The 72,089-nt window shown below is 43.8% G+C and overlaps 1 pseudogene; it reads right to left on the minus strand.

Annotated features, from left to right (window-relative positions):
- Positions 1 to 4,241: 4,241 nt before the first annotated feature.
- On the minus strand, positions 4,242 to 27,986 carry LOC125450129 (NACHT, LRR and PYD domains-containing protein 3-like; annotated as a pseudogene).
- Between the last annotated feature and the right edge of the window lie 44,103 nt (positions 27,987 to 72,089).

A 72,089-nucleotide genomic window follows, 5' to 3' on the forward strand; every position in this document is an offset into this window, starting at 1 on the left:
TGCTCAAATAACGCCAAACTCACTCATCCAAGTTAATGGAGCGAGGGTGAACTAATGCAGAGAGATTATCCAATCTAGGGCTTTCTCTTTACTTAAAAAATACAATGATATTTGATGCGGTCAAAATATTAAGGGAACTAGAAGAGACATCATTGGCTCTGGATTTATTGCTGAGAACTTCCAGAGTCACTCTTGACTTTGCACCACTGGTGCAGCAAGCTATCCTACCAGTGAGATTGCCCTGCCAGTAGGACTGTACCACCAGTAACATCTATCCTGCTATTGATTCTGCCCAGCCAGTGGATCAGCAGATCCTTCTATGCCGGACTGTACGACGCAAAGCCCACGGACTGCACGGCCTCCGAGTCGATCCTGTCGTCTATCACGGAGGTCTTGGACGACGGCACGAGGGAGTGGCTGGACTGGCCGATATCCCTGGACGAGCTGACCAGAGCCCTCAAGTTCTTTGACAGGAATAACACTCCCAGGAGTGACGGCTTACGGTCGAGCTGTATTCCACTCTGTGGGAAATGGTCGGCCAGGGCCTGCTGGAGGTGTACGAAAGTGAGCTTCGGGCAGGGGAAATGTGCAAGTCCATGAGGAAGGGCATCATCACCCTCATTTACAAGAGGAAGGGGGAGAAGGAAGAAATTAAGAATTGGCGTCCTATTTCATTACTGAACATGGACTACAAAATCCTGGCCAAGGTCATAGCCAACCGGGTCAGGTCTGTTGGAGAGTCGGTGATTCACCCTGACCAAACCTGTGCTGTGCCGGGCAGATTGCCAAGAGCCTCATGCTCACCTGGGATACGATCACCTATGTGCAGGGCAGGCTGGTGGACACCTGCCTCATCAGCCTGGACCAGGAGAAGGCCTTCAACAGGGTCTCTCATGCTGACATGAGGGGCGTCCTCTCCAAATTGGGGTTCGGGGAGGGCACCTGCAATTGGATCCGGCTGCTCCACACCAACACCGTTAGCGCAGTCTCGATCAACGGGTGGAAATCGGACAGTTTTTCCGTCAGATCTGGCGTCAGGCAGGGCTGCCCGCTCTCTCCTGCCTTGTTCATGTGCTGTATGGAGCCTTTTGCCGCATCCATCAGGAAGGACGTGAGCCTGAAGGGCGTGACTATCCCAGGCAGCGGAGGCCTTCAGGTCAAGACTGCCCTGTACATTGACGATGTCGCCATCTTCTGCACCGATCGTCGGTCGGTGAGTAGGCTGTTGGACATCTGCAGCCAGTCTGAACTGGCCTCGGGTGCCAAAGTCAATAAGGGTAAGAGCGAGGCCATATTCTACGGGAACTGGGACGACCGCTCCTTCATCCCCTTCACTGTCAGGACAGACTACTTGAAGGTGCTGGGTGTTTGGTTCGGTGGAGCTGGGACGTGCACTAAGACTTGGGAGGAGAGTATCACCAAACTGAAGCAGAAGCTGAGCAGTTGGATGCTTCGGTCCCTCTCCATCATGGGTAAGAACCTGGTTGTCAGGTGTGAGGGGCTTTCGGTACTGTTGTATGTGGCACAGGCCTGGCCTATTCCCTGGACTTGCGCCATTGCGGTCACCGGGGCCCTCTTCCACTTCATTTGGGGGTCGAGGATGGACTGGGTCCTCAGGGACACAATGTACAAAGACGTGGAAAATGGGGGAAAGAACACCACCCTCGCCCTGATGGTTACCTTTGTGTGTGGCTGCATCAAGTTGTGTGTTGATCCTCAGTACGCAAACACCAAGTGTCACTACTTACTGAGATTCTACCTGTCCCCGGTGTTGCGAAGGATGGGCCTGGCCTCGTTGCCGTGGAACGCTCCGAGTAGTTGGACCGTCCCATACCACCTGTCCTTCGCGGAGAAATTTTTGAAACGAAACATCTTTGACCACAAGGCCGTCAGGCAGTGGTCAGCATGTAGTATCCTCGAGGCCCTTCGGGAAAAGGAGAGGGTGGATCCCGTCGTGTGGTTCCTCACGCAGACTGCCAAAGTCATTTGGCAGAATGCCTCATCACCAGAACTTTCAAACAAGCACAAGGATATTGCTTGGCTGGCGGCGAGAGGGGCTCTGCCAGTGAGATCTTTTATGCATGCCCGGAATCTCTGCGCCACCGCACGCTGCCCTCGCGGTGGCTGCGGGGGGGGATGAGACTGTCGATCACCTCCTTCTGGAGTGTGCCTATGCGCAGGAGGTCTGGAGGGGGATGCAGTGGTATTTGTCGAGGTTTATCCCGAGCAGCTCCGTGACATGGGACTCTGTGCTCTACGGGCTGTTTCCCAGGATGCACACCGAGACCAACGTCAACCGCGCCTGGAGGACCATCAATGTGGTGAAAGACGCTCTTTGGTCTGCCTGCAACTTGCTGGTCTGCCAGCTGAAAGAGCTGACCCCGACTGAGTGTTGCAGACTGGTGCTCTCCAAGGTCTAGAACTATGTGCTGAGGGACGCGCTAAAGCTTGGGGCAGCCGCCGCCAAGGCGTGGTGGGGAAAGACCACTGCATGAAACCCCTCGTCCAGAAAAGAAAAAAAAAGGCCCTATCTGGTAACTGGGCCCAGCTGGCGCCTTCCCCAACTAGTCAGGTGGCCAACGGGGACTGTGCGGGGAGACGACTGCCGGTGTATTTTCTTTGCTTTGTTTTTTTTTTGCTTTTAGTTGGTTTTCCTCACCCCTGGCTAACCGGGAGCAGCTTGCATGATTGGGTAGGTGTATAAATGTTTTATTTTTTTGTACATTCTATGAATAAAGTATATTTTTTCAAATAAAAAAACGTGATGAAACGTCTGTAAACTAACCTTCCCGCTCAGTGAGCAAACTCACATCCAGAAACTTACATTATTTATGACCATTTAAATGCCCTTAAAGTTGGCAATTTTACTACTGTTGCAGGCAGGTCATTCCACGGCCTTACTACTCTGATTAAAGAATCTACCTCTGGCATCTGGCCTATAGCTACCACCCCCCAATTTAAACCCATGTTCCCTTGTGCTAGCCAACACCATCTGAGGAAAAAGGCTCACACTGTCCACCCTATCTAATCCTCTGATCATCTTGTATGTCTCTATTAAGTCACCTCTTAACCTTCCTCTCTCTTAACGAAAACAGTGTCAAGTCCCTCAGCCTTTCCTCATAAGATCTTCCCTCCATACCGGGCAACATCCTGGTAAATCTCCTCTGCATCCTTTCCAATGCTTGCACATCCTTCCTATAATGCGGCGACCAGAACTGTACACAATACTCTGTGGCCGCACCAGAGTTTTGTACAGCTCCAACATGACCTCACGGCTCCGAAACTCAATCCCTCTACCAATAAAACACACTGTACATCTTCTTAACAACCGTATCAACCTGGGTGGCAACTTTCAGGGATCTTTGGAGGGTTGGTGCAGACTCATGGGCTGCATAGACTCTTTTTGCACTGTTGGCAATCGATGATTCTATGACTCCACTTCCTGTACCCCAGGGAACTGTGAATTTGAAACTTCATCTCCCAACGACCGACAATAATCGTCCTCTTCTCAATCTGAAATGGCTTACTTCTTATTCTGATATAATCTTCCCCTCACTTTAGATGCCCAGGCCAATATTATCATTCTTCTTGTATCTGTCCTATTGAGCATTGTAGGAATTTTTCACATTTAAAGTCATCTCATTTACAAATATTCCAGTCCCCTCAATCCCTCCTCAGAGAAACCCACCATCATACAAACCAGTCTGGTGAACCTTTATGACATTTCCTCTACGGTATATTTCGCTTTCCCTCTAAGGACCCCAAAACTGTAGACAACAGTCCAGGTGGAATCTCACCAAGGCTCTGTCCAACAGCAGCCAGATTTCTTGTCTTCTGTTCTAAATGTTTTAATTCATCCAAAAGTGTGTGGCCATTGCAGTCAGCTATTATCACGGTCCATCCCGAACTGCCCTTGAGGACGTGGTGGTGCGTTGTCTTCGTTAACTGCTACAGTCCCTTTAGTGTAGCAACACACAAAATAATACTACTTTCTGATTATATGCTTCAACAATTCTACAGCTATTTTTCTCTAAGTCTTTTCAGATGATGTGTGATTTCTTGAATGGGCACGTTGTGATACCACGGTGTGAAGCTGGATGAACACAGCAGGCCAAGCAGCTTCAGAGGAGCAGGAAAGCTTGACGTTTCAGGTCGAGACCCTTCTTCAGAAAAGGATTCTTCTGAAGGGTCCCGACCCGAAACGTCAAGCTTTCCTGCTCCTCTGATGCTGCTTGACCTGCTGTGTTCATCCAGCTTCACACCGTGGTATCTCAGATACTCCAGCATCAGCAGTTCCTACTATCTCAGTGGGACAAATGATCTCTTTTAATAAATACCATGGATTGAAAACCTTACCTCCTATCACCCCAGGAGAGATCTAACGCTGGCACATCTTTCCTGTCTTTAGTTTGATCATTGCTGATTACAATGTATGCCTGTTTGCCTTTCCTTGATTTCTCATGTTTAACAAACACCACATATATTTTTACACCAGGGACAGCAGAATAAGTAACTGGTTGGAGTTCTGCCACAGTGTATCTTCCCTGAAAGCACTGTGTTAAAAAGTGCACACTGGCCTTGTGTCTATGCTGCTGCTTTTATTGAACTCTTGATGATCACTCCCACATTCTCCGCCTGTGCAGTTGCATGGATCCAGCTGCAGTGCAGCATCATATTACTTTAATCTCAAGAGGCAGAAAAAAGGTAAGGGCGCTTTGAATCTGCTTCATTTCATCCCATTACACGGAGCAGCTGATCCTGAAATACATTTATGGGATTTTGTGTGTCTGCCTGTAACTGTGAATGTTTCTGTGGCTCGTTGTGTCTGCGACTGTGTGACCAGCTGTGCCTGCAATGGACACACTGTGCTAAAGGGAAGTTTGAATGAATGAATTATATTGCACCTTCATGCTTTCTTTCTGTATTAAAATAACTTCATCTGTGGGGTGTGGTTTTTCAGTCTTGTCTCCAGTTTATCTGAATTCAGTATTGAATCCTTTAAGAAAGAACTCGCCTTGGAACCAGCCTAAAGAAGGAATCCTCTACCTGGTCTGTATTCCCGTAATTTTTGGTGGCAATGTCCCAGAGGCACCAGGTCACCCTAAGGTACAGACTATGCCTGGCCTGACAGGTTCTACAGAACTCTGAGCCTCAGATGGAGATCAGCTGGTGAAAACAACAAAGTCCTCTTCCCTGTTCAGCCTCTTTTGCATTTGTTGCTGTCGCAGTCCCTTTGATACCAGCAAGGAAGTGGAAAGAGGGGGAATTGGTTAGAAACGATCATGCAATGATAGTGAGGTTTATAATTTGAACCATTCAGATAGTCACACACAGTCGGGATCCCTGCAGTGTCTCCAGTTGTCCTCTTCCATTTGGACTGAACAGATTGTTCTTTAGCCTGAAACAGATTAAACAAGAAATAAGTCAATTCAACAAGCACTGTGAACAACATGGGAGACTGGAGTTAATATTTCAGCAACAAGCGCAGAGAAATATTAACTATAAACTTGACACAATGCTTTTTATATTTTCTTTATTTTGTAATCAAAATAACACAGACTCACTGGATGAGCTCCAGATTCCTGCAGGCCTGGACCAGGCACTGGAGAGTGGGGACAGACCGGTCGGTTAAAAAGTTTGAATTCAGGATCAGGACTGTTAGTTTTTGGTTCATACTGAGAGCTGAGGAGAGATCCTCTACACAAGAATCTGTGATACCATTCATTTCAAGACTAGGGATCAGAGAGGAAAATAGTCATCAGAGTATATTTTCACTGTTTATTAACCCCCCCAATTACTGACAGTCATGGTAACGTCCAGTTATTATAAACAAAATTTCAGACTGAAACTCACTTCAGTTTCTTTATTCCACAGTCCGGGTTGCTCAGAGCGACAGACAGCAGCTTCACTCCTGAATCCTGCAGGTTGTTATTTCCCAGACTCAGATCGATCAGTGATTCATTTGTAATGAGAGCTGATGAGAGTTCTCCTGTGCAAGAGTCTGTGAGACCGTTCCTGTCCAACCTGAGGATCAGAGAATGAAAAATAATGGGAATGTGGAGAAATCCCATGCTTTAATGACAATAATAACATGGTGTAAGATATTCGGAAGCACAATTTCCACCCAGAGAAGGAGATATATTTTCAGTGCTGAAAATCGGCATTATGAATCGAATATGCTGGGAATATCCAACAGATGACACAGAGATGTCGCTGAGCATTCTGAAAGAAGTCTGCAGAGTTACCACAACAGATCAGCAGAGTGAGGAAAAATAACACTGCTGATTGGCAGCAGGAAGAGCACTCAATAGAGAATGCTGAGAGATTTCACTGAGCATTCTGCGAGAAGTCCACAGAGTCATCATAACCATTCAGCAGAGCGAGAAAGAACTGTGCCATGGAATGGTAAGGTCCAAACATTACATTATTGTAGCGTTTCCATCCTTCTTTCCTCCTCTAACCAAACTAAGAGCACAGACATTGAGAGAGAGACTGATAGGAAGTGTGTTGTAGCCTACAGGCTATTTGGTCTGCTTGTAAAGATTGCACTGTAATTTAAGGAGCCAGTCAGTGCTGCTAGTTGGTATAAGTGCGGGCTTCGCTGAATACAGGGCTTCACTGAGTGAGGCAGGCAAATAGGATTCTTCTATCTGAGTGAAAAGAGATCGAGATGGTAGATAGGGCACAATGCGGGAGACTCCAGGGTGGTGTGTTTCATCCCTAGTGCTAGGGTCAAGGACATCTGAGCAATTGCACAAAATTCTTAAGGGCGACGGTGAGCAGCCAAGAGGTCATGGTGCACATTGCTGCACGCGAAATCCTGTGCAGTAAGTACAGGGAGTTAGGAAAGAGGCTGCAAAGCAGGACCTTGAGGTTAGTATTCTCTAGATTACTACCTGTGTCATGTGCTAATGAGGCAAGGAATAGCAATGTAGATCAGATGAAAGCATGGCTAAGGAGCTGGTGCAGGGGGTAGGGTTTCAGGTTCTTGGGACCTCTTCTGGACAAGAGTGACCTGTACATGAGGGACGGATTGCATCTAAACTGGAAGAGAACCAGTATCCTTGCAGAGAAGTTCGATAGTGCTACTTGGCAGGATTTAAAATGTGGCAGGGGGCTGGGAACAACAGCAGCAGGTCAGCAAGTAGAGAGGCTGAGGGAAAGCTAGGTGTTAGGACTGGTAAGTCAGAAAGAAAGGATGGCCAGAGACTTGTAAATGTACACAACGGTGTGAAGAGCTGAAGTGTGTTTATTTCAGAACAAGGTGTATTAAAGGTAAGACAGATGAGCTTAGAGCCTGGATCAGTACGTGGGACTATGATGTTGTGACTATTACAGAGATTTGATTGAGACAGGGACAGGACAGGCTGCACAACGTTCCATGGTTTCTTTGTTTTAGATGAGATAGAGATGAAGGTAAAAGAGGAGGTGCACCACCAACAAGGGAGAATGTTCCATCTGCACTCAGAGGTCATGCTGGAGGGGTTTACATGCTGAGGCAATGAGGGTAAAGCTCATAAAACAAAAGCTAGGTGCAATCATTCTGGTTGGATCATACTACAGACCTCCCAATAGCACCAAGAGATTGAGGAGCAAATATATAGGCAGATTATGGAAAGTACAATAAAAACAGAATTGTCATAGTGGGTGACGTGAACGTAATTAAAATGGGAGAGGGTAAGTTACATCAGTATCAGGCAGGAGCTAGGGAGTGTTTATCAGGCAAGGCCACAATTGACATGTGGGAACTGTTTAAAGATCTGCTGGGGAAGAGTTCAACAATGGGATGTTCCACTAAAGAGGAAGGACAAGGATGGCAAGGTAAGAGACCACTGGATACTGTGGGAGGTTGTGAATTTAGTCAAAAGGAAAAAAGAAGCACATGTAAGGTTTCGGAAGCTACAGACAGGGGCAATGAGGAACATAAGGAAAGAAGGAAGCACTCAAGCAGGGAATTAGGAGAGCAAGAAGGGACCATGAAATGACCTTGGTAAGTAGGGTTAAAAGAAAATACCAAGACATTCTACAGATATGTTAAAAATAAGAGGATAACTGGGGAGAAGGTAGGATAACTCAAAGTTAAGGAGGGAGGCTGTAGACTTGCTTGCCAAGCTGGTGTGTTTGGTTGCAGACGTTCCATCACTCTGCTGGGTAACAGCGTCAGTATTGGCTCATACTATTATGAATGTGTTGTCCCAATCAAACTTTCATCCTTCTTTATCCATGTGCATCGAGACCAGTCAGTGACATGCAAGGGAATTCTTGGAGGCCTGGCATTCCAACTGGAAGTCCATCAACGAACACATTGAACTGGACCCGATACACAACCCACTAAAAAAAAAACAGATTTGGAAGAAATGCCAACCACCCCTGCAAACCGAGGTATCTATAAAAATAACAAGCAGGTCAAAACACCAACGCTTCACCAGTAATGCACTGACGATGTTACCTAGCAAGGTGATGAACCAAACACACCTTCTCGGCAAGCAAGTCTACAACCTCATCCACAATTCCAGCTACAAATCGTCTCAAAAACTGTAAAGGAGGGAACTTGTGCTTGGAGGCAAAGAACCTGGGTAAGATCCTAAATGTGTACTTTGCATTGGTATTCACTCAGGACAAGGATTTGGAGGATAGTGAGGTATGTGTGGAGCATGCTAATATGCTAGGGCATTTTAAGATCAAGAAACAATTGGTACTGGATGTCTTGAAGAGTATTAAGATGGATGAGTCCACAGGGCCTGATGGTATCAACCTCAGGTTAATGAAAGAAGCAAGAGAGGAGATTGCTGGAGTCTTGGCCAAGATCTTTGTGTCGTCGCTAGACACTGGAGAGGTCCCGCAAGACTGGTGAGAAGCTAATACCTTTCCTCGGTTCAAGAAGTGATACAGGGATAATCTAGAAAACCACAGGTCAGTTGGTCTAATGTCAGTGGTTAGGTGGCTATTGGACAGAATTATTAGGGATAGGATTTACACACATTTGGAAAAGCATGGCCTAATTAGGGACAGTCAGCATGACTTAGTGCAGGGCAGGTCACGTTTTAGTAACTTGATTGAAATTTTTCAAGAAGGTTACGAAGGTGATCAATGAAGGTAGAGCAGTGTAATATGTAAATGACTGAGATGAAAATGTATATGGGTAGGTTAGTAAGTTTACATACGATACAAAGATTGGTAGAGTTAAGGTAAGTGTAGGATTTTGTCAAAGCATAGCAGGCAGAGTTTAATCTGGGTAAGTGTGAGGTGCTGCACTTTGCGAGATCAAATGTTAAGGAAAAGTGTACAGTTAATGGCATGACCCTGAACACTGACGTCCAGAAGGATATTGGGGGTTCAAGTCCATAGCTCCCTTAAAGTGGCCACGCAAGTAGACATGATAATAAAGAAGGCGGATGGCAAGCTTGCCTTTATTATTTGGGCACTAAGTACAAGAGTCAGGATGTTATGTTACTGCTTTATAAAGCTTTGATTAGGCCACATTTAGAGTATTGCATTCAATACTGATCTCCACAATACAGGAAGGATCGTAGAATCCCTGCAGTGTGGAAACAGGTCCTTCGGCCCAACAAGTTCACACCGACCCTCAGAGCATCCCACCCAGATCCATCCCTCTAATCTATACGTCCCTGAACACGATGGGCAATTTAGCATGGCCAATCCACCTAGCCTGCACCTAGTCTTTGGACTGTGGGAGGAAACCGGGGCACCCGGAGGAAACCCACACTGACACGGAGAGAATGTGCAAACTCGACACAGACAGTTGCCCGAGGGTAGAATCAAACCCAGGTCCCTGCCGCTGTGAGGCAGCAGTGCTAACCACTGAGCCACTGTGTTGCTTTGGGTGATATGGAGGCTTTGATGACAGTGCAGTACAGATTTATGAGGGTGCAGAACAGGTTTACTAGGATGCTGCCCAGATTACAGGGTATGAGCTATAAGGAGGTGCTAGGAAAACTCAGGTTGTTTTCTCTTGAGCGGTGCAGGCTGAAGGGAGACTTGATAGAAGTCTATAAAATTATGAGATGCATAGATAGGGTTGACCGTCAGAATCTTTTACCCAGAGTTGAAATGTCTAATATTAAGGGCATGCATTTAAAAGTTAGAGGTGGAAAATTCAAAGGAGATGTGAGTGGCAAGTTTTTTTTTACACAGTGATAGGAGTCTGGAACACGCATCCACGATGGTGGAGGAGGCAGATATAATAGGAGCATTTAAGGTGCACATGAATATGCAAGGAATGGAGAGACATGGACCAACGACAGGTAGAAGGGATTAGTTTTGTTTGGTGTCATGTTTGGCACAACACTATGGGATGAAGGGCTCGTCCCTATGCTGTACAGTTGTACGTTCTAACTACTCAGCAGGTCTGACAGCATCTGAAAAAAGAAAGAGTTCACATTTCTTTCTGATGAATTTTAATTAGCACTGGGAGAAAGCAGCCAATTAATATGTTGTAAGCAACAAGCTGGGGGAGACAAAATATTAAAAACCAGAATGGAGTTTGATGAAATACATTTTCTGTGTCGTGTTCTGCTGTGTGGATTTACAGCTGTGGAGATTGTAACGCTGAGGACACTGTATGTTTCAACAAATTGTGCAAGTGTTTAATTATCTTCCGTCTTTCCACTCTGATCCCTGTTTTTTTTGTTTGAGAATAACTTGAGATTTTTAATTAAAAGGATTCACTGCCCAATTGTGCAATTTACTGTGGTTCAGACCAGTCTGTAAGTGGTTTGTACTGAGAGGGGCATTCAGACTAAATAAGGCTGTTATTTTCTGGCCTGAAGGTCACAGAGAGAAATTACAAGAATCGGAGTAAATCCTTGGCATTTGTTTACAACACTGAGCTGATCATAATGGTAATGTGCAGTCTTGATTTGAAAACACTGCTTCAGATACTAATAATAATGTATAATTTCAGGCACCCTTATTACAAATACCAGCTAAAAGAGCCTGGGACTCGCCGCAGTGACTGTATTTTACAGTCTGGATTCTTCAGAGCCACAGATAATAGTTTCACACCTGCATCTCCCAACCCATTATGACCCAGGTCTAGAAGTGTCAACAACTGATTCGCAATGAGAGCAGTAGCGAGATCTTCAGCACAAGAAGCGGTGAGATCATTAATGCCCAGTCTGGAAATCAGAAAGAAAGTGAGAGAGAACAATGGAAATGTGGATAAAATGTAGCAGGGCTGAACCTAGACACGGACCCAGGTTGCAGAATACGAAGCGGTGCTTCAGTCAGCTGTGACATGGATCAACTTCAATAGGTGTGAATATTGGGTGTTCCTATAACAAGCAGCAGACATGGTCCTGTCTGTTTTGTATCCCTGCCCACATCCAATTTCCCTCCCAATATTTTAATACTTATGCCATTACTGAAACACAAAACAACGAATACTGTTTTTTTAAACAATATAGAACTAATAATAACCGGATAAATTATCAGATATCCAGATATTATATACAAAGCCTGGTACTTACTTCAGTTCCTGTATTTTACAGTCTGGATTCCTCAAGGCTGCACACAGTAGTTTCACTCCTAAATCTTGAAGATTATTGAGAGTCAATCTAAAAGTGGAACAAGAAACACTTTAGAACAGCCAGAATTTTCTGAAAAAAAAAACACAACAACAACAGGAGAGAGATAATGGGAACTGCAGATGCTGGAGATTCCAAGATAATAAAATGTGAGGCTGGATGAACAACAGGAGCCTGGTTTACTTGTGGGTGAGAAGTCCATCAGTGATGGGATATGGACTAAAGTCACGATTATTTTCCCCTGGTGATATTATTAATCGGCTTTGAGACCATGGGTTTGTTGCCAGCAGTTGAAGATGCAGACGGATCAGATGAAACGTGGGCTTATTGACAGTCTTGTGACAGCTATTCACTGTCTCTCTGCAGGACCATTCATCTACTTTACACAAAATGTCACTTCTGTCCTGGCACAAAATTGAAATGTCTCTGTTCTCCTGGTTTAATTCGAGGAGACACGTCTCCCACCTTATGCTCCATTAAACAGGCTCTTTATTTAGAGCAGGCACTACTGTCATATTTCAAAGGCATTACCCAGGGTTCCCTACTCTTGGCGGATCCACATTTAATGTAGGTTCTTGGGAACAATATTAAAGAATTACTGCAGTAATGGTTGGTTCGATATTTTTCTAAATTGAGGAAACGTCACTGCTCCAACCATAAGGATAGATCAGGGTACTTTCTACAGAGTATGAAGTGAAATACAGCCGATATCCAAACAGACTTGGGGATTCAGGTGCACTATAAAATCTATAAAATGTCAAACAGATGCAGAAAATAGTCAAGCAAACTAATGGAATGCTGGTCTTTGTAACTAAACGATGGAATACAAGGAGAGAGAGGTTATTCTGCATCTATTTAAAATCTTGGTTAGAACCCATTTGGAGTACTGAGAACAGATCTCGGCACCACACCTTAAGTATGTATACAGTGGCCTTGGAGTGAGTACAACATAGGTTTAGAAGAATGATACATGGGCTTTAGTTGTTATAAGAAGAGACAGTACAAACTAGGCCTTTTTTCTCTCAAACTTAGGCAAAAGGGTGATCTGCGAAGTCTTCATGGTATTAACAGGAAATGGCAGGGTAGGTAAAAATAAATTATTCCCATTCGTTCGAGATTCTAGAACTAGTGAATACAGTGTAGGAATTAGGACCAGACCGTCCAGGACAGATCTCAGGAAGAACTTCCATTCAGGAAAGGTGATTGACATTTGGAACTCTCTTCATAAAGGCAGTGGACACTGGGTCTGTTGTTAAGTTTAAATGAGATGGAGAATTTCTTTGCTAAACAAAAATTTAAGGGATATGGGCCAAAGGCAGGTATACAGAGTTAGGCCACAGATTAGCCACAATCTCTTTGAATGGCTGAACAGGCTCAACGAGCTGAATGGCCTTTTCCAATATTCTAATCCACTGGATTATATGAAATAACATATAGGACTTATTTTGTCTGCATGTTGCGTACAGTTCACAGTTGATTTGGTAACGTATTCACATTTAAAGAATAATGCCTTTTACCTGCAATAGTATTTGATATAGAACACAGAACATAGAACAGTACAGCGCAGTACAGGCCCTTCGGCCCATGATGTTGAGTCGAACTTTTACCCTAAACCTAAGGTCTATCTAAACTCCATCCCGAACCTTATACTATCACCCACATGCCTTTCTAATAGCTGCTTAAATGCCCCTAATGAGGCCGACTCCACTACTCTCTCCGGCAATGCATTCCACGTTCCTACCATTCTCTGAGTAAAGAATCTACCTCTGACATCTCCTCTATATCTACCCTCACTCACTTTAAAACTCAGCCCCCTCTTAATAGCTACCTCCACACTAGGAAAAAGTCTCTGGCTGTCTACTCTAACTGTACTTCTGATCATTTTGTACACCTCTGTCAAGTCACCTCTCACCTTTCATTGTTCTAAAGAGGAGCTCTCTCAACCTTTCCTCGTAAGACCTTCCCTCTATTCCAGACATGAATGTGAATCTTGTCTGCACCTTTTCCAATGCTTCCACGTCTTTCTTGTAATGAGGCGACCTGAACTGGACACAATGTCCCAGATATGGCCAAACCAGGTTTTTGGATAGCTGGAGCAGGACTTCACGGCCCTTCAACTCAATCCCTCTATTAATGAAAGCTAACACACAACATGCCTTCTTAATAACTCTATCCACCCGGGTGGCAGCTTTCAGGGAGCTGTGAACATGAACCTCAAGACCGCTCTGCTCGTCCACACTGCTAAGAACCTTTCCGTTAAACCTGTATTCTGCTTTCAAATTTGTCCTTCTAAAACGAATCACCTCACACTTTTCAAGGTTAAACTCCATCTGCGACTTCTCAGCTCAACTTTGCATTTTATCAATGTTGCTTTGTAACCTAGAACAGCCCTCCGCACTATCCACTTGATCCATCATCGTATCATCCGTGAATTTACTAATACACCTTTCCACTCACACATCCAAATCATTTACAACAATCACAAATAGAAGAGGACCCAAGGCACCATGTTTAAATTAGACTAGATTCCCTACATTGTGGAAACAGGCCCTTCGGCCCAACAAGTCCACACTGCCCCTTGAAGCATCCCACCTAGACCCATCCCCCTATAACCCACACACCCCTGAACACTACAGGCAATTTAGCATGGCCGATCCACCTAGCCTGCACATCTTTGGACAGTGGGAGGAAAGCGGAGCACCTGGAGGAAACCCAAGCAGACGCAGGGAGAATGTGCAAACTCCACACAGACAGTCGCCAGAGGCTGGAATCGAACCCAGGTCCCCGGCGCTGTGAGGCTGCCGTGCTAACCACTGGGCCACCGTGCCGCTCCAATGTTAAATATTTTCCTTTCACTACCACCCTTTGCCTTCCAAGGGTCAGCCAATTCTGAATCCAATCTGCCACATTTCCCCCTATCCCATGCCTCCACACTGTCTGCATGAGTCTACCATGGGGAACCTTATCAAACGCTTTACTTGAGTTCATGTATACCACATCCACTGCTCCACCTTCATCGATGTATTTGGTCACCTCTTCAAAGAATTCAATAAGGTTTGTGAGGCATGATCTGCCCCTCACAAATCCATGCTGACTATCACGAATCAAACTGTGCCTTTCCAAGAGATCATAAAACCTGTCTCTCAGAGCCCTTTCCAATAATTTGCCCACTATTGATGTAAGACTAACTGGCTTGTAATTTCCAGGGTTATCCCTATTCCCTTTTTTTAACAAGGGAGTGACATTTGTCTCTCTCCAATCTCCAGCACTGCACCCGTGGACAGTGAGGATGAAAAGATCATTGCCAAAGACCCTGAGATCTCTTCCCTCACTTCCCATATAATCCTTGGATAAATCCCATCAGGCCTGGGGGGGCTTATCTATTTTCAAGTTCCTCAAAATTCCTAGCACATCTTCCTTACTAACATCGACCTCCTCTAGCGTACTGGCTTGTTTCACACTGTCCTCCACCACAACTAGGTCCCTCTGAGTTGTGAATACTGAAGAAAAGTATTCATGAAGGACCTCTCCTATCTCTTTAGGCTCCGTGCACAAATTCCCTTGACAATCCTTGATCGGCCCTACCCTTTCTCTGGTCATTCTCTTCTTCCTCACGTACGTGTAAAAAGCCTTGGAGCTTTCTTTGATCTTATCTGCCAAGGTTTTCTTATCGCTCTCCTAAGCTTTCTTCAGCTCCTTACTGGCTAACTTGTATCCCTCTAGAGCTTTTTCCGTTCCTTGTATACCTTATATAAGCATCCTTCTTCCTCTTAACCAGTCGTTAAACCTCTCAAGAACCAAGCCTCCCTCACTCGGCCACATCTTCCCTGCCTGCTAGTGACAAACGTATCTAGCACGCACAGCATGCATTCCTTAAACAATCTCCACATTTCAGTAGTGCTCTTCCCTGACAGCATCTGCTCCCATTTTGTTACCCAGTTCTTGCCTAGGTGTTTGGAATGTTAATCATATGTTTTCACTGCAAAGAAATATCACTCTTTCTTTTCTTCAGAACTCTATGTTCAAACTCTGAGTTTCTACAAAGTAAATCAATTTGTTTGGAAAAAAAAGAGACAGCCTCTTATTTTATACTGCCTCTCCTTTTGTAAAGTTTCCCTGACACTGTCCCCCTTCAGTCGAACTGGAAGACACTTTCTAACAGAGGAAACAGCTTCTCAGCAATGACAGGACCAGCTGTAGCACCGACGAAGTTACCTCAAATCCTGACATTTATGCAGAACAGATACCAGCCGCTGGAGTCCTTCACACTGAATGAAGCAAGCAAATAGATCGAACTGTTTTAATGTATCACAGAATCCAATCACATGAGACAGGATCGCACAGTCAATCTGGGTTAGTTTTAGATCAGTAAATGCAAATGTTTGCACAGATCCCACTGTGGCCTGAGCCACTGCTTTATTCTGAGACTCAAACAGATAGTGCAGACAGCTCACAATGCTCCCTTCGCCAGGTTCATACCACGCATCCCATATCTCTCTCTTAGTTACCTCCGTCACCCAGTCAATCACTCGGCAGATTGTTTGATGAGAAAATGGACCCAAAAACTCCTCCAGGGGCTGAGCTGCCTGTGGGGAGGTGAGGCCAGTGATAAAATGGAGAAATAGCTCAAAGCGTCCATCTCTTTTTCTCTGAACTTCATTAAGGAGTTTCTGGATGTCCCTGGTATCTGGAATCAAGAATTGTGCGAGGGCAGCCACAAACTCTTGGATGGTGAGATGTGGGAATGTGTAAACCACACTCTGGACTGAGTCACCTCTCTCCAGAGCTTCCATCATGAACCCGGACAGGAACTGGGAAGGTTACAGATTATACTGGATCAAATCTCTGTTTCTGAAAACAACCTTCTTCTCAGAGACTCCTGTGAAGGCCAGCTCACCAAGCTTCAGTAATACATCGTGGGGGTTTTCAATCTCACGGCTACGGTGTTTCAGAATGTTGTAAATGTAGTAGGAATATAGTTGGGTGATTGTCTTGGGAACTTGCTGCTGTTTCCAATCTCCGTGCATGAAGAAGGGACCCAGTGGCAGACAAAAGATCCAGCAAAATGAAGGGTTGTAGCTCATTGTGTACAGGATTTCGTTCTCTTCCATGTGTTTGTAAACGGCTGCTGCCACCATCTGATCTTCAAAAAACTTGTAGAAATATTCTTTCCGTTCATCAGCAAGAAATCCCAGGATTTCTGCACGGACATTGATCTTAGCCTTTTCCAATAAATGTTATGTAGCGGGGGGGCGGCTGGTCACTAGCACTGAGCACCCTGGGAGCAGCTTGTGCTGGATTAAACTGCACACAATGTCAGCCACTTCACACCAGCATTTGGGATCTCAGCACATGGACTGAGGATCTCTATTTCTCAGATTGTCAGAGAAACCAATACTGTCCTTGAACTCATCCAAACCATCAAATATAAACAGCAGTCCCTCTGGGTTCTTCCACAGCTTTCCGAGAACATTCCCAAAGTGAGGGTACTGGTCCAGTATCAGGTTCCGCAGGTTTATCTTACACTGAATAGTGTTCAAATACCGGAATTTAAAACTGAAAACAAATTGAAACTGAGGATATATTTTCCCAATGGCCCAGTCATAAACGATCTTCTGTACCATTGTTGTTTTTCCGATCCCTGGGACTCCGCTCACTGCCACTGAACTCCCAGATTTGGAATGTCGAAAGAATCTCTTAATTTTCCACAATGAAGTATGTCTTTTGCAAAAGCTACTCCAGAACAACTGATCAATCTGGATTTTTTGCAGCTCTTTCTGGAAGTGTTTCTCTCTCCACTTCTCATGGTCTCGACCTCTTGCCAGCAGTCCATGTTCATATTCAAGTTTCTGATCTTGAGCAGTGGAAATAACCGTTAACTCAGTGTATCGATCAACCAGTGGGAAAATCTTCTCCTTCATTAGGACAGTGTTCACTTTCAGTGTTTCAGTTTGGACACGGAGGATCTCGTTGTGTTTCTGCTGAACATCTTCAATCAGAAAAGACAAAGTGTGTCTCAATGTTAGCTTTAGTGATATAATAACAATTTCTCAAGACCTTTTTTGTACTCAGAAAAATGTTGCAGAAATGAATTCAAACTTCAAACAAAGCCATGCATTGATTTTAAAACTTAGTTCTTGTAAACCTCATGTGGAAGCTAACACTGGTGAAGAAACCTTTAAATCTTGACAATTCAAATACTCACATAACATGGTCATTTATAGGCTAGTTCCTCTCCAATTGTTAATGCTATGTGGCAAGTGATGTCCTGCAACCAAATCATCGAAAATCCTCAAATTATCCAGCAATAAACATTTTACTAGATCAAGTTTTTAAACAAAGTGAACTAAACATCTGCAGATTTGGGAAACATGTGAATGAGTATCACTGGAAGGGCAATTATGCCATATATAATCTAAGGAGTTCCAACATTAGTCGATCAAATCTTTGGGAGGTCATCTGGTGTATGGCGTGCATTGAAAGAATTCCCATTTACGTTTAGACATTTCATCTATGATACTGGCTGAACTGGGTTAAGGAGAAAACTGTGCTGGACATACTTTTCTCATCAGTATCCTATTTGATCCTGAAATGAACCTCCAACTTTGTATCCTCTCCAAAACTGTTTGGGAACTTGCTTTCCTGGCATGTTTGGGGAATCCTTTTTGTAATCTGCAAAGGCAGAACAAGAGTGGCTGTTTAATTACTCTGCCATTTCCCTGTTCTCCATTATCAATTCTCCCATTTCAGATTGTAACATGCCTACACTTACCTTCACTAATCTTTTCTTTAAATTGTATAAAAACTCTTAAAGTCTGTTTTTATGTTCCTTGCAAATTTACTCTCATACTCTATTATTTCTCTTAATCAATGTATGGTCCTTCTTTGCTGATTTTTAAACTACTCCCATTCCTCAGGCTTACTACTAGTTCCAGAAACTTTATGAGACAGCTCTTTGGATTTAATGTTATCATTAATTTATTTTGTTAGCCATGGTAAGTATAGTTATGCTATTGAGTTATTTCACCCACAGGAATGGTTAACGGTTGAAACATAATGATGCATTTATTTGTTTAATATTAACAATTATCTATCCAATGTCACGTCTGCACCCAAGCTGTTTCCTCAACACTTTGGTCTAAAAATCTATTGTGAGCACATTCCAGGAATTTATCTGGCAACCAATATTGCTACTGAGTTACTAACAGTGGCATGTATCAGCACCCTGCCAAGCGTGTGCGGGGTTTCCCTTAGGATCAGTGGCAAAGTCTTAAATAAGTGGTTCACAGTCAAACAGTGTGATTCTCATAAGTGAAATAAATAGCTTGCAATCTCCAGTTTATGTCTTACCTTTAAGGTGAATGGTTTCTTTGGATGAACATCGCCCAAGATTGACACAATTAAATGGATCTGAACCTGTTTAAAGCAATGGCATTTTGTGAAATCACTGCTGTGTATGACTGAAAAATTTGCAGTAAACGAACCGGAAATTGATTTTACCATACCAAGATCTTCCATTTCTTTAAGTATTTCATCCAACTTTGGGACCCCATGGCGCAACTTAACAAGGGATTGCCACATTACTCTCTGAGCCTCAGAGCCTTTCTCCATCACTAGACTTAGGAGAAGTTTGGAACTGTCGGTCCTGTTTCCTTTCTCCACAAGCTCAATGACTTTCTGTCAAGAACACACAGGAGCATACTGATGAGTGCAGTGAAAGTTAAACAATGATCTGCACCAGTGACATAATAAATTTGGATTTCTGAAAGACATCCAATAAGGTATACGCACCCAAGGCTAATTAATGGGATTAGTTTCTCAAGTGAAGCCTCCTCAGCTTAAACTCGTGAGGGTTGGAAGGCCAGACAGGTTGGAGGTGGAAGGCCCAGACATCTCTGCAGTGTCCTGAGAGGAGACCTCCGAGGGGTGTGTATCTGTACATGCATGTCTATGTGTGTGTCTCCCCCCACCACATGGGTCAGCTGTAGATATAGTGATCGCTATGGTTATTAAAAACAAACCAATTTTCCCTGCATTGTGCAACTGCCAAAGTGCGAGACCATTGGTAGGCAGCAAGTTCTTTGTTATTATTCAGTCAATTCCGTGATGTCTGGATAAACTAATCCATTTGGAATTCCTTCTACTTACATCATATTCCTGTCCAGTGAAATTGGCTTCATCTGCTAATGTAAGACTGAGCCCCTCCAACATTTCTTCAATCGCCCCTGCTAATCTGATACTGTAGAATTTTGTCAACTGGAATAACCAATAATCGTCTCATGTTGTCAAGAGCTTAGTAGTTGTCAGGTTTGGGTCTGTGAACAAAAACAAACACCAAACAGTTTGGTGATTTCCTTTGCAGCAGGCTCCATTGCCTTTTACACCAACAACTGAATCCCCAATGCACCAAGCCATTAAGCACCATCTGAAAAGGCATATACAATGCACATGCTAGGTTTCATTGATCAACTGTTAAAAACACATGCAGATGTGGTTAAACATGAGCTACCCTCAGTTCACTGAGCTTTTTCTTAAATTTCTGAAAGAGCTTGAAAAAATACAATGTCTAGCTTATTCTCAATGTAGTCTCCGCTCTCCACTGATTTTGTAATGTTCTGAAGCCTTCAAATTCCATCAAGAAATGAGCTGTTTTTAAACTGTATTTCGGTTTGATTTTGATATAATTTCCTAGAACATCTTTGTATTCCTGAACTCATTTTTCTTGGGCTGCTGCAAGCCTTTTATTAATAATGACAGTGAAATGTTAACACAATTATTTCAATTCAGGTCCCAAGCAAAATGTTAGTTAGGCTGCGGCTGGAGTAACGCGTGTGGTTCTGGTCACACATTAGAACGGATGTAGTTGTACAAGACAGCGTGCAGGGGAGATTCACCAGGGTGTTGCCTGGGCTGGAGCATTGCAGCTGTGAGGAGAGACTATCTCACCTACGGCATAGTCAGCTGAGCCGGAGAGATGGCATGATTCAGGTGAACAAATTATGAGGAGTACAGGCAACGTAAATAGGATGAAACACTTTCCCCTAGCAAAAGGGTCAATGATGAAGATGTGGGAGCTGGGAAAAGGAAAGTTTGAGATAGGGGCAGGAGTTCAGAGGACATTTGATTTTTTTTTTCATCCAGAAGGTTGGGGGTGGGGATATCTGGAACCTACTGCCTGAAAGGGCTGCAGAGAAGGCAAACATCACAACATTTGTAAAGTATTTACATGGATACCTGAAATGCTACAGCATACAAGGTTGTGAGCCAAATGGTGAAATGGGATTAACTAGATTGGTGCTTGACGACCAGCACAGACAAGATGGGCCAAAGATCATCAGTGTGCTGTAATTATTTTTAAATTTAATCTATTTTTCCCAATCAACCTGTTCAACAATGTTATTACAAACAGCTGAAGCAGATGGGACTGGAACACGGGCCTCCTGGTCCATGAGTAGGGATTCTACCACTCCTCCACAAGAGGGCCCTTACTGTGCTGTACACTCCATTACTCAAACTAGAGCCTTGTTTCACGGCTAATTATTCACAACACCCAGAAGGTAAAATGGAGAAGCATAGGTACACCATCATCACTAACTTCCCCTCCAAATGACAGGGTCTGACCACACTGATGATACAGTAGCTGTGATTACAGCCAGGGACCCAGGTTGGATTCCAGCCTCACGTGACTGTCCCCATCATCAAAGACATTTCGGAAACGACTGTGAGGCTACTCAGATCTCTTGGCATCATGGTAGCCCACAAACCCATCAATACACTAAACAGCAGCTAATGAACTTAAAAGACCCTGTACAGACAACAAGCAAAACGAATGTCATCTACAAAATACCTTGCAAGAACTGTGACAAACACTACATTGGACAAACTGGCAGAAAGCTAGCCACCAGGATACATGAACATCAACTAGCCACAAAAAGACATAACCCACTATCACTAGTATCCTTACATACAGATGAGGCAGGACACCACTTTGATTGGGACAACACATCCATCCTAGGACAAGCCAAACAGAGACACGCACGAGAATTCCTAGAAGCATGGCATTCCAACCGGAACTCCATCAACAAACACATTGATTTGGAGCCAATCTACCATCCCCTGAGAAAAAGAACAGGAAATGACATCACCGACCCAAGGAAACCTAAACAGATAAATAGAAAGCGGGACATAACACTAGCACTTTACTGGAGGCTCACTGATGATGTTACATAAAATGGTGATGAAATGTCTGAAAATGAACCTTCCAGCTCAGCGAGCAAACTCACATCCACTTCCTTGCACATTCTCCCCATGTCTGTGTGCACTTCCACTGGGTGCTCTGGGTTCCAAAAGATGTGCAGGTAAGGTGGACTTGCCATGGCAAATATGGGGCAATGGGATGGGGTGGGTCTGGATGGGATGCTCTTTGGATGGTCAGTGCAGACCAGATGTGGGGATTCTATGAATCTATTTTGTGGATGTGAGTCAATGCTCCAGTGAGACTTCATGTCCAGCTGTATCTATTCCAGGGTTGCTACTCTGCTTTTCATCTTAAATCTGGATATTTCCCACTCTCCAGTCACAGCAGTGACACCTTTCATATTGCTCTATTCGCCAATTCTGTAAAACCATTGCGAATTGTGGGTGCAACTGTCCTTAGCCTTGCCCCTGGACTGAGCTTTGCTACACTAAAGGTCTTACCTTGGAGCAGCTCATTTACGAGTTTGATGAGAAGAGTTGTGAATGAAAGCTCACTCATCATCAGTTGGAATGGAGATTGAAAGCCTCTACCTGCCCACAGTTCAAATTAAAAAGTGCAAAGAACATCTTAATCATGTAAGGCATCTCAAATGTCATTATTCACTCCAGTTGCTAATCCATATTTCTATATTTCTGTTAAGTCTGGGATTGAGGGCATTTTGGTCTCTTAGGGCATCAAGTCATATGGTGGTTGGGGGGCGGGTGGGGGGAGAAGGAAGAAGAGTGGAAGGTGCAGCTAAAGACCAAGACCGTGATCTTACTGACTGGTGGAGCAGGCAAAGCAGGCTGGCAACAAACGTCTGCTCCTAGTTCTTGTGTTGTTGCAATCTGGCCTCCCTCAGAAACCCATCACAAAACAATCAGGGTGCTCATTACTTTGAGGTCTGCTTCCTGCCAGTAGTCAAAGTTAACCTTAACTCAAGAAACATTTTTGCATGCATGTTATTCCTTTCAAGCCACACTACTTTTTCTGCATGTGTCCAATGAGAAATGGGTCAAATATTACAGGATACAACGCCCTCTGCCCCAGGGGAGAAAGATTACCATTTGAGACCTCCTCAGTCAGGGATCTCGAGAGTCTATTTCCCTGACTATAGAATTTCTCAGCACAATCCCTGGAGACCTGTGACCAGCAGTGTTCCACAGGGTCCACTATTGTTTGTCTTCATGTAAACGATTTGGATAAGAAATGAAGAAGCATAGTTAGTGAGTTTGTGAATACATCAAAATTGATGAACAAGATTATCTAAGATTACAAAGGCATCTTGATCAATTGGGCCAATGGGCTGAAGACTGGCAGATGGATAATCTGGATAAATGCAAAGTCTTGTCTTTTGATGAAACAAACCAGGTCAGGAATTAAAGGTAGGGCCCGAGGTGGTGTTGTCAAACAGAAGGACGCGGGGTCAGGTACATCATTCTTTGTCTGACACGTAGACAGGGTGGTTAAGAAGGCATTTAACACACTTGCCTTCATTGCTCAGGCCACTGAGTACAGGAGTTGGGAACGTCATGTTGAGGTCATACAAGACTCTTCTGGAGTGCTGTATCCAGTTCTGGTCACTCTACTACAGGAAGGATGTTATTAAATTGGAGAATGTTCAGAAAAGATTTACCAGGATGTTGCTGGACTGGAGGATTTGAGTTATAAAAACAGGCTGGGAGTTTTTTCACTGGAGGTTGAGGGGTTATAGAGGCTCATAAAATCATATGGAACTCAGATAAGATGATCAAAGATCTCTTCCGTCAGGAGAGGGAATCCAAAGCTATGGGGCATATTTTTAAGGTGAGGGGAGAAAGATTTAAAAGGGACCTGAGGGGCACCTTTCTCCACACCGAGGATGGTTCGCATGTGGAATAATCTGCCAACAGAAGTAGATACAGGTACAGTTACAGCATTTGAAAAGGTACATGAATAGGAAATATTTAGAGAAATATTGGCCAAACGCAGACAAGTTGGACTAATTTTGTTTGGGAAACTTAGTTTGAACGAATGAGTTGGACTGAAGGATCTATTCCCATGCTATGTGGTTCTATGACACGACTAATCGTGCTCTACCTGTCTCTCCCCTGTGTCTTGTCCTGGGTGGCCTCCTGCACTCTGAGAAGGTGCTACTATCCAACTTATAGCCCCAACTGTACTGGACAGTTCCTGTACTTAGTGATAAGTGTAATGTCCCTCTAGCCAGTAACTCAAAACACTCTCTCAGTACAGACCCTGTCCTGTTTTGTCTTCCTGTGTGAGTAGCAGAGACTTGGTCACAACTCGGACAGTTAGCATGACTTGAATAATATTTTAAAATAACTGCAAACCTACCTGTGTCTGTGTGCATTCTTGATGAAGTTGCTGCATCCTCTCCCCTGTGTGAACTGTCAGCCATGGTGGTGACAGATTGTGTAATCAAAGCTAGGTCTCGTCCCAAGACTCTGCATCAAACAGGAGTGCACTTTATATCTCCACACGTGTTTTAAAATAAATCTTTCACAAGATGTGAACGTAACCGTTGCCTGCTAGGCTAGCATTCATTGCCCATTCGAATCAACTACATTGTTGTTGCTCTGGAATCACATATAGTTCAGATCAGGTAAGGATGACACATGTATTTCCCAAAATGTCATTCATGAACCAGACAGACTTTTCAAATAATCAATAATGTTTCACAGTCATCATTCAACACTTAATTCCAGATTATTTATTGGATTCAAATTCCACCATATGCCGTGGCAGGATTTGAATCCATGTCCCCAGAACATTAACAGAGTTTCTGAAATAACTTTCTAGCGATAATACCACCAGGCCATTGCCTCCCCATGACAGTGCTCTTCTGTAAGTGTCCTGGAGAAAGGTGGAGCTGAGCTGACCATCTCAAATCTCTCTCTCAACGTTCATCTGTAATTATCTTCGAAGAGTGAAGCTGAGCTGATCATCTCAAACCCCTCTCTCTCGGGGTGTTCCCCATCTTCACAGAATCCCTACAGTTCGGAAACAGGCCACTCTGCCCAACAAATACTCACTGGCCTCTCTCTGATGAGCATTCCCCTGCCCTATCCCTGTAAGCCCTGCGTTTCTCATGGCTTTTTCACCTAACCTGCACATCACTAGACACCAAGAGCAACTTAGTCTGGCCCACAGACAGCAATTAGAGATGAACGCTGACTCAAATCTTCACTTTGACTCTGAGAGAAACTCAAGCCCCGTCCCTCCACCTTGCTTTTGATAAACCACCGGTTCCCCGCCTCTCGGTAAGACCCGGATGGCTATTAGGTGGTCGGCAGTGCTCCTGCGCGCGGATCCGGCATTCTGAACTGCGCCTGTGCACGACGTCAGCAGAACCACCTGCTGAGCCGGCGGGTCAATGATGAAAACTCCGCCCTGCGCGGTATCTAGGTGGTGAACTACGCCTGCGCCTCGTCGTTTTGTTTTTGCCAGCCACCGAGCCGGCCGATCCTCGTTGAATAGCGCACGCGCACGGTGTCAGCACGCAGCGCCGATCGAGCGGTGATGAACTGCGCCTGCGCATCGTCACGTCTTTCACTAGCTGCCCTGAAGCATTGAATTGCGCACGCGCGTTGTGCATAGCGAAGTGAATGAATGGATCAGTGATAATGGGAACTGCAGATGCTGGAGAATCCAAGATAATAAAATGTGAGGCTGGATGAACACAGCAGGCCAAGCAGCATCTCAGGAGCACAAAAGCTGACGTTTCGGGCCTATACCCTTCATCAGAGAGGGGTCTCTGATGAAGGGTCTAGGCCCGAAACGTCAGCTTTTGTGCTCCTGAGATGCTGCTTGGCCTGCTGTGTTCATCCAGCCTCACATTGAACGAATGGATCAGAGGTTTTGCGTTGCGGAGAATGTGAGGTTACATGATCACGATTTTGGTAAGAGTTATAGCAGTGTGTAGGATAGCACAAGATTATTTTAAAGGATCTGCAAGTAAAAGTGAAGCAGTGGGCGGTGAGATACTTTAACCAGTAGACCGTTTCATGTAGGAGTTGGAATAGTTATAACAAAGTGTGGAGCTGCGAACCCAGCAGGCCATGCAGCTTCGGAGGAACAGGAATGTTGAAATCTGAAACAGTGCTGTTCTTACTTTTGCAGAAGTACTTCTGAAAGCGGAATTCAGTTTGTCTATAGCAAATTGGTATGTAAGGGGACTTGCCTGATAGATACATTTATCATACGATGATGAATGTGTTATGTCAGACAACAATGCCAAATGTTGTTTCTCAGTCCCTATCTCTTTTTTGCTCAGGGAGATATCTGTACATTGACTGGTGCTTCTCAGGTCTCCTCTGCTATCCCACTCTTTCTCTCTCCGGCAGATATCTGCACACTGACTGGTGTCTCTCAGTAGCCCACCCCCCTCTCAGGGCGATACCTGTGCAGTGACTGGCCTCTGTCAGCCCCCAGTCTTTCAGGGAGATATCGGTACACTTGCCCCTCGCACTTCCACATTTCTGTGCTGCTTTTGAACTGTGTGCCTGAAGTGTGAATCCTTGGTGATGTTAAAGCTCTATGCTGCCTCCATTTTGATGTTGATATCTTTGCAGACTTAGATTAGGGGCAAGAGTTGGAGAGGACTGCATCAGAATGCAGGGCTGAGGACCAGTGGACAGCATTGACTTGAGAACCTTCCAGCTCCTCCTGCAAGGGTGCACATTCCCACGTGCCGCCTACACTTGGGTGGGGAGGAGAAGGACTCAGTGCTCAACAGAAATTCAGAGACAGAAATGAGGAAGTGCTCAGGCCGAGACATCAGCCTGAGTGAATAGGAGGAAGAGTAGACTACTTGGCATTCCTTCCTTGTTCTGCCTATTCAATATGGTCATCCAATTTCAGCTTCTGCTCATTCCCCAAAACTCTTTGGTCCCTTTAGCCCTCAGAGCTATTTCTAACTTCTTGAGAATGTACAACATTTTGTTCTCTGCTTCCTGTGGCAAAGAAGTCCACACTCTGCCCAGGAGATGGAGAGCTAGTGATTTTGAGAGCGTCTGAAAACAAATTCACTGAGGGTGGGAAAAATATGGAACATGCTGCTTGAGACAGTGATGGAGGCAGATACTCTCATGACACCTAAGAAGGATCTGGCCGAGCACTTAACATGCTGGGGCACAGTAGGCTATGGACCAAGTGCAGGTAAATGGGATAAGTGTAGATTGGTGATAGAGATAATGGGAACTGCAGATGCTGGAGAATTCCAAGATAACAAAATGTGAGGCTGGATGAACACAGCAGGCCAAGCAGCATCTCAGGAGCACAAAAGCTGACGTTTCGGGCCTAGACCCTTTTGTTGGTTGGCATAGATATGGTGGGCTGAAAGCCGTGTTTTTCTTTGACAATCTCTGAACAAGGAGACTAATGATGCAAACAGTTTTAAAGAAGTGGTCTTCTGAATATCCTGTATAACAGAAGCATAACAGCTTGCATTAGACTAGTTTGGGGAATGATACAAGATTATGGGGAGAGATTGGGCAGTGGGGTTAGTTTGGGGTTGATACAGGGCTAGGGGGAGAGCACGGTATAGTGAGATTAGTTTGGGGATTGATGCAGGGATATAGGGAGATAGCAGGATGAGGGCTTAGTTTGGCAATTATACAAGGATATAGGGAAAGAGTGGGGCAGTGGGATTAGTTTGAGCATTGATACTGGGCTGTGGGGAGAGAATGGTGCAGTGGGATTTGTTTGGGATTGGTACAGGGAACAGAGAGATATCAGGATAGGGGTATTAGTTTGGCATTTGATACAAGGCTATGGGGAGACAGCAGGGCAGTGGAATTAATTAGAGGATTGATTCAGAGCTATGGGTGAGCGCAGGACAATAGGATTGGTTTGGGGATTGACACCGGGATACCAAGAGAGAGTGTAGATATGTTGAATATTTCAGTCTAAGACTGAAGGTTCTATATCTGACGCTGTTTGGAGACAGAACAAAGATGATTTTGGATTGTCATTCACAAGCAGTCCCTTTGTACTCTGATAGTAGTGAACCTATTTCTCATCCCTGTGACTTCAGGAATACTTATACATCCAATCGGGAGAGTGTTCGCTGTCAGCCATTACTTCTCGAAACACAGAAGCCCAAATTTAAAGAATAAAACAGTTACCTACCCCAGGAGAGGAAGAGAAGGACAGCAAATAGCCCCTTCATTGCCCACATTGTTGTAATCCACACAGTGTGTGGGCCAACTCCCTGAATAAGTGACTTTCTCATTTCACAATGGTGGTGTAACACCAAGAATGTTTCCACACATCCTGACTGGAAACTATGCTGTGAAAGCGATTTCCTGTCATTCAGATTCAAGTTATATATAAAATAAGATCAGCTAATGGCCTCATGACTCTGTAAACCCAGCACAGGACTTTTGGTAGGGGTAACCAGAAGGCAAAGTACTGGGCTAATGGTAAGATTCTTAGTAGTGTAGATGAGCAGAGAGATCTCGGTGTCCATGTACACAGATCCTTGAAAGTTGCCACCCGGGTTGACAGGGTTTGTTAAGAAGGCATACAGTGTTTTAGCTTTTATTAATAGAGCGATCGAGTTCCGGAACCATGAGGTTATGGTGAAGCTGTACAAAACTCTGGTGTGGCCGCACTTGGAGTATTGTGTACAGTTCTGGTCACCGCATTATAAGAAGGATGTGGAAGCTTTGGAAAGGGTGCAGTGGAGATTTACTAGGATGTTGCCTGGTATGGAGGGAAGGTCTTACGAGGAAAGGCTGAGGAACTTGAGGCTGTTTTCATTAGAGAGAAGAAGGTTGAGAGGTGACTTAATTGAAACATATAAAATAATCAGAGGGTGAGATAGGGTGGATAGGGAGAGCCTTTTTCCTAGGATGGTGACGGCGAGCACGAGGGGGCATAGCTTTAAATTGAGGGGTGAAAGATATAGGACAGATGTCAGAGGTAGTTTCTTTACTCAGAGTGTAGTAAGGGAATGGAACGCTTTGCCTGCAACAGTAGTAGATTCGCCAATTTTAGGTACATTTAAGTCATCATTGGATAAGCATATGGACGTACATGGAATAGTGTAGGTTAGAGGGGCTTCAGATCGGTATGACAGGTCAGCACAACATCGAGGGCCGAAGGGCCTGTACTGTGCTGTAATGTTCTATGCTGTATGTTCTAGAAACAGAGTAGATCTCCCACTATTCTTTTAAGCAGAAATTAAATGTCTCTCCACATTATTTCCCACCCACCGCTCCCAGAACAGAGACAACATGGGGTTAGATACAGAGTAATGCTGTCTCTGCACTGCCCCATCAAATATTCCCAGGACAGGGACAGCACAGAGTTAGATACAGTGTAGTTCTCTTTCCACAGTGTTGCCATCAAACAGTCCCAGGGAAGGAATGGCACAGGGTTAGATACAAAGTAAAACTCGCTCTACACTGTCGCCATCATACATTCCTGGGACAGGGACAGGAGAGGGTGAGATACATTGTATCTAATGCTGTACATGCACGCACGTGTGCACACACATGAAGAGTCATCCCTGAAGTCTTGACTGCAATACCACAGGGTCAAAATAACACTGGTTCAACATTCTCAACAAGAATAGAGCTACTCAAATTCAACACCAAATTCTTTGTTTCATTCTCACTATTCTGTTCTGATCCTCTGTCAGGTTCCTGGTACTTAACATCCCCATGAGCAGTTGTCTGAATCCCGTGTACCATTTCCTGCTCCCTAACACAGCATCTGATTCCAATATGACATGTGAAATAGGAGAGGGAATTGAGTCCTGAACCTGACCAACAATGTGTGAATGTCCTGTGTTAATCTGCCGTCAGGGGTTGTTTAATTGAGCTTTAATGTTTCAAAATCTCAACATTATTTCATCATTCATGTCCCTTATTAAGCGTGTGGGTGAGACAGCATGTGCGATCAGGGTCCTGTATCATTGGAGCAAGTACTCTAGTTCTGAAGAAGGGCTGCTCTATCCCAAATATTACCTCTGATTTCCCTCCACAGATGCTGCTGAAATTTTCCAGAAATTTCTGTTTTTGTGTCACTACAGCAAGTACTCCATTACTCTCAGGGATAGTAAGAACTGCTGATGCTGGAGTATGAGATAACACAATGTGGAGCTGGAGGAACACAGCAGGCCAGGCAATATCACAGGAACAGGAATGCTGATGTTTTGGGTTGGGACCCTTCTTCAGAAAATCCTTTCCTAATTTCCCGGAGGGTAGTTAAGAGTCAACCACATTGCTGTGAGTCTGGAGCCACATGTAGGCCAGGACCGGGTAAGGATGGCAGTTTCCTTCCCTAAAGGACATCAGTGAACCAGATGGTCTTTTTTTCCCGATGATCAACAATGGATTCATCGTCATCATTAGATTGATAATTCCAGATATTTACTGAATTCAAATTCTACTATCTGCGATGGCGGGATTTGAACCTGAGTCCCCAGAACATTATCTGGATCTCTAGATTAACAGTCCAGTGATGATACCGTCAGGCAATTGCCTCCCATATGGGGAAATAACAGATACCCAGACTATAGTCTAATCAAGGGTTCAGAGGTTTAAACATATACTGAAACCTAGTAGGAATTTAATAAATAGCTCAAATGTTTTTATTTTCATTTGAAATAACTGATGCCTGAGAGTGATCTCAGGCTGCAATGTGATCTAGAAGTTTCAGGGTGAATTTGAGTGTGCCAGCTTGTGTGTCTATGTGTTCCCTCTGTGTGGGCTTGTATGTATTTGCAGATTTTATTTGCTACCCCGTGTCCGCATGGATTTCCTCCAGATGCTCTGATTTTATCCCACACCCAGAGATGTGTGTTATCCTATACGAGTGTCTCTGTGTTTGGGGCGTGGGCAGGTCTGGCTGTTTCTGTGCTGTTTAAAGTGCTGCAGTGCCTCTCTCTGCTGGCCCCTCCACAGATGACAGCACCATCCAACCTTACAGCACCTCTTCAACACTGGTAGGCACACACACAGAACAAGGCTGGTGTAAGGCAGGCCAGGCCCCTCAGAGTAGAACATGCTCATCCGGAGAAATATTTCTACCCTCTCTGCAATATGGAAATGATTTATCTTTGAACAGCATTCCTGAAGCAGAATGTAAATAGTAAAGAGTAAGTCCACTGCAAGCGTATCCAGGCACTTCGGCTGAACTGTCTTTTTTTCAGGTCATAGAGATGTTCAGTGTGGAAACAGACCCTTTGACCAACTCATTGATGTTGACCAGATGTCCTAAATTAACCTAGTCCTATGTGCCAGCATTTGGCCCATATCACTCTAAACCCTTCCTATTTGTATATCCATCCACATGCCTTTTAAATGTTCCAGCCTCCATGACTTCCTTTGACAGTTCATTCCAAACATTCACCACTTTCTGCATAAAAAAAGTTGTCACTTGTGTCTCTTTTAAATCTTTCCCTTCCTACCTTAAACCTATTTTATATAAATGTAAACAACATTTTCCATAAATGATCTGGATGGGAATGCAGAAGGCATGATTAGTAAGTTTGTGGATGGTAAAAATTAGAAGGGTCTGTTGATAGCGAAGAAGGTTTTAAAAATTACACAGGGATCTCAATCAGATGGGGAAGTGGGATGAGGATTGGCAAATGCAATTCAATACAGATAAGTGTGAGGTGTTGCACTTTGGAAAGTCAAACTAAGGCAGGACTTATATAGGAAATGATAAGGTCCTGAGGAGTGTAGCCAAACAGAGGGACCGAGGAGTACAAGTACATAGTTTGTGGAAAGCGGCATCACAAGTGGGCAGGGTGGTGAAGAAGGCATTTAACATGCTGGCCTTCATTAGTCGTGGCATTGAGTAAAGGAGTTGGGACATTATGTTAGAGTTGTATAAGTCGTTGATGAGGCTGCGCCTGGAGTGTTGTGCACAAATTTGGTCACTCTGTTATAGGAAAGACACAGTTAGATTGAAAAGTGTGCAAAGCAGATTTACAAGGATGTTGCCAGGACTAGTAGGCCTGAGCTATAGGGAGAGGTTGGCCAGGACAAGACTTTATTCCTTGAATGTAAGAGATTGAGGGGTGACCCTATTGAGGTGTATAAAATCATGAAGGGCATAGATAGGATGAATGCATACAGTCTTCTTCCAAGGGATGAGGAATTGAAAATTAGAGGGCATAGGTTTAAGGTGAGAGGGGATAGATTTAAGAAGGACCTGAGGAGCAACTACTTCACGCAAAGAGTGGTGCTTATATCGAATATGCTGCCAGAGAAAGTGGTTGAGGCAGGTATAATAGCAGCATTTAAAAATTATTTGGATGGGTACATGGATGGGAAGGGTTTATGGGGATATGGACCAAATGGAACCAGCTGAGTGGGCACCATGGTTAGCATGGACCAGTTTGGGCTGAAGGGACTGTTTCCATACCTTATTATCTGTGCCCTCTAGTTTTGGACTCCCTTCCCTGGGGAAATGACCTAAACTATTCACCCTATCCATGCCCCTCATGATTTTATAAACCTCTATTAGGTCACCCCTGCAATGTTCCAGGGAAAATAGCCCCAGCCTATTCTGCCTCTCCCTTTTGCTCAATCCCAGCCACATCCTTGTAAATCTTTTCTGAGCCCTTTCAATTTTCACAATATCTTTCCTACAGCAGGGAGACCAGATTGCATATTGTTTCCAGAAGTAACCTCACCAGTGTCCTGTATAGCCACATCAGGAATTACCCGTAGTGCTCAGGGGTGTGTGGGTTATAGGGGGATGGGTCTGGGTGGGATGCTCCAAGGGGCGGTGTGGACTTGTTGGGCCAAAGGGCCTGTTTCCACACTGTAGAGAATCTAATCTAATCTAATCTAATCTAATCATGACCTCCTAACTCCTAAACTCAATGCATTGACCATTAAATGCAAGCGTTACAAATGCCTACTTCACTATCCTGTCCATCTACAACTCCAGTTTCAAGGAACTATGAACCTGCACTCCAAGGTCCCTGTGATAATGGGAATTGTAGATGCTGTAGAATCCAAGATAACAAAGTGTGAAGCTGGATGAACACAGCAGGCCAAGCAGCATCTCAGGAGCACAAAAGCTGACGTTTTGGGCCTAGACCCTTCATCAGAAGGTTTGACGAAGTGTCTAGGCCCAAAACGACAGCTTCTGTGCTCCTGAGATGCTGCTTGGCCTGCTGTGTTCATCCAGCTCCACACTTTGTTATCTCCAAGGTCCCTTTGTTTGGCAAACAAAGTGTACAAGTACCGTCCTGATTGGCCTTTCCAAGTGCCTTTTCTCACATTTACCTAGATTAAACTCTATCTGATCAATGTCCCATTGTACTCTGAGGTAACCTTCTTCCCTGTACACTACACCATCAATTTTGGTGTCACCTGCAAATTTACTAACCATACCAAGTAAGATCAATTTTTTTGCATTTTCTGTAACTCACAATGTTTTGTGGACTGTTACAGAATATAAATGGGAAAGGAAACAAAAAGTCCTGAGACAGACTAGATGGTGGGGAAGGGCAAGCACTGGGAATATTCATCTTCATTTATGAATATCCTGATGGACAACATGGCAAAGGATCAGACAGAAATGCTTTCTGTCACTAAAGTAATTTCTTGAAGAACAAAGCAACTGTGAATCCAAGGAGATTCCCAGGTTTTGATGCCTTCTGGGAAAAAAAAGCATTGTATCACTGTTAGAAGTGACAGACCGGGGAGTGGGGATTGGGAGAGAAAGAAAGATAGAGATAGAGAGCAGAAGAGTGAGCAAGAGAGGCAAGCGAGACTTTGACCTGCAGGTTCATGGATTTATTCCCAAAACAACAGAGACTCCATTGAACAGAGATGAAGTCAGGGATACACACACGGATACACCAACACACACATATAGAGGCACACAGAAACACAAATTCACACCGACACTGACATGCATGAACACAGACACATATAGACACACAGAGTGGTTTACTCTTGCAGGCACACACACAAACTTAGAGATACGCTCATATACATGCATGCAGATACCTGGATAATTGGGGCTCTTTCTGGAGTAGGTTGGATCTCTACAAATGGGATGGTCTACACCTGAACCAGAGGGGTACCAATATCCTGGTGGGGAGGGGGGGGGGGTTAAATTTGCTAATGCTCTTCGGGAAGGTTTAAAACAATTCAGTAGGATATGGGAACCTGAATTGTAGCTCCAGGGTACAGGAGGTGGAGAGTAGTGAGGTCATGATTAAGGTTTCAAGGTTGCAGAAGTGTACCAGCAGGCAGGAAGTTGGTTTGAGGTGTGTCTGCTTCAATGCCAGGAGCATCCGGAATAAGGTGGGTGAACTTGCAGCATGGGTTGGTACCTGCGACTTCGATGTTGTGGCCATCTCGGAGACATGGATAAAGAAGGGACAGGAATGGTTGTTGCAAGTTCTGGGGTTTAGATGTTTCAGTAAGAACAGGGAAGGTGGTAAAGAGGTGGAGGTGTGGCATTGTTAGTCAAGGACAGTATTACGGTGACAGAAAGGATGTTTAATTAGGACTCATCTACTGAGGTCGTAAGGGCTGAGGTTAGAAACGGGAAAGGAGAGGTCACCCTGTTGGGAATTTTCTGTAGACCTGTGAAAAGTTCCAGAGATGTAGAGGAAAGGATTGCAAAGATGATTCTGGATAGGAGTGCAAGTAACAGGGTAGTTGTAATGGGAGACTTTAACTTTCCAAATATTGACTGGAAACCCTATAGTTTGAGTACTTCAGCTGTCCAATGTGTGCAGGAGGGTTTCCTGACACAGTAGGTAGATAGGCCAACAAGACACGAGGCCACACTGGATTTGGTACTGGGTAATGAGCCAGGTCAGGTGTTAGATTTGGAGGTAGGTGTGCACTTTGGTGATAGTGACCACAGTTCGGTTGAGTTTACTTTAGCAATGGAAAGGGATACGTATATACCTGCAAGAGTTATAGCTGGGGGAAAGGCAATTTTGAGGCGATTAGGCAAGATTTAGGATGCACAGGATGTTGGGGCTGGGCACAATTGAAATGTGGAGCTTGTTCAAGGAACAGCTACTGCGTGTCCTTGATAAGTATGTACCTGTCAGGCTGGGAGGAAATGGTTGATTGAGGGAACTGTGGTTTACTAAAGAAGTTGAATCTCTTGTCAAGAGGAAGAAGGAGGCTGATGTAAAGATGAGGTGTAAAGGCTCAGTTAGGGCACTTGGGAATTACAAGTTAGCCAGGAAGGACCGAAAGAGAGAGCTAAGAAAAGTCAGGAGGGGACATGAGAAGTCTTTGGCAGGTAGGATCAAGGAAAACCCTAAAGCTTTCTCTAGGTATGTCAGGAAGAAAAGAACGACGAGAGTAAGATTAGGGCCAGTCAAGGACAGTAGTTGGAAGTTGTGCGTGGGGTCTGAAGAAATAGGAGAGGCGCTAAATGAATATTTTTTGTCAGTATTCACACAGGAAAAAGACATTGTTGTTGAGGAGAGTACTGAGATACAGACTATTAGACCAGATGGGATTGAGGTTCACAAGGAGGAGGTGACAGCAATTCTGGAAAGTGTGAAAATAGATAAGTCCCCTGGGATGGATGGGATTTATTCTAGGATTCTCTGGGAAGCTAGGGAGGAGATTGCAGAACCTTTAGCTTTGATTTTTATGCCGTCATTGTCTACAGGAATAGTGCCAGAAGACTGGACAAGAGCAAATGTTGTCCCCTTGTTCAAGAAGGGGAGTACAGACAACTGGTAATTATAGATCAGTGAGCCTTACTTCGGTTGTGGGTAAAGTGTTGGAAAGGATTATAAGAGATAGGAGTTATAATCATCTAGAAAGGAATAATTTGATTAGGGACAGTCAACACGGTTTTGTGAAGGGTAGGCCGTGCCTCACAAACCTTACTGAGTTCGTCGAGAAGGTGATCAAACAGGTGGATGAGAGTAAAATGGTTGATGTTGTGTGTATGGATTTCAGTAAAGCGTTTGATACGGTTCCCCTTGGTAGGCTATTGCAAAAAACACGGAGGCATGGGATTGACGGTGATTTAGCGGTTTGGAGCAGAAATTGGCCAGCTGTAAGAAGACAGAGGGTGGTGGTTGTTGGGAAATGTTCATCCTGGAATTCGGTTACTAATGGTTTACTTCAAGGATCTGTTTTGGGGCCACTGCTGTTTGTCATTTATAAAAATGACCTGGATGACGGCGAAGAAGGATGGGTTAGTAAATTTTCGGATGGCCCTACAGTTGGTGGAGTTGTGGATAGTGTGGAAGGATGTTGCAAGTTACATAGATAATCTGCAGAGCTGGGCTGAGAGGTGGCAAATGGAGTTGAATGTGGAAAAGTGTGAGGTGATTCACTTTGGAAGGAGTAACAGGAATACAGAGGACTGGGTAATGGTAAGATTCTTGGTAGTGTGGATGAGCAAAGAGATCTAGGTGTCCATGTGCATAGATCCCTGAAAGTTGCCACCCAGGTTGACAGGGTTGTTAAGAAGGTACACGGTGTGTTCGGTTTTATTGGTAGAGGGATTGAGTTTCGGAGCCATGATATCATGTTGCAGCTGTACAAAACTCTGATGCGGCTGCTCTTGGAGTATTGCGTACAGTTCTGGTCACCGCATTATAAGAACGATGTGGAAGCATTGGAAAGGGTGCAGAGGAGATTTACGAGGATGTTGCCTGGTATGGAGGGAAGGTCTTATGAGGAAAGGCTGAGGGACTTGAGGCTGTTTTCGTTAGAGAGAAGAAGGTTAAGAGGCGACTTAATAGCGACATACAAGATGATCAGAGCATTTGATAGGGTGGACAGTGAGAGCCTTTTTTCCTCAGATGTTGATGGCTAGTGTGAGGGGACATAGCTTTAAATTGAGGGATGATAGATATAGGACAGATGTCAGAGGTAGATTCTTTACTCAGAGAGTAGTAAGGGCATGGAATGCCCTGCCTGCAACAATAGTAGACTCACCAACTTTAAGGGCATTTAAATGGTCATTGAATAAACATATGGATGATAATGCAATAGTGTAGGTGAGATGGGCTTTAGGTTGGTTTTCACAGGTCGGTGCAACTTCAAGGGCCAAAGGGCCTGTACTGCGCTGTAATGTTCTCTGTTCTATGTCAGAACTCTTAGGAGGATCTGGGTGTGCTGGTCCACAGATCAATGAATGTGACATCGCAGGTTGATAAGTTAGTCAAAAAGGCCAATGGCAGGCTTGCATTCATTGGGACGGTCCATTGAATATAAAAGATAACAAAGTGTAGAGCTGGAATAACACAGCAGGCCAAGCAGCATTGGAGGAGCAGGAAAGCTGACCTTTCAGGTCTAGACCCTTTTTCAGAAAATGATTGAATACTCCGTTGAGTACAAAGTTAGGCAAGCTATGCTGCAGCTCTATAGAACTTTAGTTAGATCGCACTTGCAATATGGTGTACAGTTTTACTGGCAGCTGTACCAGGAAAATGTGGCATGCTTTGGGGAGGAAACAGGAAAAGGCCTAACAGTATGTTGCTTGAGATGGGGAATTTTAGTTATGAAGAAAGGGTGGATAAACTGGGTTTGTTTTCACTGGAATGCAGGCAGTTGAGGGGCGATCTGTTAGAAGTTTAAAATATTGTGAATGGCATGGATAGAGTAGAAAGTATAAAGCATTTTTTTCCCAGGGTGGAGGGGTCAGTTAGGAAGGGACACAGGTACAAGGTGCGGGGTTGGGTGAGATAGAGATATGTGAGGCAAGTCTTTCACACAAATGGTGGAAAATTCCTGGAACACATTGCCAGAGGAGATGATGGAAGCTGACATAACAGCAGTGTCCAAGAAGCACCTGGACAAATACTTGAATAGGATGGGAATAGAGCAATATGGATACTGTTTGTGAAGACAGTTTTATGTGGAAGGGCAAAATGTGTCAGCGCAGGTGTAGGGAGCCAAAGGGCCTAATTCTGTGCTGTATTATTCTGTGATCTTGGGTAGAAGAGTTGAGACAGACAAATTGCAAAAGAGAGCGAAAGGCAGGGAGAGAGCACGATGCAGAGATGGAGTGGAGGAGGTGGGAAAGGAAGAAAAATGATGGAGCGAAATGGAGGAGTGGCGAAGAAAGGCAAGAAAGCCAGAGGAATAGAAGTACAGAGAGACTGAAGAAATTTGGACAGCCAAAGAGCTATAGTTATTGAGAGTGTGCACGAGGGAGACAATATGAAGAGGGAAGAACAAAAGGTGAAAGAGAGTGAGGAAATAGGAGGGATGTCGCAGGGGGAGGAGAGAGAGAGAGAGAGAGACAGAACAAGAGAGGTTTCGAATTTGGTCGGAGAAATGTGCCCAAGGGCAATACGAGAAGATAGTTGTGTCATCGGAGGTGAATGCAAGAACAGGTCTACTTAAATCCAATTCCTGAACTCGACCCCAGTCCCCTCACCATCCTTGAGGACAAAAACTTGGGCACAGTCTGTCTTTATTTAGGTCAGCCACTTAAATGAAAAGACAAAATGATCATTTAGCTCTGCTGCTTGGTGCTTTTTAATGAACATTTTTATTGTTTACAAATTGAAGGTATAGAAAGAGTAATTAGAATGGCGCTATTTCTCCCTGGCCCTGGAGTCAAGAGAAACATTGAAATATGCCCCATTATCTGTGAACTAAGATTGGATAAGCTAGGACTACTCTCAGAATGTTACATAGAACAGTACAGCACAGTACAGGGTCTTCAGCCCACAATGTTGTGCTAAACTTTTACCCTAAACCTAAGGTCTATCCAACCTCCACCTCTACCTTATTCCATCATTCATATGCCTATCTAACAGCCACTTAAATGTCCCTAATGAAGCCAACTCCACTACCCTCTCCAGCAATGCATTCCACACCCCAACCACTCTCTGAGTAAAGAACCTACCTCTGACATCTCCCCTATATCTACCTCCACTCACTTTAAAGCTATGGCCCTTCAAAATAGCTACCTTCACCCTCGGAAAAAAGTCTCTGGCTGTCTACTCTATCCATACTTCTGATCATTTTGTACACCTCTATCAAGTCACCTCTCATCCTTCGTCATTCTAAAGAGAAAAGCCCTAGCTCTCTCAACCTTTCAAAGGTTATGACAACCTTACAACAGTGAGAGGCTGCTTCATTGCTGCAAATTTGAATTGAAATTATAAAATTCTGAATTGATTGATTCATTGGTGATCTTTGATTGTTTGATTGCTGCCTGAACCTCGTCTGGGTCACATCATACATTGCAGTGTTTGTGAAGCAGCTTAGGAACTTAGGAATTGCTGCCTGATCAGCAATGCCCTCATCCTGTAAATGAATAAAACAAAAGATAAAAAAATCATCTTACTGTTTGTGATCTCAGCAAATTTTATCCTGTTATGATCAGCATTAACAGTGAATTCTGTATGGTGCCGGATGTGTGGTATAGGATTTCAGTCAATATATTTACATTATTTTGTGCAGGAATTGGGCTTCATGCTGCTCAGTTATGACCCAGAATCGGTAGTAATTAATACCAACTGTTACATCACAAAACCAGTGGATGGTCACTATTTATATTTGGGTTTGTGAATCTGAATGAACCTACTTCTGAAATCTGGGGCGTTTACATCTTCAGTCTAACACTCTTCCAGATGCCACTTTCTCAGAGTCTTTCATTTACCCAGTCATGACAGAAGCACATTTCAACAAATCTGATTGACCAGCACATGATCCAGAATCTCCCAACAATTTACTGCGTATGCTCGGTGATGTCTCCAACACAGCAAATTATAAAACAGAACCTCAAAAGAAACAGTATGCAGATTATTGCATGAGCAGGCAAGAGAATTACTATTAAAACTACAGAGCTGTAGCAGCATGTATTCTTACATATCGGTAAATAGGAATATTTCCACATATAATGTTTGTTTGCAATTGTCGGAGTAATCTTGGTGTGCTTCCTTCTGAATGATTTGCATAAATCATCTAAATACAGATGAGGGTAATTTAGAAACTAAAAATATTGAAAAGTGTAACAAACTGAAGAACACATTAGATGTACGGCCTGTAGAAAGTTGCCTGCTTCAGTCTATCCTCATTGACATCTTTGTTAATGTAATTGATGGCAACGTATACACCTAAACGATGTGGCTAAGAAACACTTTCATGACCTGAATGGTAAAGATGTGGAACTCAATTTGCACTGGTGGAAACTAACACAAAGATGAATGATCTCATCTGTAACACAGTAGAACAGAGAATGCTGCAGAAATTGAACAGGTTTGACAGCATCTGTGAAAAGATATTACCGTTTCAAGTCCTGTGACCCTTCTTAAGCACAATTCTGATTGCGGAGTTTGAACTCAATGAGACAAATGGTGGGGGCAGGGGCTGGACAATGTGAGTGTGGAATTAAGGGCCATTGTTGAAAAAACCAAACTGTGGTTCACTAATATAACCAAGTGTGAAGCTGGATGAACACAGCAGGCCAAACAGCATCTCAGGAGCACAAAAGCTGGCATTTCGGGCCATCAGAGATGAAGGGTCTAGGCCCGAAACATCAGCTTTTGTGCTCCTGAGATGCTGCTTGGCCTGCTGTGTTCATCCAGTTTCACACTTGGTTATCTTGGATTCTCCAGCATCTGCAGTTCCCATTATCTGTGGTTCACTAATGTCCTTTAGGGAAGAAATTGCTTTCAATACATTGCCTGGCCTACATGTGACTCTACACCCACTGCAGTGTGGTTGACTCTTAAATGCCCTCCAACAATTTTGGCAACAAATGCTGGCAGAGACCGTAACACCTACATCCAATGAATTTTTTTTTGAAAGATTTATCGTAATGGGATTAGCTGAATGTTCCACACAGCATGTTTGCAGACTTCAAACGCCTGCTTATAGCTGTAAATGAATCAATGATTGGTGTCCAAACCCACATTCATTATCCTTTGCTTCAAATTATGTTCTAATTCTCAGTTAGAAATACTTTGTGGAGCAGTATTTCACAGTCTATAAGTATTTGTACATGAAAGTTTGGTAAAACTTATTGTTTCTCTATAATGTTTGAGAATTTTCTATAGATAATTAGTACAACCATTATTATTTAGTCACGAAAGTGAGAGGATAAATTATCACTTTTCACTCTTCTAAAACTTTTCACAAAGTTCAGAAAGTCTGGTAATATTCAACCCAGTTTTAACTCCCTAGTTAAATATAGAGTTAACATTTAACCTAAAAATATGTAACATATGGGTCTATCTATGAGAGATAATGGGAACTGCAGATGCTGGAGAATCCAAGATAACAAAGTGTAGAGCTGGATGCACACAGCAGGCCAAGCAGCATCTTAGGAGTACAGTGTTCATCCAGCTGTACACTTTGTTATCTGGGTCTATCTATGTCTGCACTGTGGAGCACGGAGTTAATGTGCTTTTCGTGGTGTTCTCCTGGTTCCTCATCAACTCTCAAGCTTCTATTCTATATGTCTATTGCAAAAACACTGAAATGATTTCAGGTTTTATTAAAGAATGTACTTTATGGAAATGGGATGACTGTCTTCCTGGAGCTCTCTGTTCATACTCGCCATTCAGAACATTTCTATTGAAACTCGTTCTCTCTGTCCAATGTTCTTGACAGATAAAGACAAGATGATTTAAAATTGCATCGTAAAATTTCCAGTGTTGCATGTCATTTCTAAGTTACAATTTTGTAGATTTAGAAAGCCCCTCAGATAACAAAACCTATGTATATTTTCTGGTTCTTACAGAATGGAAATGTTCAGCTGGAAAATGAGTGAAGAAAAGTAATTGGTCTGAAAACATTCTTCATTTATCTCTTCACCAATGCTACAAGAAATATTGAGTTCCTCCAGCACTTTCTTTTTAGTGACTAGATAATTAATATCAGTTTTACTTTATCAGAATATTTGGTGATGTTCCTTTTGGGTTACTGTTAACTTACATCAAACATATATCTTAGTGAAGTATGCAAAAACAATCATTTAGTGCCCAACATGCTGAGCTTTTCCATTATGCTATATTTCTAATGTAACAGAAAATGCATCTGTACAAATCATGATTAGTAAGAATCTCTAGTTTAATGAATGTGATAAACCAATTGTTAGAAACATACAGGATTGAAGAAGTGAGCTGTAACAGCAATGAACTGAGTATGGACTGTTTCCGCCACAGGTCATCAATGGTGTGAAAAGAGTCATGTCAAATTTCTCATTGATGATCTCTCTTTCATAATGTGTGCACACAGTACAATATTCTAATCCAGTGTCTGAGAGAATTATCAAGACTTGCAGACATACTGTACCAGTGCTTATGACTAAATGAACAAAAACAAAGTTGCTGGAAAAGCTCAGCAGGTCTGGCAATATTTCAGGCCTGGTGACCCTCCCTCAGAACTAAGTTGTGAGGAAGGGTCTCCAGGTCCAAAACGTTAACTCTGCTTTTTCCTTCACAGATGCTGCCAGATCTGCTGAGCTTTTCCAGCAACTTTGTTTTTGTTCCTGATTTACAGCATCTGCAGTTCTTTCGGTTTTTATCAGGACCAACTGAAACTTGATTGATGGTTTCAAATAGACGGGTTTGATTTCAATGGCTGTAATGGAATCCTTTTTATTTTCCATATAGATGAAAAAAATCCATAAATATTAGATTATCTTAGGCCTCTGACTGCAGGATGGTAAGGTTGTCTTTACTCAACAAAGAATCAAGAAAGCAGTAAACAGTATCCAGACTAAAGGTGCTCCGGGAAGTCAAAGATATGTGAATATAGAAATGAATGATGCTTCATTTTACGAGAAACAAAGATGTTTTGTGATGGAGAATGACGTGAAACTAAAATTTCATTGGACACAACCATTTGCTGAGCTAAATTCATTTTACAGACTTCAGTCAAACTTTGAATATCTTTGAATTAATATCAATGGAGATTTTGCCATATTTTTTAACTCTGCTCTGAATTTGGTCTGTGTGGCTGCATAAATACAAGGGTTTAGAAAACAATTAAAAAACTTCAAGATATCTCCCACTTCAATGGCAATAAATTCGGCATTTGTGAACTTGCCTTGGTAATAAACGGTGTTTGTCAGTTTGGTAACACCTAAACTCACAGCATTTGTCAACCAGAGCAAGAGAAAACTTACTGAGATAGAGAATAATAAAATGATGGACTTTCTGCGGTTTTCCATTTCTGAGTCACTTTGATTCCCACTTCTGGAGCTCTGGAATACAGTGCGGGTTCTATTTGCCAGTACAATGCGTTGGACAGTTAATGAATTACACAAGACAATCAGAGTAAAGGGAATCCAAATGACCCAGGCACTATAAAACCAGACATAACCTATACCTGCAGAAGAGGAAAAAAATGTTGGACTTGACCGGCAGCCCCACTGCACTTTGTTAATAATTTTCTCAGGTTCATAAGCAAACAAAACTGGTACTTCTTTCAGTACAATCACAACCGTGATGGTTATCACCAGCGTGATTGCAGTGCTTCTGGTGCAATACCTTTTTTGAAATGTCTGGCAACAGATGACTACAAATCGGTCAAACGTGAAGAAGACAACGCACCAAACAGATAAATCAGGAGTGACAGCCGTCAAGTATATTATGACTCTGCAAACAGGGGTATGGGACAGGAATGACAATGGAAAGTGATAACTGAGGACGTGATAGAATATTACGTTGTTGATCAGGACCAGTAGATCTGTTGCTGCCATGGCCAACATGTAAACAGTGACACACTTGGAAAGGCCACACTTTCTTCGTGAAAGAATCCAAATTGTGGCCATGTTTGCTACAAGACAAATGTAAACAAGCAGTAAATAATATATCAATGCCTGATTCAAATGAAAGACAGTAATGTGAGTTAATTTATATGATTAAAAACATACAAGAAGTCTTTAATCATCTAGCACTAAGTTCATTTTGTAAGGGATAATGAAGCAATCCAAAAATACACAGGATCATTAAGGAGAATTATTATCACACCACAAGATGAAACAAAATCAGAAATTAAAACACAAGGTAGATCAACCGGTTCTCAAAATTAGATTTTGTGAAATGTTACGAGAAAGAAATTTTCACTTGACTCAATGTGCGAATAAATAAAGAGTGACATGGCAAGGATCAACATAGAGAAATTAGGATGACACACAATAGTATCAGAGATAATGGGAACTGCAGATGCTGAAGAATCCGAGATAACAAAGTGTGGAGCTGGATGAACACAGCAGGCCAAGCAGCATCTCAGGAGCACAAAAGCTGACGTTTTGGGCTGAGACCCTTCATTCTAGGCACGAAACATCAGCTTTTGTGCTCCTGAGATGCTGTTTGGCCTGCTGTGTTCATTCAGCTCTGCACTCTGTTATCTATGATGACTCACGATGCCCTCTTGTGGGTCAGTGGCAGTTCAGCACCCCCTCCCGCCCCAACACGGACTGAGAAACACTGGAGGAAGCTTCACTGGACCTGCTTCAGAGGTCTCTAAAACATCCCTGAACAAGTTGATTATGAAGAAATAGTTTAACAAAAAATGAATCAACTCACCAGGAACAGCAACAGATGCAAGCATCGGGTAGTAAATCTCTCACTTGCAGAATTGCTGGTTTCCCCATTTTTTATGACAACAAGTGATTTCTTTAGGAGCTGAAACACTCTGATTAGCCATGGCCAAGGCAATACAAGGGAGTTCCTATTTATACACGTATCAAACCTTTGGGGAACCAATCAGTTAATTAATCATAGCTTTTTAACCAATATAGTCGGGAGAGTGTCTTGGCCGGAACAGTAGATTGAAAGAAAAAAAGTGATGGCTCCAGGGACCCAGGTTCAATTCCAGCCTCAGGTGACTGTCTGTGTGGAGTTTGCACATTCTCCCCGTGTGTGCGTGGGTTTCCTCCGGGTGCTCCAGTTTCCTCCCGCAGTCAAAAGATGTGTGGGCTAGGTGGATCGGCCATGCTAAATTGTCCATAGTGTTCAGGGATATGAAAATTAGTTGGGTTTTAGGAGCATAGGTCTGGATGGGATATGCTGAGGGTTGGTATGGAATTGTTAGGCTGAAGGGCCTTTTTCACCCTGTAGGGATTCTATGATGAAATGAAGAGGGGAAAAGAAATCTAATATAGACTCACTGAAGTGGCAGTGGGAGTTCTCATGTGAATTAGTCTGTCACTATCTGTGGCTTACTTCTGATTTTATCATATTGCTTTAATCTGCTTCAGGCCAAAGCCCTTTGAGATATCTGTGCTCTTCCATTTCTTGCATCTTGAGATTCTCCCACTTTGGTGGCCGTTCCTTCTCCAACCTCCTAAACTTTAATGTCCCTGCAGTCACAAGTCCAAGTTGGTCTCTATGTTTCCTGAATGCTGAATTTCAGGCAGCTGCTGTTTGGATGATATCGCCTTCCACTGTGCATCAGTATCACTTTGTGTATCTCCACCAATCTTTTCGTCTGATGCCTTTTGTCCAGGACAATCAACAAACAACTAAGTGTCTGAGATAGTAGGAACTGCAGATGCTGGAGAATCTGAGATAACAAAGTGTAGAGGGTCCAGGCCTGAAACGTCAGCTTTTCTGCTCCTCTGATGCTGCTTGGCCTGCTGTGTTCATCCAGCTCTACACTTTGTTATCTCAAGTGTCTGAGATACTGGGTGACTCATGGCCTTTAATAATTGTTCAGAGCTTAAAAGGTTACTATCAGTTTTAGTGGGTAACTGAATGTATTTTTGATATTTTGACTGACATTTTATCAAATCACTGTCTCCCAAACATAGTTATCACTTTGCTTGTTCAATGCAGTTTCCCAGGCTCTATTGTATAGTTTACTAAATACATGGAATCAGCAGTTATTCCAGCATGTTTTGCAATGCAGTAACACTATGGTTTTTCTCTGATACTTCTGCTTTATGAATGTGCATCGCCCATGACTGTGTTATTCAGCCTGTTGCCAGGGGGTGCAGGGTATTCTACTCTACACAAGAGCTCATGGCTGAGTGAAGTGAACTCTTTGCAAGTCCTGCCTACAATAAAGTTGATGCTAGCTCACAGCCTGTTTGATTGGCTCTAGGGACAATCACATTGACGGTCGTGTGATTTCATTCACAGAAGCATACTACCAAGGAGCAGTAATCAATGCTAAAAGATTTACATTTTCTCACACAGTAAACTTCATCCATCTCATCTATCAGGAAGTTATCTACCAATTTGCCTCCATCTGCCCTATCCCTCATGATTTAATCCAGAATCTCATTTGCCTCTCAAACATGTATTCTGTTGCAGAAGACAACATCTTGTGATTGATGAACTGCAAGAATGAAATGTTTCTGTACCAGTCCAACACCTTTAAATGCTACAATAACAATTAATTCTTCATCTGGTAGGAAACTTTTTAAAAAATCATGGTAGTTCTGTTTGTTTACAAACCGTATTAGGCCAGTTCCCTTTTAGTCTGTCATACTTCCAACATTACTGTGTTTACTCTAATTCCCATCTTCCTGATTGGTACATTTCCATCATTTATGTGACCACGGTTACTTTCTGAAAAAGATTTCATGTAAATCGAAGATAACAAGGTGTGAAGCTGGATGAACACAGCAGGCCAAGCAGCATCTTTGGAGCAGGAAGGCTGACGTTTCAGGCCTAGACCCTTCATCAGAAATTTTTTTACTGTGTTCATCCAGCTCCACACCTTGTTATCTTGGATTCTCCAGCATCTGCAGTTCCCATTATCTCATGTAAATCGAATATGTTCACTGTTGTACTCTTTTGTGCCATAGTCTTCAATGAGCCCTGATGTACCAGTTTGCCTCTATGTCAATTTACGTGAACACGAATCCTCTCTTTGTCTCACAGACTACTTCACCCTCTTCAAACACAAAGTTTCCACCTAGACCCCTCACTCTGACCTTTCACCTGTGCTCGACCTGTTCACTGAGAACTGACTGAATTCCGTGTTCAAAGGTCCAACCCTGACTGTGTTATTAAGCCTGTTGCCAGGGGGTGGTGCTGTTGTTGCCTGGTGTACTGACCTCTGCATTTCAACAGTTGAGTGCTGGCTTTATGCTACTTCCTCCTATCGCCAACTGAAACATGACCCCACTATGGAGCATCAGGCCATTGTGTCCACAACTGGTGATGTCCCGTGCACTGCCCCCAAGCTCATAGTCTCTGAATCCCACACAGCTTGCTTCTACCTCCTTCCCGAAATTCACAAACAGGATTTCACAGGCAGACCTGTGGCTTCTGCCCGCTCTGGCCCCGCAGAAGCCATCTGTTCCAACCTCATTTTTCTTTCTCCACTTGTTCAGTGCATTTCAGATTATAATCATGATTCCTCTGGTGATTTGCTCGGTTTCAGAAATTCCAGTTTGCAGGCTCCAGGCACCTCCTTTTTGCCATGGACACGTCACCTCTTTACACGTACACACCCATCAAGATGGTTCTAAAAAAAATGTCCCTACCTACCACGACCCTCCACTGCCTGGCCGAGATTGTGAACAACTTCTCTTTTAACTCCTCTCACGTTCTTCAGGTCACAAGCATGGCCATGGGCTCCCGTGCGGGCCCCAGTTAAATCTGTCACTTTGTCAGGTACATGGAACATTCCTTGCTCCAGTAGTACTATGGTCCCCACCAACAACTCTCTCTCCATGGTATCGATGATATCATCAGTGCTGCTTCACTCTCTCATTCAGAATTGTAAACGTTTATCTATTTCCCTTCCAATTTCCACCCAGCTCTCATCTTTGCTTTGTCCATCACTCACTTAGCCCTTGACATCTCTATTTCCGTTTCTGGGTATAGGCTGGCTACGAATATCCACTATAAAGCCACAGACTCCCATGTTACCTTGCCTTTCTGCTTTCTCTAAAGACTCCAAACTTTTCTCCCAGTTATGCTGTCTCCATCACATCTGTTCTGATGATGCTGACTTTAATAAGGAGGCCTTTGATGTATGCACCTTCACTTTCAACCTAGGATTCAGGACACTGTAGCTGACAGGGTCCTCAAATGGATTTGAAACGTCTCTTGCACTTCATCCCTATGACCTCTCTTTCACCCTACAACATCGATAGTGTTACCCCGTAGTGTTACCCTTGTTGTTACCCACCATCCCACCAGCATCCACATCCAGAAGAGCAATAGCCACTATATTCACCACCTTCAGTGGATTGCCACCACTAGCTTTATATTCTCCTCCCATCCTATGTCAACCTTCTGCAAGGACCATTTTCACTGAGACAACCTGGTCTACTCTTTCTTCGACCCTATCATCATATCAAAGCCTCACAGCACATTCCTATGCAGTTGTGGAACATGTGACAGTTGTCTGTTTACTAGCTCCCTCTTCACCATCCAACGTCCCAGACACACCTTTCAGGGCTTTACCTGCACTTCATTCAATCTAATCTGCTGTATATACTGCTCACGATGTCATGTCGGCTGCACTGGGGAAAAGAAACACAGACCAGATGACCGAGATAACAAGGTGTGGAGTTGGATGAACACAGCAGGCCAAGCAGCATCTCCTGCTCCTAAGATGCTGTTTGGTCTGCTGTGCTCATCCAGCTCCTCACCTTGTTATCTCGGATTCTCCAGCATCTGCAGTTCCTATTATCACAAGACTAGATGACCGCTTTGTTGAGCAACCACATTCTGTTTATGGAAATGACCCAATTGTTTGTTACCTCAACATGTTGCCATGTTCTCTGGTGAAAATCTCTGTCTCAGGCTTGCTGAATGGCTGCAGTGAAGTTTAGCACAAGCTGGAAAATCAGCACCTCATTTTCAGCCTGGGAACTCTGCAATATTCTTGACTTAGTATTCTGAGTTCAACAAATTTAGGGCTCAAGTGCATTTTCCAATGACCTACCCCAACCACACACACAAGCCCTTGTCAACACATGGGCTGATACCACACAGTACCCATGTCAACCATGAGCAGTCCTCATTGTGACGATGATATGGCTTTAAGAGTTTATTTTTTCCAGGCTTCCTTTAAGAGTGAGACTGAAAGCGAGGTGGAGAACTGCCTAATCAAAACCACTTGAGGGAACAGCTTTGGTCTTTGTTTCAGTCAGAATAATTGAGGCAGCCTGGGCGTGGCCAGCTGTCACAAATCTGGCTCTCTATTTTATTTTTAGTCTTGAGGTTTAGCTTCAGGCATAAGATATGGGGGAGTCAAATCAGCTGCAATCTTCGTGAATGTGTCTTAGTTCCTTTTTTCTTTAAGTTTTCGCCTGATGCTTTTTCCCTCTTGAATTGGAGTACTCTCTGCTGCAATGTGTGCCTGGGCTTTCCTATTTTTGCCAAGCAGTCTGTTGATGAGATGTTTCTATATTGGGACAGTTAATTAGTCTATTATTCTGTTAAGATTTTTCAATAGAGTTGTTATTCTAAATTACTCTTTCTTTGGCTGTATTTTAACAACAGTGTTTAAGTAAATTGTGTTTTGCTTAACGTCGAGGAGTTTAACCAGCTGCAATACATTGGGAAAAGTCACTTTACATTTGTCTTTAAAATGAAGGTCTAGGCTACCTTCCTAAAATATTTTGATGGGGTCTGTTCTGATCCATAACACCGTTAGTGGCTATTCATTCCCCCAAACTTATCTTTAACCAATCCTTTCTCTGTCCAACTTTTTTCCTGTTTTTGTCTCTCTACATATCATTTACTCCCCTTCTCCACCGCCCCATATTCTGTATAAAAGCCATCCTCTCTCTAGCTACCATCAGTTCTGCAGAAGGGTCACTGGAGCTGAGACATTCACTCTGATTTCTCTCCAAACATGCTGCCAAATCTGCTGAGGTTTGCCAGCAATTACTGCTTTTGTTTCAGACTTCCAGCACCCACAGCACTTTCAGTTTTTGTTTCGCCCGATGTGCCAGTACCTGACCTTGTAACTTGTATCAAAACTTCTCAGCATCGCTTCTGCTCAAAGCTGGTTCGTCTCTTTTTGTTGGTACCTAGTTTCTGCATTAAACAACCATATTGCGTTATAGGTATATTTTGATCATTATTTTCAAATTCATCGATAATGTATGACCATTGCCCTTCTTCCAATTCAATAAATCATATTTGATACTTTGCTGAATTTCATTAAGCTTAGACATCTGGACGTACATGGAATAGTGTAGGTTAGATGGGTTTGAGATCGGTATGACAGGTCGGCACAACATCGAGGGCTGAAGGGCCTGTACTGTGCTGTAATGTTCTATGTTCTATTTGACTGGCCTGTGGGCAATTAAGAATAGGCCATAAATGCTGGCCTTGCCAGCAATATCCTGCTCCCATGAATGAATAACTAATAAATAAACTCTGTAGTCTGCTACAACTAACTCCAGGCAGATGAAGGAAATGACTTGATCTTTATTTTCACTGTGACTTTTATGCCTTAATCCCAATTGTATTCTTCCAACGCACAATGCCTGTCGAAGTACGGTCTTCTGGTCTGCTGAACTTTACCACATATCTCTTTTTTTTCAGTTTTGCAGACACGTAGGCATATTTTCAACACTCCAGCCACAAAGTCTACTGTTACCTAAATGTCTATGACCAAGACACGGCTCATCTCACTTGTTCTGTTGGAATGTTCATAATAATCACAACATGTAAGCTCTCCTGTGCTGATCCTTGGTGTAATTGGTCTTGGATGAAAAAAATACACTTATTGCATCCCTCGCTTCTTGTTCTAGCTTCATTATACATCTGTCTGCATTATTGTAAGCGCGTGTTGTGTGCTGCAAGAAGTCTATCACATGTTCAGACTACTTTTTCAGACCGAGGACCATAACTTCCATCTTCTCTTGGTCTCCCAGGTATTTTTTCCTCTCCTGTCTTTAAGAAAGAATTCTAATCATGCACCTTTTTCAAACGTTTGTCCAGACTGTTGTTCATAAACCTCTATCAGTCTGAACAATCCCTGGTTCATGACTTCTTCCAATATTTTGAAGTAAGGTTGTAACTTCTTGATTTCTTCTTTTTCCTTCAGTTTTGAGCATCTCCCTTCCTTCAGGTACAGATCTGGAACCACTTTGCCTTGAATTGTCTGCAATTTCACTTTTTTCTTTCTAGAACAAGTGGACAAAACTGATGTAATCAACTGGTAGATTCAAAATTTCTCTGTTATCTCACCCATTTTTTGCTTTTCACTTCCTTTCTGTGTTGTTTGGAATACTTCCTGACTTGTAATGATCCCACTTTCTTATCTAATTTCCTTTTGTGTTCTATGTATTAATCTGTCCTCTCTTTGGTGTGATCCATTTCATGAAGGTACCCTGTCATGTTTGTTTTCGGAGACCCTCACAGACTTGCTGCAATAACAAGACACTGACCTGTTTAGAAAAACACAAATCCTTTTATTACCAAGCAAGTACAAGCTGTGGAGAATCGCTGTACTCAACCCGGCACAGAGTGCAGAGTCTCACAAGTAATTCTCCCCGAGCAGTGGGCAGTCCCCGCTTTTAATACTTTACAAAAGACATGATACATAAAACGACTTCACAATTTACAATGGCATGATACATAAAACAATTACTACAACAGTCAAAAACATGATACCGAGCAATTATTACATCAACAACATAAAAGATCAGGATATAGTATCGATTGCTGGTGAAGTAGCTGCTAATGGCAGGAGGCGATTTCGAGTTGTTGTCCGGGACAGATTCTGATTTCAAGTTGCCAGTGTGTCTGGCTAGAACAAAGTCAGTGCCCTGGCCCCTTTGCCAGTGACAGAAGTTACATGCTTTAGAGGTTTCACACCTTTACAAATCTTCCCCACCTAACCCTATTTGAAACAGTTTGATTCTAATTTTAATTCAGGCAGGAAGCTTAAGACAGTGTCTGCATACTGATGTGTGAGAAGAAAAGGAGTTACAAAAGCTTTACACTGAATTCCTAGCTGGGCAGGAAGCTTCAGGGCAGTGTCTGCATACCGATGTGTAGGTAGATAAGAGTTTACTTCTGTAAATTAAAGTCTCTGCATAGGAATCAAATGCAGATAAAAGACTTTAATTTATAGAAGTATATAAATAAATGGGATGTTATCACATTAACATCTCAACCCGAACTTCCATTCTTTTCCACATCTGCATTTTATAAAACATCTGTGAAGCGATGTACAGTAGTTGATATCTTACAGTTCTGTTGATTTTTCTTTAAAATTTTGCAGATTTTTAATGCAATCCTGCCGCTCTATGAGATGTTTTAAATAAGAGCACACTTTGTTCCTTGTGATCTATATAGTTTTGTTTTAACAATATCAGCTTTGAAAATTGACTTGCTCAATTCTTTAAGCAAGTACTTCTTTCCTCTTGGCTGCCCTTCCCAATTTTGTCTGCCATATTTGACTTCACTGTTCAGCCATCTTCTCATTTTGTTTTTCCTCAACAGACTTCAACATTTCTTTCAAATCTGCTCTGCCAGTGATTTCTAGCAGTCTTCTATAGATGTCAAGCTTTTTTCTTATGTGTGTTTCTTGGTGTCTGAGAGCTGTGGCACTAAAACTACACCTCAACCAGACCAGCTGACACTTTGTTGCTAGCCTTGGGAGCTGACTGTGTGTAAATTGGTTGTCTTGTCTCTCTGATTAAAACAGTGACAGCATTCATTAATCATTACACGTTTATCCAAGATGCTCTGGGATTCTCTCCACCTTTCTCCCTCTTCATATATTTCATAAAATCTCTCTATTTCTGTTTCTCAGTTAGTTTCCCTGGCTCTTGCTTCCTCTACCTCTATGCATCAGCATCTGCGAACAATGTTCCATTCATATTGCTATTGTGTTGATATTGGGGCTGGGTAGCTCAGTTGGCTGGGTGACTGGTTTGCAATTCTGAATGAAGGTTCATTTCATGCACCAGCCGAGGCCAAGACCCTGAGAGATAGGCCCAAACATCAGTTATCCCACGCTGTCAACATTGTGTCAGTGGAGACGTGTCTCTTTGAGCGTGAGTGTTTGGGTGTGTATGTAAATGGCATCTGTGTGCATCTGTGACTTAATGTGTGCCTGCAACAGTGTATGTGGTTGGGTCTATGCTTGTGTGGTCTTGGATTGTGAATCCAATGATAGTCACAGCAGTGCGCCATCCAATCACCATGAACTTGGCGATCCATTGCAGACATTCCCCATAACGAAACAATCTACTTCAGTTCAGAACTGTTTTACATTGTTTTACTTTCTCTGGAATAAATAAATAGCATTTTCCATCTTTTAAAACCATACTGTATCAACAGATATTCACCAATGAACTGCACTGAATCATATCATATCTGCAATTAATACTTTGCAATGCTAAAAATGTCCTGTTTGCAGTATGTGCTGTTTACGCATCAGCGGCTGATGGAACATTTGTCTTTACAGTTCGTGGGTGAATCTGCAGGCATTCATGTAGTTTTTGTCCTTGTTTTCCAGGCATAATTGTAGGCTGCCAAACAACCGGAAGGGTATACAGAATTGGAGGAAGTAAAGATGCTGAAATCAATTTGCCTGAGAAATGCTTATTGCTTCTCATTTGCTGCAACACTGACATTTTGGTGAATCATGAGAGAGTAAATACTTGGTGCGAATAGGTCAATCTGAGGCTCCTCTTGCGCTGCCTTCAGTTTTTGTAGTCTGGGCCCGTGTCGATTGTGCTCATCTCCATAAACCCGGAACCACTACTTTCAAAACGCTAAAGAAGCGTTGCTCACATTCCCGGACATTTCTGATTTCAGATTGTGACCAGTGTGTGTCGTATTGTCAACAGGGGGCAATGGTTAGAAATGGTAGGGACACGGCCACCTCTAGGCTCAAAACTAGCCTGCTTCGTAGAATCACAGTTTTGAGACAATACAAAATGTACTGCTACCACATCTCTGAAGTATGACCAGAGGAACAATTGACAATATGTTGCTAAAACATTATCACTTTCATAAGGAAAGTTTAGGGTGGCAGATACACAGGAACACTTCAAATTGCTGTCAAGCCATTCACCATCTTGACTGGAAATGCATTGACCATTCCTTCATGGTTGCCTGGCCAATATCCTGGAATTTCTACCATGGCAGTTGATTATGGGTCTGCCCACAGCACACGGACTGTAGTACCTCAAGAAGGAGCACACATATTCCCAACCTCCACCGCTTTCTCATGGAGGCTAACTTGGAATGGGAGATGAATGCCGGACCAGCCAGCTCTGCACATGTCCCATGAGTGAATAGAAATGATGGGTGAGAGAAGGTGGTGGTGCTGTGATTTCAGAGGGAGTTAATCTGTGGAACATCCTTTCCTCACCCCGGCCTCAGAGCCCCAAACCGTCTTGTCACAATTTTCCATCCTTCTGTCTTGCTCCACTGTCAAGAGCCAACTGTGAAACTGCCTGGAGGTTGCAAGACTTCAGACGTGAATGTATTTAACAAGAATCCTGAAGATGGTAGAGAGATGGACAATCCTCAAGTTGACTGAACCACATCTGAGAATATCAGCAATGAAACAGTTGAGGCTCTCAGTCTCTGTGTCTCTCTCTGTTGTTGCAAAACTTTCCACTCGACATTTCACCATTTCCTCTCTCTCTTTGCACATATCTCTCTTAAAAAAAACTATTAATGCCCATATTCAATGAATGTATTTAACAAATCCAGAATTGACTGTTGAGTGATAATGAAGAGGAAGGCAATGGACCTTTGGGTGTAATATAAGAATTACTGGACTACTATTATTGTTATTATCACTACTGTTATTTTAATATATTTATTAGATTTGTTGATGTAGAAACTAAGCGAAATATTCTGGGGTGTTTGAATCCCACCCCAACAGATGGTGGAATCTTACTTTAATAAAAAAAAACTGGGAGTGGGAATGTACTGTTTAGAAATTCCTGCTTCTGGTGTCCCAGCTTATTTCATTCTACCCACTTTATTAAAATAAACAAAGAAATAAACAAACATAGATATTTCCCTGCTGTGTTCTCACAACAGTTCATCTTTATAAAACTATTGAAGAGAAGAGGTGTTGGTATAAGACCCAGAATCCGATCATGTCACTTTAGAATAAAATGGTACAAAAGAACTCAGCCACACAAGAATTTCCACAAAAAAATCTGAGAGGTTTATCTACTTCTATACATCATCTACTTATCTCAATTTTCCACCTCTGCATTGATGTGAAGGGCACCAATCCATCCCTGAGGGACAGTGTCATCAACTAGATTGGGGATTGATACACTCCCTGGATGATTGACGTTACTGGGGAGCAATAAGTACCTCTGGGTGACTAGTGGATTAATATGTGGCTGCGATCATCACAGCAGAATTCTGGGAGACATCACCACAGTCATCACGTCTGGACAGGAGACCTCTGCAGGACGCACTATGTGAGACGGTGAAGAAGGGCAGTGAATCAAAGGGTGGCTGAGAGCCATCACAGCAAAATTCTGGGAGACCTCGCCACAACCTTCACGACTGTACAGTAGGTCAGAGAACCTAGTGTCAAGCTCTAGTTAAGCTGGGAGGGTTTAAGGGAAAGGATGCAGTTAGACAGAGCACTTGCAGATGCTGGTGTCAGAGATAACACAGTATGGAGCAGGTGGAGCGCAGCAGGCCAGGCAGCATCAGAGGAGCGGTAAAGTTTCAGGTCTGAAGAAGAGTCCTGACATGAAACATCAACTTGCCTTCTCCTCTGATGCTGCCTAGCCTGCTGTGTTCCTCCAGCTCTACACTGTAGTATCTCTGATGGGAGGCCCAATTGTTAGGGGGAGGGACAGTAGATTCTGTAGCTGCTGAAGAGACACTAAGATGGCATGTTGCCTCCCTGGTGCCAGGATCAAGGATATTTCTGAGAGTTGCAGAACATTCTGAAGGGGTGCATAAGCAGCCAGAGGCCATGGGGCACATTGATACAAATTACATAGGTAGACAAGGGTAAGGGGTCCTGAAAAATGAGTATAAAGCGTTAGGTAAAAATTTAAAAAGCACAACCTCAAAGGCAGTGATCTCCGGATTACACTCAGTGCCACAAGCCAGTGATGACAGCAGTAGAAAGATAGGTCACATGAATGCATGGCTGAAGAGCTGGTGCAAGGGGCAGGGTTTTCAGTTCTTAGATCATTGGGATCTCTTCTGGGGTAGAGGTGACCTGTACAAGAAGGATGTGTTGCACTTGAAATAGAGAGTACCAAACATTATTGCAGGGAGATTTGCTCATGCTACTTTGGAGGGTTTAAACTAGTATGATAGGAGGGTGGGACTCTGACTAAGAGAGGAGCCATAGAGATGTCAGTGGAATATGCATTAGATATGAAGAGCAAATTTACAACTCCGGACAAGCAGGAGCGCAGTAAAGGGAGGGAAAAGACTTCTGACTTAAAGTGCACATATTTCAGTGCATGAGGCCTGACTGGTAAGGCAGATGAGCTCAGAACATGGATTGGCTCTTGACACTAGGGATATTGTAGTCATAAGAGAAATATAGCTGAGAGAAGGGCAGGTTTGGCAGCTCAGTACTCCAGGATACAGAAGCACAAGAAAGCGAAGATGGAAACTTTTTTTCCCTGTATTCATTTATCAGCATTTGTTGCCCATCCCTAACTGCCCAGGGGGCTGTTAATAGTCAAACACATTGCAGTGAGTCTACAGTCATATGTAGATCAGAGCAGACAAGCAAGGCAATTTCCTTCCCTAAGGAACATGTGAACCAGATGGGTTTTTCCCAATAATTGGCAATGGATTCATGGTTATCATTAGACTCTTAATTCCAGATATTTACTGAATTCAAGTTCCACCATCTGCTATGACAGGATTCGAATCCAGGTCCCCAGAACATTACCTGGTCTCTGCATTAACAGTCCAGCGATAATACCCCTAGGCCATTGCCTTCCCATCAAGTTGCCCTTTTGATAAGGGAAGTCATAACAACAGGGCTTCGACAGGATATTCCTAAGAAGTCATCAAATGAGGAACAGTTGTTGGGAGTGATGAGTAAATATGTCCCTCTGAGACAGGCAAGAAGGGGTAAGATTAAGGAACCTTGGATGACGAGAGCGGTGGAGCTTCTAGTGAAAAGGAAGAAGGTAGCTTACATAAGGTGGAGGAAGCTAGGGTCAAGTTCAGCTAGAGAGGATTACATGCAGGCAAGGAAGGAGCTCAAAAATGGTCTGAGGAGAGCCAGGAGGGGGCACGAGAAAAGCTTGGCAGAAGGAATCCGGGAAAACACAAAGGCATTTTACACTTACGTGAGGAATAAGAGAATGATCAAAGAAAGAGTAGGGCCGATCAGGGATAGCATAGGGAACTTGTGTGTGGAGCCTGAGGAGGTAGGGGAAGCCCTAAATGAGTTTTTTGCTTCTGTCTTTACGAAAGAAACGAACTTTGTAGTGAATGAAACCTTTGAAGAGTAGGTGTGCATGCTGGAATGGATAGAGATAGACGAAGCTGATGTGCTGAAAATTTTGTCAAACATTAAGATTGACAAGTCGCCAGGCCCGGATCAGATTTGTCCTCGGCTGCTTTGGGAAGCGAGAAATGCAATTGCTTCGCCACTTGCAAAGATCTTTGCATCCTCGCTCTCCACTGGAGTTGTACCTGAGGACTGGAGAGAGGCAAATGTAATTCCTCTCTTCAAGAAAGGAAATAGGGAAATCCCCGGCAATTATAGACCGGTAAGTCTCACGTCTGTCGTCTGCAAGGTGTTAGAAAGGATTCGGAGGGATACGATTTATGACCATCTGGAAGAGCATGGCTTGATCAAATACAGTCAACACGGCTTTGTGAGGGGTAGGTCATGCCTTACAAACCTTATCGAGTTTTTTGAGGATGTGACTAGAAAGGTTGATGAGGGTCGAGCTGTGGATGTGGTGTATATGGACTGCAGTAAGGCATTTGATAAGGTTCCCCATGGTAGGCTCATTCAGAAGGTCAGGAGGAATGGGATACAGGGGAACTTAGCTGCTTGGATACAGAATTGGCTGGCCAACAGAAGACAGCGAGTGGTAGTAGAAGGAAAATATTCTGCCTGGAAGTCAGTGGTGAGTGGAGTTCCACAGGGCTCTGTCCTTGGGCCTCTACTGTTTGTAATTTTTATTAATGGACGAGGGAATTGAAGGATGGGTCAGCAAGTTTGCAGACGACACAAAGGTCGGAGGTGTCGTTGACAGTGTAGAGGGCTGTTGTAGGCTGCAGCGGGACATTGACAGGATGCAGAGATGGGCTGAGAGGTGGCAGATGGAGTTCAACCTGGATAAATGCGAGGTGATGCATTTTGGAAGGTCGAATTTGAAAGCTGAGTACAGGATTAAGGATAGGATTCTTGGCAGCGTGGAGGAACAGAGGGATCTTGGTGTGCAGATACATAGATCCCTTAAAATGGCCACCCAAGTGGACAGGGTTGTTAAGAAAGCATATGGTGTTTTGGCTTTCATTAACAGGGGGATTGAGTTTAAGAGTCGTGAGATCTTGTTGCAGCTCTATAAAACTTTGGTTAGGCCGCACTTGGAATACTGCGTCCAGTTCTGGTCGCCGTATTATAGGAAAGATGTGGATGCTTTGGAGAGGGTTCAGAGGAGGTTTACCAGGATGCTGCCTGGACTGGAGGGCTTATCTTATGAAGAGAGGTTGACTGAGCTCGGTCTCTTTTCATTGGAGAAAAGGAGGAGGAGAGAGGACCTAATTGAGGTATACAAGATAATGAGAGGCATAGATAGAGTTGATAGCCAGAGACTATTTCCCAGGGCAGAAATGGCTAGCACGAGGGGTCATAGTTTTAAGCTGGTTGGTGGAAAGTATAGAGGGGATGTCAGAGGCAGGTTCTTTACGCAGAGAGTTGTGAGAGCATGGAATGCGTTGCCAGCAGCAGTTGTGGAAGCAAGGTCATTGAGGTCATTTAAGAGACTGCTGGACATGTATATGGTCTCAGAAATTTGAGGATGCATACATGAGGATCAATGGTCGGCACAACATTGTGGGCTGAAGGGCCTGTTCTGTGCTGTACTGTTCTATGTTCTATGTTCTATGTTCTATGAGGCCACATGGTAGAAATTAGAAACAAGAAAGGTATGGTCATTCGAGATAGCACAGTGCAGAACTGGATGAATACAGTAGGCCAAGCAGCGTCTTAGGTCATTCTGTTGTGAGTCTATTATAGACCCCCAAATAACCAGTGGCTACGCGAGGAGCAGATGTACAGAGAGATTGCGGATAGCTGTAGAAATAATAGAGTAGGATTGGTTGGAGATTTTAATTTCACTTGTATTGACTGAGCCACCTAGAGTGTAAAAGGCGCAGATGGGGTGGAATTTGTCAAATGTTCCCAAAAAAGTTCCCTAAATCAATACGGGACAGTGCAACACTGGACCTCCTCTTATGAAACAGGGCCAAGTGTCAGTCAGCGAGAACTTTGGGTCCAATGACCGTAACTCTCATAGTTTTAACATAATTATGGAATAAGATAGGACAGGTCCACAGGTTAACATAGTAAGCTGGAGCTGAGCCAACATTGGGGGCCATTAGACAGGATCTAGCAGTGGTTGATTCAGTGAGTCTGTTTGAAGGAAAAGGAACGAGTGGCCAATGGGAGGCTTTTAAAATAGTTGTACCAAGAGGCCAGGGATGGTAGGTCCCTGATACTATGAAGGGACAAGCTGGCAGGTTTAGGGATCCCTGGGTGATGAGGTATATTGAGGCTCTGGTAAGGAAAAAGAAGGCCCACATTGGGTTTAAGCCCTTGGGCTCAAGTGACTTCCTAGATGACTATAAAATATGTAGAAGCATACTTAAGATGGAAATCAGATGTGTGTAAAGTGGGTATGAATGGATCTGGCAGTTAAGGATAAAGATAATCCCACGAGCATCTATAACTATATTAGGAATGAAAGGGTGGCTAGGGAGAGAATAAGTCGCCTTAAAGATCAGCATGGCCGGCTTTGTGTGGAACCACGGGAGATGGGGCAGATTTTTGGTGAATATTTCTCATTAGTATTTACTGAGGAGAGAATCATGGATGTTATGGAATTAAGAGAAACACGTTGGGGTGTTTTTGATTGTATACACATGACCAGAAAGGAGGCATTTTCAAGCCTTAAAATGCATTAAGGTGGCTGAATCCCTTGGGCCTGATCAAGTCCACTCTCCGACGTTGTGGGAGGCGAGAGAGGAAATTTCAGAGGCTTTTGCGAAGATTTTTGCTTCATCTTTAGATTCTGGTGAAGTTCTGGAAGACTGGAAGTTGACTAATGTTGTTCCATTGTTTAAGAAGGGTGGCAAAGGCAAACCAGGGAACTACAGGCCAGTGAGCCTGACATCAGTAGTAGGCAAGTTATTGGAGAGGATACCGAAAGACAGGATCAACAAATAATTGGATTGGTAAGGTTCTGATTGCAGACAGCCAGCATGGATTTGTGTGCAGGAAGTCATATCTGACAAATCTTTTCAAGTTTTTCGATGAAGTAATCAAAAGGATGGACGAGGGTATGGCAGAGAATGTTGTCCATTTGGAATTTAGTAGCGTCTTTGACAAGGTCATACATGGCAGAGTAGTCATGAAAGTTAGTTCACTTGGGATCCATGGAAGGCGAACTAATTGGATTCAAAATTGGCTGAATGGTAGGAAGCAGAGAATGATGATGGAGGTTGTTTCTCTGATTGGAGGCCTGTGACGAGTGAAGCAGCACAGGGTTCAGTGCTGTGACCTTTGCTATTTGTTATTTGCATAAACGATCTGGATGTGAATGTACAAGGCATGTTTAGTCAGATGGCGGTTGATAAAAATTAGGAGACATTGTTGATACCTAAGATGTTTATCAAAAATTAGAGGGATCTTGATCAAATGGGGAAGTGTGCTGAGGATGTGCAAACGCAATTCAATGCAGATAAGTGTGAGGTGTTGCACTTTGGATAGTCAAACCAAAGCAGGATTTATCCGATAAATGGTAAGGTCCTCAGCAGGTGGAATAGAGGCAACTAGGTGTATGTTGTAGGCAAAATATTGCCAAAGACAATTTAGTAGTGAGTCAGACACAGCTTTATTAACAGAAGCTTTTGGGAGAAGCAGGGACCTCAAATGGGCCTCATCAAACTCTCAGCTATGACAGATGATTTCAAAGCTTATATACACTTGCTGTTACTCGCCACCCTCCCTCAGTCATGTACACAGTTCCTTGATCTGTTCCAGGCATCTCGGAATCAGCAGGGGTTCCCTCCCCAGCTTCAGCCTGATGGTTCACTCCCTTATCAGAGTCGTTTATGTTGTTAGCTTGCAGGATCTTGCTGGTGGCTCTGCTTTTTCAGGAGTTTGTATTGTGCAAGAGATTTCTTCATGCTACTTGTTGGTCAAGGCGTTAGCAAGTTAACTCTTTACTTACTCTGCTCCTTCAGCGTACAAGTACATAATTCATTGACATCAGCGTCACAGGTGGATGAGGTAGTGGAGAATCATATAGCATGCTGGCATTCATCAGTGGAGGCACTGAGTCTAGGAGTTGGGACGTTATGCTACAGTTATATAAGTCATTGGTGAGGTCATAGTTGGAAATATTGTGTACAGTTTTGGTCAGCCTGTTATAGCAAAGACATAGTTAAACTGGAAATTGTGCAAAGAAGACTTGCAAGAATGTTGCCAGGATTAGTGGGTGTGAGTTATCGGGGAAGGTTGGCTAGAATAAGACTTTATTCCTTGGAATGTAGAAGAATCAAGGCAATTGAGGTGTATAAAATCATGAGGGGCATAGATAGGTGAATGCATGTAGGCTTTTTCACACTGATGGCAAAATGAAAACTAGAAGGCGTAGGTTTAAAATAAGAGGGGAAATATTTAAGAAAGCCTTGAGGGGCAACTTCTTCACGCAGAGTAGTATGTGTATGGAATGGGCTCCCAGAGAAAGAGGTTGAGAAAGATATAGTAGCAAAAGTAAAAAAAAAATTTTGTTAAGTACGTGGATGGGAAGCATTTAGAGGGATACAGACAAAATGCAGCAATTGGAACTAGATGATTGGGCACCATGGACCAATTTGTGCCAAAGCGCCTGTTTCCATGCTGTCTACTCTATGATTTTATGGCTCTAGATGCACACACTTGCACACACCAAGGCACACATAGACATGCAAAAATGTACATGTACACACATGCTGACACGTTAAAGACTGATGTGCAGAAACACATGCATACAAACAGTCATACAGATTCACACAGTACGGACACTCAGAGACATACATACCGACGGAGAGAAACACTGGAGGTCAGTGCTGAGTGGTGTCCCGCAAGGCTCTGTTCTTGGGCCTCTGCTCTTTGTAGTTTTTATAAATGACTTGGATGAGGAGGTTGAGGGGTGGGTTAGTATGTTTGCTGATGACACAAAGGTTGGAGGTGCTGTTGATAGTATCAAGGGCTATTGCAGGCTTCAGCGAGACATTGACAGTATGCAGAGCTGGGCTGAGAAATGGCAGATGGAGTTCAACCTGGATAAATGAGAAGTGATGCATTTTGGAAGGTCAAACTTAAATGCTGAATATAGGATTAAAGGCAGGATTCTCGGCAGTGTGGAGGAACAGCGGGATCTTGGTGTTCAAGCGTATAGCTCCCTCAAAGTTGCCATCCAGGTGGATAAGGTTGTTAAGAAAGCATGTGGTGCTTTGGCTTTCATTCACAGGGGGATCGAATTTAAGAGCCCCAAGGTTATGCTGCAGCTCTACAAAACCCCGGTGAGACCACACTTGGAATATTGTGTCCAGTTCTGGTTGCCCTATTATAGGAAAGATGTGGAGGCTTTGGAGAGGGTGCAAAGGAGGTTTACCAGGATGCTGCCAGGACTGGAGGGCTTGTCTTACGAAGAGAGGTTGACTGAGCTCGGAGTTTTCTCTCTGGAGAGAAGGAGGAAGAGAGGTGACCTGATTGAGGTGTATAAGGTAATGAGAGGCATGGATAGAGTCGATAGCCAGAGACTTTTCCCCAGGGCAGGATTGACTGCCACGAGGGGTCATAGTTTTAAGGAGTTAGGAGGAAGGTATAAAGGAGACGTCAGAGGGAGGTTCCTCACTCAGAGAGTTGTGAGCACATGGAATAGTTTGCCAGTGGTAGTCGTGGAAGCAGAGTCATTAGTGACATTTAAGCAACTGCTGGACATGCACATGGACAGCAGTGAATTGAGGGGAATGTAGGTTAGGTTATTTTACTTTTGGATTAGGATTATTCCACAGCACAACATCGTGGGCAGAAGGGCCTGTACTCTGCTGTGCTTTTCTATGTCTATGTCTATGTCTATGTCTATGTCATACATATAGAGACACTTGCAAACAAACTCATAGAGTGAATGGGCATATGACTTGCAGATATCCTATTTTGTGAATAAATACAAGATTGTTCACAATGGCAGCAAACAATAGAATGCAGATGATCACTTACATTGCTGTGCATTTGGAGAGGGGAATGTTCAACGAGAACTGTTTGAGTGAGTGAGGTGGAAAACAAGGATGTGTCCTTCCCATGCAGGAGACTAATTCCATGGTGAAATGCAATCGAGATGGCAGAGTGGAATTCCCAACCCAAAGTGCGGTGAGGAGTGTGTCTGCGTGACTGAGCGACAGAGAGAGAGATAGATTGAGAGATAGGGAAAAGAGAAAGAGAAGAAGGATGGCAAGGGAGGACTGGAAGAGGCAAGAAAGATGAAAATGATAAGGAAGGCTTGTGGAAGGGAGAGAGCATGATAGTGAGATTCAAGGAGGTGGAATGAGAGAAAAATGATGCAGCAAGAAGGAGGAAGAATAAAGACAGAAGGCCAGAGATATGGACAGAAGGAATTTGGAGATCACAAGAGTAATTGGCAATGAGAGAGTGCAGGAGGGAGAGCGTGTGAAGGAGGAATGGGGAGGAAGAAAAAGAGAAAGAGGGTGAGGAGCTGGGAGGGAGATCACAAGAGGAGGACAGAGAGAGAGAGAGAGAAAAAGAGAGACATTTTGAATTTGTGTGGGACATTGGGTGGGAGGACAAGATGAAGGAAGAATTGTGTTATCAGAGGTGAAAGCCAGGAGAGGGCTACCTAAACCCAATTTCTGAACTCATGCTGGTCCCCACCTCTTCCCTATGGACCAGAACGTGGTGTGGAGTCTGTTTCTCGCCATTCCAGCTTCTTGAACAATTGGATCAGTTATCTCTGCTGCTTTGCTCTTTTGAATGAACTTTTTTGATTATTTATAATTTGAAGTTATAGACAGGGTAAGCGGAATGATACCATTTCTCGCTGGCCATTTGGAAAATAAAATGTGAAAGCTGTCAGGATAATGGGAGCCTGGCAAAGACTGTTTCAAACAAGTAATCACACATTAAGCAAGATGTGACAAGAAAGGGAGATTGAACAAGGGACAAAGCTAATAAATCAGTTCAGCCCACAGCAGTTATGGGGCACACAGACAAGCATGGATAAACATGGAATAACAACTAAGTGACCAGAATAGGTAAAGTAGAGTAATTGTGTGAGCATCCATGCTGGCATGTGTAGGGTAGATGTGATGTGTGACAAGATAATTACTAACATAAGGGAGTGAGGTCACTTTAAGGTAGGGGTCGCTTTAAGGTTGGAAAACCATTGTGGCGGAACTAGCAGTAGAAACTTATTTATAATAGAATAAATTAGGGATAAGTCAGAAGTAGAAGAAACCATTGTGGCAAGATAAGAAATGAATAGTCATTATAGCATGAATTAAGTAGTGAAGGAAAAAACCATAGTGGCGGGAGTGGAAAGATAAGACAGGCTGACTTCATTGGTTTGCCATAAGATAACTCGGACTGTCCCAGCTGGGCACGCTGATAAACTGAGTGAGAGACTGATAACAAAAGGGTGTAAGAAGTGCCAGCCAAAGAGGCTCGGGGGCACTCTGGGAAAATACTCCTGGATTGTCACGGCTTTTATTTGCAAATAAAAGATCACCTTCTTGCGGAACTCTCCGCGTCTCCGAGTGATTTCCTACCACAGAAATTGGTGTTGCGAGCAGGGTCGGAAAGAGACCTACCTGGAAGCAGACGGCAGCAACAGGACACTTCTCGGTCCGCCGGGGATGCTCCCGAGGCTGACAGAATAAGGGTACCCACCAAAATAGGTACGCACGCTTGTTGCTAAATTCAGACTGTGTTCTATTGGCCTGGGGTAGCCCTTGGGGATTTGGAGGTGCAGGAAACTGCCGGAGGGTCTCTCCCATCCAAGGATCCAGGCAGCGAGGGGTAAAATGAACTTAAAGGAGACGCGGAGGACTGTTCAAGAAGGCTGCGCAGCGGGGATCGGGGTGAGGAATTTTTACGAGAGAATAAGTAAATCCTTGTGGATATCTCATCGCGAGAGGCGAGGGACTGTACGGGCAAAGCAGGGTGTGCTGCAGATACCACCGTGTGGGAAACAGGGGTCTGTATGGGCAGTAAAAAGGTGGGATTACTTGTAGGATAAGAGTGAGAGAAACAAGCAGAAAGCGCTAGCGAACCATCTAAATTAAAAAAGCCGGCAGAAAGCAGTGGAGTTGCTGACAGAGAGTGGGCTGCTAAGCACAGGGCAGTAAATCATTGACTGTGTGTGTTAATAGGACTGTTTAACCCTCGGACTGACGAGACTTGACTATGGAAAAAGTAACTGCAGTAGAAATACTAAGTAGAAAACGTCCAAACATTAAAGATGATATTATAAAAATCTCAGAAAAATGGAAAAAGAGAACTGAAAAACTAGTAACCAAATGGCCAAAAGATGGTACCTTTGGTGTGAAAGTGTGTGAGGCTATGGAAGTGTTAATTACCAACTATAAGCCTGGAGACAAACCTAAAAGGAGAACAGAGACCAGGAAAAAGAGATACTGAAATTGTATCAGAAATAATGGGAACTGCAGATGTTGAGAATCCAAGATAACAAAGCGTGAAGCTGGATGAACACAGCAGGCCAAGCAGCTCTCTGATGAAGGGTCTAGGCCCGAAACGTCAGCGTTTGTGCTCCTGAGACGCTGCTTGGTCTGCTGCGTTCTTCCAGCTTCACACTTTGTTATCTTATAGAAGAGATACTGAGACATTTCAGAGAAGAGGGGGAATAGCTGAGAGGAGCATATCAGGCACCAGTTGTGACCAGGGAAGCTGCCAGAGAACAAGCTAGGCAGTTGCAGGACAGGGAAGAACTGAAGAATGAGCCTCCTCAGAGAGAATGACAGGAGACAATTGAAAGAGTGCAGCGCCAACAGCAAGAACTAAGGCATGAAAGTGACGTGTTACACAAATTAAAGGAGCGAAAGGAATATGAGGAATTTTTAGTGGCCAAAGGGAAAGTTGGGCGAGAACAGGCGAAGGATGTTCAAGTAAAGGCAGAAACGGGAGAGGAGAAACAGGAGAAATGAGCAAAGATAAAGGCTCAAGTAGGATGGGAGGAATTAGAAGTAGAGTCAGAATCAGAATCAGAATCAGAACGAGATACAGAGGAGGAATCACCCAAGTGTGGTTACAGAAAGGGAAAAGGTTCCCAGTGGGAGATGTTGCCACTACTTATAAAAGAGGGAAGGTGGCCTCTGTATGCCTCCTGGGGGATTCAGCATCTAGAAGGGCTGAAAAGTGCACTGCCCAGTATGCATGAGGGTGCGGGGAAGTGGATTAGAGCCTTTGAGGATGAGACAATGGGCCGGTTGCTGGCTATGGGAGATGTGAAGGCACTGTTGGTGAGGCTGGTGGGACTTGCGAAATTAAAGGAAATAATGCAGCAGAAAACCCAATGATTGATGGAGCTGGGTTTGAACAAGTAAGACTGAGGGTATGGCAGGCCCTAAGAAATTGATATCCACCTAAGCTGGACGCACCAGCTCTGAAAGGAGGCCCACTGAGTGACAGTGAAAACACGCCTGAGTATATAGAAAAGCAGCTAAGAAAGTGGATGCTGGAAACAGAGCAAGACATTGAAAGCAATCAGTTATAGACTGTAATGTTCCGCAGTGCCGTCATTGAAGCAATGCCCCTACGGATCAAAGCAAGACTAGATGAGGTGGTAGGACTGACTGACACAAAGAGCCACCAGGAATTTAAAAATCATCTGGCACACGCTGTTGAAAGGTATTGAAAAGATAGAAAAAATCTGACTGACCAGCAGGAAGAGGTCCAGAGAAAATTGACACAAATGCAGCTCGAAGAACTCAGAAAGAAAAAGAAAGAAAAAGTCAAGAAAGTTATGCCCGTGAGAACAGATATGGGTGGTCAGCTGCCTGCACAAGGCGGGCATTCTATCGGTCAGCCGGACAGGGGCCGGACGGTCCTATGCCAGCAACGGGGGGCTCTGGAGGGGTTCATCCAGAAGCACCACACCAAGGGCAGGGCAGAATAAGACAGCAGCCTAGACAGAACTGGACTCCTCAGGGACAGGGGCGCAGGGATGGGGGAACACGAAGTGGGGCAAAGAATCAAATTCAAGGATGGTCAGAGGTGGTGTGCTGGGGATGCAACCAACCAGGGCACTTCAGAAGAAACTGCCCGCATTGGTTTGTGCCCAGGGGAACTCATAATGGGCCACAACATCAGGAACCCCAGGCAGTCACACCCTAGGCAGATTCAGGCCCAGCAGGACCTGTCAATCCGTATGGGAGGTACTAGGGGTGCCCCGAGGACCTACATGGGAAGGGTCACTATCCTGTAGTAATGTGGGAGTCTAATCAAGAACCAATTGTACAGGTTAATACAGAAGGGCAACCAACGCCAGGAATGATAGATACTGGGGCTACATATACATGCTTACAACCGCGTTGTGCCTCTCACCTTGCCATGTCCAACAAGTTTGTTAAGACAAGAGGGTTTGCGGGGAAATCACAGTTAACTCAATTTACAGCTCCAGTAATATTGGAAATGGAGGGCAGGGAAATAGTCTTGCCAATATTAGTATCAAAAGAAACACCAATAAATTTGTTAGGTAGAGATGCCTTGCTAAAATTAGAGATGAAATTAGAATGTACTCAGCAAGTGTAGAGAAAGCTAACACCCGACTAGTAGTGCAGGAGGAGAAAGAGGCTAGTGGAAACTGGATAGGTGACATAACCGATAATATCCAGAAAATCTGGAATGAGTGGGATGCAGAAGTAATATCAATAATGCCCAGGGCAAAGCCACCCAGGTTTGAGCTGCATTGTGCAGTAATATTTGATGAAGCTCAAGATAAAGATCAGGAAAGAAGGTGGCATCAGGAAGTTATTGCTCCACAGCAACTGAGTGGTGAGGCAATAATAATAGGAGAGCAGCGAGCGATCTTACAGAGAAAGCGAAACAAGTTTTTGGAAGAATGGTATAGTGTGCGTGGTGCTGCGCCTCATGTGACATTATTCGTGAATGAGGGATATCAATCCAAGGACTTAGGGGTTATGGCTAAGCATGCAGAATCAGTTCAGGAGAGGTATGAACTGATATCGGAAGTATGGGAATCTAGGGATGGCAGCTACATTAAGCTCATGGTGTGTGGCAATATGACAGGGAACCCCAAGGAAGTCACAGTGACCCCTCAGAGGAGCATGCTGGTGATATTAGAAAAGAATAGACAACAGGCTGATCAGCAATTGGATGCGTTACTGACTATTTTATGCTCAGGTCATGATACTGATGTGGGAAGAGTAAAATCAGTGAGACCAGTGGAAGTAAAGGTCAAGCCAGGAGCCATTCTGCCTCGGCGACCACAGTATCCCCTGAAACAGGAAGCGATAGAGGAATAGCAGCAACAATACAGGGACTGCTGGAGTCAGGGATTCTTATAGCCCCTGTAAAAGCCCTTTGTTACCAGTTCTGAAAGCAGATGGAACAAAATGGAGGCTACTACATGACCTAAGAGCAGTCAATGAGGTAGTAGAGGACTGGCCTTCAGACGGCGTGAATCTGCATACACTGTTGCCTAATGCACCTCCTCAAGCAGAGTGGTTTTCAGTTGTTGATCTATGTCCTGCCTTTTTCGGCATCCCTCCAGCAGAACACTGTCAGTAATTGCATTTACATATGAATGTCAACAATATACATACACAAGGATGCCGCGAGGGTTTAAGCATTCCCTGCATATCTTTAATCAGATATTGAAAGCGGAATTAGAAGATCTGGCAATGGAGAGTACGCTGCTACAGTATGCAGATGATTTACTTGCTTGTTCGAACAGTTGGGAACAGTGCGAGCGGGACACCCTCCTCCTCCTGAGAAAACTGGCAGAGGGGCGACATAAGGTGTCTAGGAAAAAAACTTCAGTTTTGCCAGCAGCAGCTTGAGTATTTGGGCAGGCTGATCTCAAGGGGTAATAAAGCAAGTACACCCGACTAGATTGAGGCCATCGTTAAATCTCCAAGGCCTGAGGCAGTAGGACAGATGATGACGTTTTTGGGTATGACAGGATTTAGCTCAGATTGGATTGAGGGATATGCTGAGATTGCAGCACCTCTAAGTAGGATGATGAAAGAAGCGGGACATTCATATTTAAAAAGAAAATTGCAGTGGAATGAGGAGGCAGCAACTGTGTTTAATAGCCTTAAGCAGGCTTTGATGTCAGCTCCGACACTAGCCCTACCTGACTATGACAAATAGTTTCACTTGTATGTGTCAAATAGATGGGAAGGATATGCTGCTGCAGTGCTTATGCAGGAGGCAAGTGCAGGGAAGACCATGCAGCCAATTGCTTACTATAGCACCCGATTAGATGAGGTGGCTCAGGGATATCCGCCGTGCTATCAGGGGCTAGCAGCTGCTTATTTTGCATATGGAAAAGCACCCTCAGTGTCAATGGAATATCCTGTAGTTTTACACATGCATCACAAGACAGCAGAACTCTTAGAGATTGGGAGATTTGCATTCACACCTGTTAGGGTGCTGGCATATCGAATGCTGCTGACATTTCCAGATGTGACTATACAGAGGTGCACTACAAAAAAACACAGCATACTATGTTCCAGTGGAAGATGAAGGGGAACCACATGATTGTGTAAGGGAAGTGACTAGGTTTGCTAAATTAAGGGCTGACCTGCAGTCTGAGCCACTACCTGATGAGGATGGAGCAGTTCTATTTGTGGATGGTTCTTGTTATAGGGACTACGATGGAAATTATGCAGTTGTCAGACAGGATCAGTCTCAGTTTAAAACAATTAAGCTAGAGTCATGTCTGCAACCATGTTCAGCCAACTGGCAGACATTAGGCCACTAACAGCGGCATGTGAGATGATGGTAGGCGAGAAAGCTGACATATATACTGATTCGGCCTATGCACATGGAGTATGCCACTTATTTGGGGCAGCATGGAAGCAGAGAGGTTTTAAGAAAAGCAATGGGGAACCTATACAGCATATTCAGCAGATACAAGAGCTGACAGCAGCCATGATGAAACCTAGGGCACTGGCTATTATTAAGTGCCAGGCACACAGGAAGGGAGACGATATGATAATAAAGGGAAATCAAGCAGCTGATGAGGCAGCCAAAATAGCTTCAGGATGCTCTTCAGCTATTATTGCTCCCCAGGTGCGATTAGACCCAGAGCCAACAACTGAGGATCTTATAGACATACAGGGGAGAACATCCCTTGCAGAGCAATCACTGTGGAAGCAAAGGGGGGCCAAATGCAATCAGAAAGGGTTGTGGACTACTGAGAGTGGGTTATGGGTGGCACCCACCCCCTTGTTGACAGTCCTTAGTTCAGAGCCACATGGATTGGATCTTTGTGCAAGAGGAGAAGTGATGGGGAAAATAAAAAAGTTTTTTGATCACCCTATCTACAGGCCTCAGTCGACTATGCGCTGTCACAATGTGAGGTGTGTGCACAGTATAACATCAGGAAGGGGATAACGACCCCTATAGGACACATACCCGTACTTGAGGGACCATTTAAGCATCTGGTGTTTGACTATGTGGACATGACAAAGAGGGTAAGAGGAAAGAGATGCATGCTGGTGGTGATTGATACGTTTAGCGGGTGAGTTGAAACATTCCATCTAAGGCTGTAGGAGCAGCAACAGTAGTGAAGTTTTTGACAAATGAAGTAATCCCAAGGTTTGGTATTCCTTCAGAAATTAGTTTGGGTAATGGATGTGCATTCATTCAGAAGGTTGTGAAATTGGTACGGCAGGCATTGAGAATTAAGCAGAGGTTTGGCTGTGTATATCATCCTCAGTCCCAAGGAACGGTGGAAAGGATTAATGAGACATTGAAAGCAAAACTGAACAAAATCTGTGCAAGTACCAACCTCAATTGGGTCGATGTGCTGCCGCTGGCACTGATGAGCTATCGCATGCAGACTAACCGCATGACCAATCTAACACCGCACGAGATGCTAACAGGAAGACCAATGCCAGTACCCAATTGGAGAGGCCCCTATGAAGGTCCCAGTCTGGAGCAATTGAATCTGGAACTTAGGAGATACATGCAACAACTAACCATGATACATGAGTCTATCCACAGGCAGGAGAAAAGAAAAGAACCAGAGCTCGATACCAAAGACAGACCCATTAAACCGGGGGACCTGGTGTAGGTAAGAGTGTTCCGCAGTTGGTGGAATGAGCCAAGAAGAGAGGGACCCTTCACAGTGACCAAAGCATTGCCAACGGCTGTCCAAGTGGAGGGAAGAAATATATGGTGCCACCTTAATCACTGCACCAACGCTGTCCTACCTGCACATGCAGACACAGGGGAGGAGGTAAGTGAGAGTGAGGCTGAAGGAAGTGGGCAAGAGGAAGATCCTGAATCAACACAAGGAGACAGTCCCACACCGCAGACTCCTGAGCCAGTTCAAGGTGATAGTCCTCCACCCCTAGAGTCCGAATCAGGACAAGGTGACAGTACCCCACAGCAAGAGTTTGAGCCCGTGCAAGGGGACGAGGCCCCACAGTAGGACTCTGAACAAAGTGTGGGGACAGACTTTGAGGACACTAACAATCAGCCAGGAAATGATAGCCCTGATGATGTGAAGGGCCCTTCTCCTGACAATGGGGATGAAGGAGGTATGGGGGAGACTCCCGATGACACCCCCTCCAACGCCAGCCATAGATACCCAGACTTTGAAACTATCAACTTGGATGACCTGGCCTGGTAGTGCTGAGGTGGACCAAAGTTGGAGGATACCGGAATGGTAGGGTTTCTGACCTCGCATCCCTAACATGGATGCGAGCACGCGATAATCACGGAAATCAGTGGGCAAACTGTACAGCTGTGACGATGACCAGACAAGATTGCTCTCTATACACCAAGGCAACTTCCTCATTTTATGTTGTCCTCATGCCATGTAACTCAACCACTTGTGACCAGTGCCAGGAGCAACATTCTAGCCGACCCCTTAACCCAAATGATACATCAACTTATACTCAGTTTCACTGCCCCTTCTGGTGTCTCCTTCTTCAGGCCTCCACATTTTACCAACAAACTGAAATGGAAAAGCAACAATTTCGTCGATGACGTAAGGCCAACCTCATG

This window comes from Stegostoma tigrinum, chromosome 48, assembly GCF_030684315.1.
Source record: "Stegostoma tigrinum isolate sSteTig4 chromosome 48, sSteTig4.hap1, whole genome shotgun sequence".
Classification (NCBI taxonomy): Eukaryota; Metazoa; Chordata; class Chondrichthyes; order Orectolobiformes; family Stegostomatidae; genus Stegostoma; species Stegostoma tigrinum.